This window comes from Saccopteryx bilineata, chromosome 10 (assembly GCF_036850765.1).
Source record: "Saccopteryx bilineata isolate mSacBil1 chromosome 10, mSacBil1_pri_phased_curated, whole genome shotgun sequence".
In the NCBI taxonomy this organism is placed as follows: Eukaryota; Metazoa; Chordata; class Mammalia; order Chiroptera; family Emballonuridae; genus Saccopteryx; species Saccopteryx bilineata.
In genome coordinates, this window is record NC_089499.1 from 65,390,512 (window position 1) to 65,462,587 (window position 72,076).

Genomic DNA, 72,076 nt, shown 5'->3' on the forward strand with positions numbered 1-72,076 from the left:
ATTCCCTATCTCATCTAATCAGTTGCCCAAGCCAGAAAGCTGGGTGTCATCTCCTCTCTCACCCTGACCCTTCACATCTACTTAACTACAAATTACCATAAAATTGACTGCTTAGTCTTGCTCACATCCATGCATCTGGCTCCATGCTCACTCTCACCCCACCAGGCTGCAGTGTGGTCTGTACACTCTCAGACTCACCCTTTCCAATCCATCCTGCACACTGTGGACTTTTAAAACTCTAACCATGTCCTCTTTCTGCCTGCAGGCCTTTGTACAGAGAGGAGGCCCTTTCATCTCCCTGGGAAGGCTTATATCCCATCGGGGAAGCAAGCCTTGGAAGAGGGTTGAACTGAGAAGTTTGATTTCAGCCTGTAGCTTCTCCCAGAAGAAAGACTATATGGATGCAAACTTAAGCAGCTTCACAGAGCCTTCCAACATTCTCCTTTACAAAAGAACTCAGTCTATTACTGGACTGAGGGGTTTGTTTGCCTGTGTGCCTCAAAGCCCAATAAAACAGGAACAGGAGTTTGCAGCTGAGAAAGTAAGGATTTATTAAGGAGATGGCATCATGCCCAGAGTCACAGATAACTAATGCTTAAACACCTGGCTCCCCAGTGGCTTTCAAGGGATGGATTATATAAGGGAAGTTATTAATCATGGTGACTAAAGGAGTTAGGGTCATGGTTTCTACTGATTGTTTGGTGTGACATAAAGGGTAAATGATCATAGCATTTGGTCCTGATGGCAGCCATGGAGTTTTTCTGTTCAATTTTACAAGAATTTGCTCTATGGTATTGTTCTGCTTTCCTGGGTCTGGAACTAAAACACAACTGAGATCAAAATATTATCTTTAGTTTGATTGTAAACTCTGTCTCTATGGTCAATAGACCCAGGACCTTGTTCCTAAGGCTACTGGATGCTTCATTGTCCTACGGGCCTAAGGGTTAAGCAAAGGAGATGGAGGTGGATTAGTCAAGAGTGCAAACAGGAAGGTCTGATTAAGGAAAATAGGATTTCTGCATGGTTACCATGGTGACCAGTCCTGTGGGCGGGGCCCAGGTGAATTGTTGGATTTGCATTGCCTTCAAGTCTCACCACCAATCCCTGTTCTGAGCCAGCCTCAACTTCCAGAGTTGCACAAAAGCTTACATGATGGGCATGAGATCTGGCTTCCTGGGAAGATCCAAGGGCAGATGATGCAAGCAGAAGTACAGAGAAGTTAGCTCTCAAAGGATGGTCCTTGAATAATGGGAAACAGGAGTGGGAAGGGAGCTGGACAGATCACTTTCCCCTTCTTTGTATCTTTATGGATTGATTACTATAAGAGGAAGAAGTTTCCTCCTACAACATTTCTGGAGGAGTTCCTTGTCCCAAAAAGTTTTGTCAGCTGTTACCCAGTGTACCTCTTTCTAGCTCATTGGAACGTGGTGGCCACCAAGGCGATGTGCTACTGCTTCCTCGTGCTACTTTGCTTCTTCATTTGTCTCATGTCCCTTTTGAACTCACCCTCACAGCCCTGGGATTGCATCTCCCAAACTAAGTGTCACCACTTCGGAGCTTGCTGCAGAAGACTTGCATTTAGACCAAGGCCAAACTTCCAGGCCACTACCCACCTCTGAAACTCCATCTTGCTTCCCACCTGGCTGAGCATTTTCTAGCTAGCACACATGTTGCAGTTCAGTGAACATGCCATGTTCTCTTTCTACCTGTAGGCCTTCGTACAGAGAGGAGGCCCTTTCATCTCCCTGGGAAGGCTTATATCCCATCTGGGAAGCAAGCCTTGGAAGAGGGTTGAACTTAGAAGTTTGATTTCAGCCTGACCAGGCAGTGATCCAGTGAATAAAGCATCAGCCTGGGATGCAGAGGACCCAAATTCAAAAGCCTGAGGTTGCTGGCTTGACTTGGACTCATCCAGGTTGAATACGGGGTTGCTGGCTTGAGCATGGGATTATAGACATGACCCCATGATCACTGGCTTGAGCCCAAAGGTCACTGGCTTGAGCCCAAAGTTGTTGGCTTGAGTAAGGAGTCACTGGCTTAGCTAGAGTCCCCCAGTCAAGGGGCATTTGAGAAAGCAACCAATGAACAACTAAGGTGACACAACAAATAATTGATGCCTCTCATCTCTTTCCCTTCCTGCCTGTCTGTACCTCTCTTTGTCTCTCTCTCTATATATATATATAAAGAGACCTTCTGATGCCATCCTATTTCTCTTTAAGTTTATTTTCTTCATTCCACGCCGTTCCTACTCAGGACCTGGAATTACTAGCTGCACTGGTCTGCAGCAAGTGGTGCCCGAACAGGGACCTGAGAAAGAGAAAACTAAACTAAAAGCAGGTGACGGAACTCCCCAAGTGTGCAGTGAGTCAAGTTTTTGCAGAAAGTAGTGTCGGGAGTAATAAATTATGGGACAATTAGGGCCAAAAGTAAGGGACCTTTTTGTAGAAATGTTTCCATATGAGAATGAATAGTTAGTTGTCTTAGGAGTATCAGAGTGATCTAGAAATGGAGGGATGTAAATATGAGAAGGTGTTGGAGTCTGAGGATGACTCGGGAGATAATGAGGGTGTCACGGGTATGGCTGCCTTAACTTTGGCACCCCTGCTGCCCTCTGCTCCTTCTTATGCTCAACCCTCTGCTCCTCTGTACCCTTATCAGGCTGCTCCCAGAGTCTCTAGCTCAGACCCTTCGAGATCCCCGCTCCAACAAGGTTTAGATCAGGTTCAAGGTTAAGGGGAAATAATGAATGACTTTGCATGCTTTCCTGTCATAGAAAGACAGGACGATAAGGGGAATGTAGTGTGAGAGCATGAACCTCTACCTTGTAACACTCTGAAAGAACTTAAACTTGCTTGTGCTCAGTATGGGCCTACTGCCCCTTTTACACTTGGTTTATTAGATATTATTAGTACAAAGGCTCTTTCCCCAAACAACTGGAAGGTGATTGTTTGTGCCTGTCTCTCCGGGGGTGATTATTTGGTGTGAAAATCAGAATTTTATAAAAAAAGCTGCTGAGCAGGATGAGAGAAACCAGAAAAAGCAGGTTGCTGTTACCACTGATATGTTAACTGGAGAAGGACAATATGCCCCTATGGTGGCTCAATTAGAGTATCTAACTGCTTATCTAATGATTAACCAGATAGCCACACAGGCATGGAGACATCTGCCTATTACAGGGGCCAAAACAGAGAAATTGAGCAAAATTAGGCAGGATGCTGATGAGCCATTTCAATAATGTTTCATGGCTGATTCAGGCTGTTGAAAGAATAGTGGTAGACAGAGAAACAAGAATGATTTTAGTAAAACAGTTAGTGTATGAAAATGCTAATTCTGCTCATCAGTGCAATTCGGCCTCAGTGCAAGAAGGGAGATATGAAGGACTACAAATATTGATCGACTTACGACCTATGCAACTTACGACCATTCAACTTTATGACCACAATCACTAGCCACGACTGCTCTGCGTCTAGCAGCGCAAGCGTTGCCCAGCTGGGCGTCGGCAGCACTACCATCTCCATGTGCTCCATTTCAACTGTTATCCCAGACTCGGTACAGCAATTTGTGTTTTGTGTCTTGGATATTTTTCATCAAACCCTTCCCAAGATGTCTACTAAGAGGAAATTGTCTTTGCAAATATTAAACCAGTTGTACTGGTAATGCAGTGTTTTACTTAAACCTGACAAATGTAAAAATAAGAAACAAGATGATGTAGAGATGATACAAATGGCATAAAATGAACAAAGAAAATTATGATATATAACAATAATGAAATAAAATTATGATAAAATATGACTTAAAGATTTTTATAACATATTTCACAGTACTGTACATATAGCCTACTCAACTTATGACCAAATCGTGTTACGACCGGTCTGTCAGAACCAATCGTGGTTGTAAGTCAAGCACTAGCTGTACATCAGAATATGTGCTGATATTGGGCCTTCATACATGCAAGGTCTGGCTATTGCCTCAGCGCTTCAGGGGAGGACTCCAGGACAATACTTTGATAAACGGCAGAATAAACAAAGGATGAGAGGCCAGGGAAGTACTTTTTCCAGTAGATCCTGTTTCTAATGTGGGAATTTCGGACATTTTGCTAGAAATTGCCCTACTCTCCCCAGACATCAGTCTCAGCCTCCCCCTCAAGGGCAGCCAGCTCTTAAAGCTCCTAGCCTCTGCCCACGCTGTAGGAAAGGGAAACATTGGGTGAATGATTGTAAATCTAAATATACTGCCCAAGGGCAGGTGATTCAGGGAAATGGACAGACCAGACACCATGGCCCTTCCCCGGCCCCATCAAACAATAAGGACAATGTTGGTGTTTCCTCAGCAGATTCTGATTCCAACAGGCCAAACATTGCACAGTTATCCTGAGCAACAGTGGGCAGTGCAGGACTGGACCTCAGTCCCACCTCTCAATTTGTATTAACTCCAGAAATGGGACCTCAAGCTATACCCACTGGAATTTTTGGACTGCTTCCTAGTAACACAGTAGGTCTCTTATTAGGCAGAAGTGGTTTAACTATGGAAGGATTTTTTGTTCTCCCTGGAGTAATAGATTCTGATTATACAAGGGAAATTAAGGTTATGGCTCACACTCTGAGGAATATAGTCACTATCTCCCCTGATATGAAGATTGCTCAATTAATCCTTTTACCTCTTAAGACAAGGCCACACCCAGCAAAAGGGACCCCCAGGAAATCAGGGATTTGGCTCCACTTATGCTGCCTATTGGATAAAAAAAAAAATAGATCAGAAGCATCCTGAAATGGAACTAACAATACAAGGGCGTAAATTCAGAGGACTCTTAGATAATACAAGAGCTGATGCATCTGAGCTACACTGGCCTTCTTCCTGGCCTACTTATGCAGCAGTCACTGAGCTGCAAAGCATAGGGCAAAGTCAGTCCCCCCAACAAAGCTCTAAGTTTTTTACAATAGGAAGATAAGAAGGTCATACTGGACTTTTTCAGTCTTATGTGCTCCCTAGATTGCCTGTTAATCTTTGGGATAAAAATGTTTTCAAAATTATGGGAGTGTTACTTGTTAAAGCATTTACTACATTTTGTCAGACTTTGGGAATTGACCTGAGGACAAGTATTCCTTGCAGTCTTTGGGGTCAAGGCATTGTAGAGCGTGCCCATCAAATGCTTAAAGGTCAATTTAAAAAAATTAAAAAGGGGATGTCATACCATGAAACTCCTACAAATCTTCTTTAGCATGCTTTTTACTTTCAAAAAATTTTGAATACTGATATACAGGGCCATTCAGTGCCGAGAGACTCTGGAATCCAACAAGGAAAGCCTTCCCTGAAGTGTCATGTGAGGACCCACTCACAGGAATAAGGCAAGGGCCAGACCCTGGTTTTCTATAGGGCTGAGGGTATATGTGTGTTTTTCCTAGGTCTACTAAGGCTCCTCGGTGGGTTCCTGAAAGTTTGGTAAGACAGCATGAGTTAGGAGGAGAGACTCACCATATAAGAGCAATTATTTAAGACTTATTTTACTTAAAAAATTTTTTGAACATTTCCTCCTCAGGACCTGCTGCAGCTGTGAGGCATTTTATACCAGCCGAGCACTGGCCTAAGCCTCTCATGTTATACTGGGATATATTAACCGGCCTTAAGTGGCAAAATTCAATCAAATTACTAACTGGAGGAAAGGTATGTTCCAATTTTGTCATCAACAGGTCCTCTTTGAATGCCAGCGAGGAGCAAAGAATGTGAAACCTCATCATGGACTGACATCAGCCCCTAGAAAACAGTCTGGCTCCAGAGATCCAGGGTGCCCATTAAGCTTAAGGCAAAAGCTTAATGCACTAAATGCAGTGGTCGTGGGACTTGAAAACCAGCTACAGAGAGTGAGAATGTGACAACAGTTGCAGTGCCATGCAGACTTTTCCTGAGTGTGACTCCTGCTCCTTGTGACAGTTCTCAACAGGATTGAAGTGGGGTTGGGTTGCATCTACAGGGAATGTGGAGCAGTGATGGTGTCAGCATGGACTTGGTGAAATTACATCAACATTTAAGGACATTCAAAACAGCAAAGACTCTATTATAGATCTTGCTGTATTGGCTAAGAATTTGCTTGATAATCTAAAAGGCTTTAATCCCTTTAATGTATTAAGACACTTGTTTGGATATCTGTTAACATTGGCTAAATTAATTTTGTGTTTATTCTATATTTTTCCAGTCTGCTTCTGAATTGGAATCTGGGAAACCGGGATATCAGATGACTACAAAGCCCAGCGCGCGCGCGCGCGCGCGCGCGCACACACACACACACACACACACACACACGGGGGCGGGGGGGGGGGGGGCTGTGGGAAACTGCAAGTTGGCCAAGCCCTTGCAGTTTAAGGCTTAGCCAAAGGCTAGGTTCTTCCCCACACCTCCATATTGGCTATGAAGCTGAATATTTGCACTCATCCCATCCCCCCACTTCACTTGCTTGCTTAAGTTGCTAGAAGCAATTTACATGCCCTTCCTCTCACTGTTTGTTCTGATGTTGGATTTTAGTTATGCAGGGTGGAGGATTTCTGCACTTGGGAAAATTCTTGAGTTGCCTTAGAGATGTGTGACTTTGTATCAGAGATTTCCTTATTTGCATATGGCTATATAATAAGGCAGACTGGGGGGCTTTTGGCTTTTTGCATGCTATCTTTTGTGTTGCAAAGAGACCTCCTGATGCCATCCTATTTCTCTTTAAGTTTATTTTCTTCATTCCACGCCGTTCTCACTCAGGACCTGGAATTACTAGCTGCACTGGTCTGTGGCATGTTTTGTTTGAAAAGGATATGGGTAGAGATATTGCTGCATCTTTTGTATTCTTTTCCAGCTTTATTATATTTGAAGAATCTTCACAGCTGTGTAGAAAATTTTTAATTTGTACCTGTATTGTAAAACACAGTAGCCACCAGCCATGTGTAGCTATTTAAATTAAATGTAATTCAAATATTGTTCCTTAGCTGCACTAGCCACATTTCAAGAGTTCTGTAGTAGTACGTGACTAGTCGTGCTGTCATAATTGTGGGAAATTCTCTTGGATTACACTGTGATGCACGGGGAATGATTCAACCAGAACTGGAGCCACATAGAACCTTTCACTTGTGGAGCTAGGAAGGGACACACTTTCTGGGGAAGGCTTCTTGGCTGTGTCCCAAAAGGGGTCAGTTACATGGTGACTTCACCATGATCCAGTGATGATACCCCAGGGTATCCCTAAGTCTTGCAAACTGAGAGCCTGATCTGCCTGCACCCCAAAAAGGGAGCAGAGCACTCATAAAAACCAGACCTGGGTCATGAAATCAAAATGCTAACCTGTGGGTTTATGATGACACCCTCCCAGCCCAAGGACCAGCGTGCAGGCCCTCCAGCACCCGAGGCCTCTCCCTGCAGGCAAGACCATCTCCATGTGTAACAGAGGGTGCAGTGAGCCAGATTCAGAGCAAGGGTGGTGGTCATGTTGTATGAATGTGCTACTCCTCAAGTTCAAGAGGGCCTGTCACTGAAACCATACAGGCACATTCTTGGGATGAAGCCCCTCCTGCCTAATGGTGGTCATCATTGCTGATTTGTACATCAGGACTCCACTATTTCTTTTCTTCCGTCCCTCCCTCCCTCCCTTCTTCCCTCCCTCCCACCTTCCTTCCTTCCTTCCTTCCTTCCTTCCTTCCTTCCTTCCTTCCTTCCTTCCTCTCTTCCTTCCTTCCTTCCCTTCTTTTCTTCTTCTCTCTCTCTTTCTTCCTTTTCTTTCTCTTTTAAATGTTTATTTTTGAAACAATTTTAGACTCACAAGACATTGTAAAAATAAAACAGAGAGTTCCCAAGTACCCTTCACCGAACTTGCACCATGGACAGTGTCTTAAAATACCAAAATACGTTGTCACACCCAGGACTTGGTGTTGGCACAATACCACTTCCTTTGATAATGGCAAATGTTTCATTGTCTCCTTGTACTGCATCAGGCATGTTGTCATTTAATTCTCATAACAACCCTATACTGCAGGTATTATTATTAGCTCCATTTTATTGATCAGAGGACTGAAGTTATGAAACTTAAATATCTTTCCCAAGGCTAGGCAGGCCATAAATGGCAGCGTTGGGACAGACTCCAAGCCGGGCCCAGAGCAGTGCCCATGTCTGAGGGCTGATTCAGAGTCTGTTAGCTCTGCACTTGCCCAACAGGGAGGAGAGGGAACAGTGAACAACCACCATCCAATTCTGACAGCACATTGCTAAAGCCAAAATTTGCTCAAACTTTTAGTAAATACTGTATATTGTAATATTTAAGAAAGGCAAATAATAATATTTACTTATACTTTTTTTTTCTGCACTTCCCTGAAGCTGGAAATGGGGAGAGACAGCCAGACAGACTCCTGCATGCGCCCGACCGGGATCCACCCGGCACGCCCACCACGGGCGAAGCTCTGCCCTTCTGGGGCGTCGCTCCGCCGCAACCAGAGCCACTCCAGCGCCTGGGGCAGAGGCCAAGGAGCCATCCCCAGCGCCCGGGCCATCCCTGCTTTAATGGAGCCTCTGCTGCGGAGGGGAAGAGAGAGACAGAGAGGAAGGAGGGGAGGGGGGTGGAGAAGCAAATGGGCGCCTCTCCCATGTGCCCTGACCGGGAATCGAACCCGGGTCCCCCGCACGCCAGGCCGATGCTCCACCGCTGAGCCAACCGGCCAGGGCCTAATAGTATTTACTTATAAAGTGCACATTTATTGAGCTCTTTTTTTAAGTGCCCAAGGCATGAAAGAGCTCTGGCCACACACATAGGCATCAAGCTAGGATTGATTAAGAACTACACCTCTGCTCTGCCTCTGACGATGTAAGAGCAACACCGTGTTCATTGAGCTCTTATAACTGTGCAATTTATGGATAAACTTAGGCATGACGTTATTTAATTTTCACATATTCTATTTCACTCAGTTTTCATAAGAACCTCTTGAGCATGGAACCATCGTAGTCCCCATTGCACCGATGAGAGAAGAGAAGCTCCTGGGCGGGCAGTAATAGGTCACACCCTGATTCAGGGGCAGGTGTGTATCTTGCATGATTAAAGGTACACTCCAAGTGCTCTCGGATTTTAGAAAAGAACGTTAAATATGAACTGGGTTATTTGGAAAGAAAATGATGAGGAGTGAATGAGTAATGACACAGGAGAGAGACAATCCTGCAGCCGTGAAGGAGGAACCAGGGCTGCTCATGGCTGTGTGATGTCAGGAAAGACACCTGCCTGATTAGAAATCAAAGTGAAGCTGCTGGACAGGAAGTCTGGGTTCAAATTATAGAAAATCTTGAGTGCTTTTCAGCAAGTTCTAGGCAATGAGATGAGCTATTAGTTTTGAAAATCGGTTTAGCACTTTGAATACAATAATGGTGAAACTGTTGCTCTAACTATGTAGATATATGAAACTTTTGTGAAATATCCTTCTATCATAGAGTTGATGCCTGTTGCTGTTACTTATATTCCATTTTTCTTATTTTAAGAATATTCAATTTGGATATAAGAAGATACAATGTTTTTGTTATACTTACCTCCTCACCAAGGGTTTTCATCAGAGACTTCAGGAAGTAATTGCTTTTGAAAGATTATATCTCAACATTTCTATCTAAACACACACATAAATCTTAATATTACACATTTAACATAGAAAGTTTTACAAAATGCCTATTTGAATCAAACTGGAGTGATACATCATAAACACTTAGTACTCGTTTAAACGTAGAAAATTGGGAGATAATTTTAATATTCAACAAATAGGGCTTGGTTATTTTAAATCATAATAGTCCTATATGATATAATACTATGCATCGAGTACCATTAATAGCTACCTATAAATAGTGTAGATCTATATTTATTAACATAGAGTTTAATTACATAATATTCATAAGGGGGAAAGAAAGCAGATTATTAAAACTATATGCATAGTATAACTCAAGCTTTATAATAACAAAGCCAAATATATTATGTAGATATGCACATATATTTATATGAAAAAATAAATTAAACACAATAGAATATTAGATATATTTAGAGTATTTCTGGGTAATGGAATTGATGGTAGTTTATATTGTTAATTCTTTCCAATATTTTGCAAATTATCACATAGAACATGTGTGTTTTTTATAATTTGCATAAAATTATAAACATCATATGAATAGTGATACATTTTCAAAAGAGAGCTGCTAAAGTTATTGAAGAGAAAACATTAAGAAAGGACAAAACTTTAGGATCCTATGAGCCTGTTCCATTTTTTGTTGAATTTATGTCTATTCTTGTTGTAACAAATTTTTGGTAACTACAAAAATAAAAGAAAGAGAGGGAGGGAGCGAGCGAGTGAGCGAGCGAGGGAGGGAGGGAAGGAGGAGGGAAGGAGGGAAGGAGGGAAGGAGGAGGGAGGGAGGGTTGAAGGAGGGAGGGAGGAAAGGAGGAGGGAGGGAGGGAAGGAGGAGGGAGGGAGGGAGGGAGGGAAGAAGCGAGGGAGGGAGGGAGGAGGAAGGAAAGGAGGAGGGAGGGAGGGAAGGAGGAGGGAAGGAGGGAGGAGGAAGGAAAGGAGACTGTTGCTCTGAAAAGAGCCACCTGAGAGCAACCTGCAGTATGGACAGCACTTGCCCCCCAGTGCCTACAAGCTTGCGAGTTGCTGGTGAATTAAATAGCCAGTGTTCTTTCTTTTTCTTCAGGGTTCTTTTTTTTTTTTCTATCTGCATATTTTAAAAAAACAGAGGGGGGGAGAGAAAATGAAAAAGAATTTTATTTGACAGGATTTTCAAAACTTGTGTGTTCCATTAAGAGAAAAAAAAAGTTTGAAATCTACTGGTTTATACAAACAATGTACTAGAGATCAACTTATAAACCAAACTGGCAATTATTTAATTTTGAAATAGCTGAATAACCAAAATCATTTGGATAGGATTTACGGGTTTTCATCAACTTTAAGGAAGACTGCGCCCCTCAGTCTAGGCAGTGTTCTGGAGCCCCATCCCCTGTGTACGGGAAACACTTGTACTCAAAGTACCCGAGTGAGCTCCTGTCCCAGCCCCTCCTCCTCTCCTTACTCTCCATCTCTAGCAATTACTGTGGGGATCTATTATTAAACAGACAGACACAAGAGAAAATGGAAGGAGAATGCTGTAATAAGATTATAAAAGCACAATTACTGTGCACCATGGACTAGGCCTTGGAAATATTTTCATTACAATGAATTGCATTTATCAGCTCACAAACATTTTAGAAGAAAACAAAAGAGGAGTTAGCGATTTACCACCCAGTCCTACGGTGAGAGTTTATACCACCAAAGGGAATTTTCCAGCTCCTCCCCATTAAGCCTATGCTGTCGTTTTTGCTAGTTTATGGGCCAAAGGTTGATAATACTACTACTGTATATATTTAGCAAAACCAAATTCTGCCAAACTATGTGCAGGACAGATGACACTAGTGGATAGAGACCCAAGATGTTTTAACATCAAATGCATAATTTGGTGAACATTTCTTACTGTAGGAACGTAGACCAGCAATTGCAATGACTCAACCTTAGGGCAGGAATTTCCATAAGCTACCCTCCTGTTTTTGAAAAATGTGTTTATAATTGCTTTGTAGATGGTGCCCATACCTCAAAGAGGTGCACATATAGTCGAAAGAACTTGAACTATGAGGCAGGGGAACCATGACCCACTCCCAGCTCTGTCTGCTAGTTCCTATGAGATGAAATCTTTTGCGTTCTGTTTCCTCATCAGTAAAGCAAGTTTGATGAATTAGAATAGCTCAATATTCCTTGTACTTGTTGATGAGCTCATCAAAGACTGGCTATGTATTCAAAACACAATCTAAATTTAGTGGGATTTTTCTAAGGCTTACATATAATCAAGGTAAGGGATTTTGATTTGCTTAACATTTTATCTCTGACACATACAAAAAGTGCTGTGTGACCAAATATTTTAGAAAATCTGGGTTATACCAAGTTGGGCTGATTTTTTTCTTGTAGGACTTCTCAGGGCCTTTAATGTGCTGATACAAATTATGACTCCTTGATCATAAAACTCAACATTTTTCTAAGGAGAAATATTCATTAGCAGACACTGTGCTAGAATCCTCAGCCTCCTGCTGATCTTCCTGCCTAGAAGGGCAAGCAGGATGCCTTGGAAAGCCGACTTATCTTACTAGGACATTGTACCAGTCTTCCCTTAGAGCTCTGACACATGGACCTGCAGAACAGAAATGTTGATAGTCTGTTTCCTTTTTTTTGGTAACAGAGACAGATAGGGACAGATAGCAGACAGACAGGAAGGGAAAGAGATGAGAAGCATCAATTCTTTGCTGTGGCTCCTTAGTCTCCTTAGTTGTTAACTGATTGCTTTTTCATATGTTCCTTGACTGGGGGGTGAGGGCTACCGCAGAGCAAGTGACCTCTTGCTCAAACCAGCAAGCTTGGGCTCAAGCCAGTGACCTTGGGCTTTAAGCCAGCAACCAGCGACCACGGGGTCATGTCTATGATTTCATGCTCAAGCCAGTGACCCCACACTCAAGCTGGATGAGCCCAAGTCAAGCTGGCGACCTTGGGGTTTTGAACTTGGGTCCTCTGCATCCAGTCCAACGCTTTATACACTGTACCACCACCTGGTCAGGCAATTGTCTTTTCCTTTACAAAAAAAAATATAAATATACACACACACACACACACAAATAGCTCTTCTGAATCTGTTCTTGAGAGAATTTCTCTGGAAAAAAAGTTCCCCCAAAGAAAAGGCTCATGTGTAGAATTATTCTTGTTCTCTGCCATTTTGTTTCCAAGTCTTGATCTCTGAGTTGCTGAGATAGTGAGAGTGATAGAGATGGGGAAAGAGGGGGAGAGGAAGAGGGACAGAGAGAAGAGGTTTTAAGATGAGTTTGAGGACAATCCACATCATAGTCATAATTTCTTGTTTCTGGTTATTGGCTACCTATTTTTTTATGGCAATATTTAAGTACAGCATATGAATAGGAGGAGAGGCTGTGCACTTCAATTCTTGGCATCAGATTTACTCAGGTTGAAACCCAGCCCTACTACATAGAAGTTACTGTGGTTCACAGTTATACATATTCATATTATATGACATAGTTAATCTTTCCAAATATCATTTTTTCTCATCTGTGAAAAGGGGATTATGATAGGAGCTACACCATGGAGTAACTGTAAGTATTATATAAGATTATTAAGATTTATTGAACACGTACCATGTGCCAAGCACAGATAGAGCCAGCCTTTAAAAACTGAGGCTCTGACCTGACCAGGTGGTGGCACAGTGGATAGAGCGTCAGACTGGGATGCAGAAGACTGAGGTTCAAGACCCCGAGGTTGCCAGCTTGAGCGCGGGCTCATCTGGTTTGAGCAAAAGCTCACCAGCTTGAGCCCAAGGTCGCTGGCTCGAGCAAGGGGTTACTTGGTCTGCTGAAGGCCCATGGTCAAGGCACATATGAGAAAGCAATCAATGAACAACTAAGGTATGGCAACGCACAACGAAAAACTAATGATTGATGCTTCTCATCTTTCCGTTCCTGTCTGTCTGTCCCTGGCTATCCCTCTCTCTGACTCTCTCTCTGTCTCTGAAAAAAAAAACAAACCCCTGAGGCTCTGTTAACTGGTTGGTATTTATAAATTTCTACACCAGATTCCTTATTATTTCAAGTCCTTTCCCTATGTAGGAAAACAAATACAATCCAAATTTAAGGAAGAACAAGCAATTGCTAAATAAAATTTATTATTATAATATAATACAGCAAAACAATGTTGATCTGAAAGAATAAAAATCCTGGCTCTGGCCAGCTGATTCAGTGGTAGAGCATCAGCCTAGCATGTGGATGTCCCAGGATCAATTCCCAGTCAAGGCACACAGGAGAAGCAACCATCTGCTTCTTCACCCCTCCCTTCTCTTTCTCTCTCTCTCTCTCTCCTCCCACAGTGTCGGGAGCCGATCCACTAATGCTGGCTAACTTGGTCATAGCAGGAGAAGATCCACAACTGCTGGTTGACAAAGTCACAGCAAAAGAAGATCGATGGCTACTGGTTGATAGAGTCACCGCAGTGAAGACCAACGGCTGCGGGTTGACAAAATCACTGCAAAGGAAAGGCACAATGATACTTCCCCCTTTAATCTTTTGAATTAATCTGGCCTTATATCTCCCCTTTCCTGGGTGTGTGCTATTATTTATGGCACAGGGATAATAGTACCGTGCTTTCCCTGTAGATTTGTAGTAATTTCTTTGGAAATGAGACAGAAGGTGTAAGTTCCACAGAAAAGCCTGTAAGCCCCTTGAACTGGGCTTATAAACATAAGAGGCTGGCCGTAATATCCCTCATAAATATCCCTCATGGTTAAGTTTGTAGGAGAATTTCTTCTTATTAATCATGTTAGAAAGAATAAAGTTATAACTTAACTAGTGTATGAATATAGTAAATGAATAAAGTTTAACTAGACATTAGAATCTGAGGTAAAGTGTAGTGGAGTGGCCTGTTGTGTGGCCTTGGATAGGAGTGCAGCTGGCTAGTAAAGAATGTTTTGTTAAAAGACTTGTTTTGTCACTAAAGACAGTTGCTGGGCTTTTCTCAGTAAAACATTCTCATGAGATTTTTGTATTTTCCAAGAATAAGGAGAGGAATGTGGTGGGATTCATAGCAGCAATAGCAATTAATGCCTTCTGATATTATGTTGCTACTAGCTATCTTGCAGGTGCACTCTATGTATCTTTAAGTAAAAGTTACTCTTAATGCTATGTTAGTTTCTTAAATAGCAAGCCTTTTGTAGTCTTGTGGGAAAAGAATTAGGACACTACATGAACTCAAGGCTATTTGCCTGAGCAAGCGGTGGTCCTTTGCTAGTCCTTGATGATTTCGTCTGCTATCTCTTTCTGCGCCCTTGACTCACAACAACAGTAAAATAGAGTTATTAATTAGTACTAATCTTTTAGAAGTTTATACCAATATTGTTATTACTATTCAAGTTATTGTATAACTGTACTTTGAATGACTTACCACCTGACTTGTAGCTTATAGATATGAATTAACTGTTATCTAGAAATATGTAACCATAGTGAAACTAAAACAATGATGTATTCAAAATACCATGTGATTGTAACTTAGTGTGTGTGCATAAAAAGTAATGTTAGACCAGCCAGTGGCGGAGATGCCTGGCAGTAAATGCTAACTAGAGAATAAAGAGAAAGAAAAGAATTCGGCTCTCTCACTCGATTTTTGCCGACGCCGTCTCCTCCTGTGGGACCCCTGGATCCCCCCCGGGGCTGGACCCCGACACCACAGCATGGCTCAGTTGATCTGAGCATATTGACCTCAGGTGCTGAGGATGGCTCCTTGGAGCCTTTGCCTCAGGTGCTAAAAATAGCTGGGTTGCAATTATGGCCCTAGATAGGCAGAGCATCAGCTCCAGACCAGGCTTGCCAGGTGGATCCCAGTTGGGGCATATGCATGAGTCTGTCTTTCTATCTCCCCTCCTCTCACTTGGAAAAGAAGGAGAAAAAAAAAGAATAAATAACCCTAACCCTGGTTTTTATCTTAAAAAAATTTTTTTTACTATGTGAGACTTTATGAAAGTTATCAAGTATGCTACAGATTTACATAACAAACCCTTCCTTTTAATGAAATACATTATATATAAGGCACAAAGCCCCTCTACAATGCCAAAAACAAATATTAAATGCATTCAGCATTATAATGAATAAAACCTAAGTCTTTTAGAACCCTATGTTCATCCTGACCCCACATATTATTTCAAATGCATTCTATACTAATTGCTTTAAGAAAGTTCTTTCTACTGGATTAATATTTCAATTATTAAAAATAGGCAAACTTTACTGTACATTATCACTTGAATAGACCGAATAATTTTAGTAGCTTTATAAGTAATTGGCTTTCATATTGAAGCATAATTATTTATTTTTAAAAATAAAGAGGCATCATCAGCATTGAAATAGGTTAAAATAGATGTCTTATTTAGAATTACAAAAGCAATTCCATTTTTCACGTCACATTTAAAGAATGGTTATTGTTTTTAAAATGTATTTCAGACTGATATTATGGGTTTGTTAACAAGAAAAGCCACCACGTAATAGTACAATGATAAAAGACAAAAGGTAAAAAAAAATCAAAGCATATCTATTTTAGTTTTTTTGAACCCATCTAAATGAAAATCATTTACACAAAGACAAATGGGATTCAGGTATAAAATTACCAGGCCCACCCATTATGCAATAATAATTAGAAATCATGAAGATACACCAAAAAAAGGAAGTCCTCTAGCAAGCTGGAATCACTTTTAAAACTAAAGCTTCATATATAATAATAAAAGTTCTTTTCATTTATATAATTGAGAAAATGTTTCAGGCTTCTAGCTCATTATGAGGGACTAAATCTACATGTATTGCCCTTCTTCTTCAAATCCCACCAACATATATTTGTTGAGCCACTACTATGTAACAAGTACTTTTAATGAAAGTTACATTATATAAGGAGTATATAATGTAACAAAATAAATATGCTAGGGGTTCCACCAGGAAATAGGTGAATTACACTGATAAATTAGAAGGACATCAAAAGTACAGCCCATATTGTTTAGTGGCAATAAATTTGAACTGAGCAGCAATAGAGAAACTCCAGACTCGTCTATCCTCTAAAGCAAGAATTCCGTAATTATATAATTATATGATCATATGATTCGTGTCCACTTTTAGGGAGCTGGCTTCATGTTTATTTGCTCACCATTGTACCCCCAGTACCTTTTCTTCCACAACATTCGGTCATAGTAAGTACTTAGTTGAATGAATGAATGAATGAAGGCTTACTACCCACCTAAAAGAAAATACTAGCTTAAACACTTACATTTTCATAATTTTTGTATAATTCTAGTACAAGAAACACTATAAAATACACAAAGGAAATACTTCATTATCATTTATAATAATTACTAATATCAAATAAATTTCATTTCACTTATTAAAGAGTCTAAGGCATGATTGATCCCTTTCCTATAAAATGTGGCACTATTTACTACATTTTTGGCTCCTCTCAGAAATCAGAGTGTATTGCAGACTTGCATTGTCCATCCTACTGAAGATAGACTAGTCATTTGACTCGTTTGGCCACTAAAGCATGAACAGAAGTGCCAGGCAGAGGCACCTGAGGGCTGACAAGCAGCCCTCCAGCTTTGCCTGCCTGTGTTAGTGTGCTGTAGCGGCCATAAGAAATCACCAGGCCAGGGCGGCTTAACACAACAGATATATCTTCTCCCATGGTGCTAGAGACTACAAGTCTGAGATCAAGGTGTCAACAAGGCTATGCTCCCTCGGAAGTCTTCTTCAGAGGATCCTCCCTTGCCTCTCCCATGTCTAGTGGTTGCCAGCAACCTTGGACATTCCTTGGCTTATAACTATATCACTCCGATCTCTGCCTCCTTCTGCACACAGTGCACTCCTGTGTGTGTGTCTGTGTCTGAGTCCCTCTCTTTTCTCTTATAATAATTCAGATTATTAGATTTAAAGCCCAGCCTAATCCAGTATGACCTCATCTTAAATTGATTACGTCTTCAAAAACTCTTCTACCAAATAAGGTCACATTCATAAATACTTGTGGTTGGAACTTGAAAATAACTTTCTTTGGGAGGATACAATTTAACCTCCTACATCACCCTATACTGGTAGTCACAAAGCACATGCTCAGGTGGATTTCTCCCAGTCCGGGTCCCAGAGTGCCTCAGTGGCAATGAGACAGGTTTGTGTCTCCCAGTTCACCTCATTCCAGTCACAGGTCCATTGAGCAGAATGGCAGTCTAAATCACCTATACTAGGTAAAGAATCTATCCCTCTACTTTTTGGTTGACTATATTGAACTAATTCATGTAAATTAAATGTGTCTACACTCTATATCATTTACTTGTGACCTGTCTCTGTACAATCCTATAAAGATTATATTCCTGTTTATCATCAATCATTTACTGAGAGTGACTGCTAATATGCCTATCACTGTGCTATGTGCCAAGAGAAATGTGTGAAAAATTAGATACAAGGATCCTAAGGAGTATATAATCTAACCTGGAGGGAAAGACAAAAATAACTATGCCGGTGTCGGCTGAAATTGCAAAGGATAACAAATAATAAGTCTTGATAAGAGTTCACCTTAACAGAGCTCCCAATCTGTCCTAGGCACTGTGCTGACCACTTCACAGGCATTACACTCTTTAAACCCAATGAAAATTGTAAACCATAAGGTTGGTATTTTATAGGCAAGGAAACAGATGCTTAGAAAAGTTAACTTGTCCAATGGTCACTCAGTATTCCAATCCATGTTAGTCAGATTCACAAATGTGGGATCCTATGGACTTTCCTGTACTGCCCCTTCAATTCAGCCAGACCTTGATGGTCTACTACAAAATGGTAGTCTGCAGCCTGAACTACACAAAGCTGGGTTCTCCGCATACAGTCCTCCCTAGACTGAAATGATCTGTATCAGCAAGCTGCAGTAAGTAGAAAGGTTAGGTGAGCTCCTCTTCGATTTCTATTTTAGTGTTGGTAGTTATGCCTTCCTACATGAATTTTTATGAACTAATCCAAATCCAACTTTTCATCTTTCCCTTTACAAAATGTAAGTTATACTTTCAGACTTCAATTTTCTAACTGGGCTATGGATGCAAAAATGTATCATATCACGGTCCTTCATTTTTTCCTCTAGAGCATTAAAACCATTAAAAGAAACAACATGATAAAAAGAAAAATGAAACCAAGGACCTGTTTGGCTAGCTCAGCTATAGAGCATGGGCCCAGCGTGTGGGAGTCCCGGTTTCAATACCAGCCAGGGCACATAGGAGAAGCGCCCATCTGCTTCTCCACTGTTCCCCTTCTCCTTTTTCTCTCTCTCTCTTCCTCTCCCAAAGCCAAGGCTCCATTGGAGCAAAGTTGGTCCGGGTGGCTGATGATGGCTCCATGGCCTCTGCCTCAGGTGCTAGAATGGCTTCTGCTTCAACAGAGCAAAGCCCCAGATGGGCAAAGCATCACCCCCTCGTGGGCATGCTGGGTGAATCCTGGTCGAGCCCATGAGGGAGTCTGTCTCTCTGCCTCCCTGCATCTCACTTCAGAAAAATACAAAAAAAAAAAAAAAAAAAGAAAAGAAAAAAGAAAAAGAAAAAAAAAGAAACATGAAACCAAACCAACCCTATTTTTAAGTGTTTCCAACCTCATTTCAAAACAGCCCTGTGAGGATTGTTTTCCAAACAGCCATCTATGAAGCCATACACTTTTGAAATCTTATTTTCCTATGTAGACATATCCTGTTTTCTGTGCTTGGAGAAGCAGAGACTACCCAAGCTAGCATTCAGTAGGAGCAAACACGAAATAGGCTGTTTTTTTAAAAAGTTGTAGTAATGTCAAAATCCATGTTGCCAGCCCTGGCCGGTTGGCTCAGAGATAGAGCGTCGGCCTAGCGTGCGGAGGACCCGGGTTCGATTCCCGGCCAGGGCACACAGGAGAAGCGCCCATTTGCTTCTACACCTCTCCGCCACGCCTTCCTCTCTGTCTCTCTCTTCCCCTCCCGCAGCCAAGGCTCCATTGGAGCAAAGATGGCCTGGGCGCTGGGGATGGCTCCTTGGCCTCTGCCCCAGGCGCTAGAGTGGCTCTGGTCGCAACATGGCGATGCCCAGGATGGGCAGAGCATCGCCCCCTGGTGGGCAGAGCGTCGCCCCCTGGTGGGCATGCCGGGTGGATCCCGGTCGGGCGCATGCGGGAGTCTGTCTGACTGTCTCTCCCTGTTTCCAGCTTCAGAAAAATGCAAAAAAAAAAAATTCCATGTTGCCTGGTTTTTGCATTTACCCAGCAGCATTCATGCTAGTGTTGGCATGGAGACTGGAAAAGGAAACTTTCCACCAATTTGTCACTTGCTACTGTTTCACTTATTTTACTTAGTCCAGTTTTAACAATTTTTTAAAAGTTAAAAAAAAAGGATGATTCTTTGAGTACATTCTGAGACATGCAAATAGTGGGAAAAGGTTTTTAAAATCAAAGATTTGGTTTTCCAAATATTCAGCTGTTTAACATTCAGATCATTGCCTGTTTTTTCCCCCCACATTTATTTTAAATGTTTTGCATGAGGGAGCCCTACAGTCTGAAATTAACTTTGTCCAGACTCTCCTCTCTGTATTTTATTAAAGAGGCTGAAAGAAGCATCTGCTTTTCAACAATTTGTGGTCCTTAAAGGACTAGGGAAAGCCTGCGGTTCTGAAGATTTAGGAAGAAAGTTGGGTTTACCAAAATCTCAGCTCAGGAAAGTTTGGTGTGGTCACACCGAAGAATTTTTTAAAGTATTTGTTGCTGAAAACCAGGCTGGGATTCTTGGAGTTAGGCTTGGATCTGCGATAGAGAGCAAATGTGACACTCTTCCTGTCCCGGGCGGCCGGATGAATGAATGAGTCACGCCCAGACGCTTTGTGGCATCCCTCTAAAGGCTTCGGGCACTGTTCCTGGGCTGGAAGGCGACAGATAGTCACCTCGCTAGGCTGCAGGGCTGGCGCAGAAGCCGGGCATTCCCCTCTCCCGGCGGCTGTCCCCAGACTGCTGTTCCCAAGCTGGCGTGATATAAGGAGGGAGGAAGTGCTCGTGAGAACAAGCCGAGAGGGCTGGAGCAATGTGAGCGTAAAGGGAAAGCACCTGAAATCGAAGAAACGCATCCGACGCCCACAGCTAGAAGGACAACCCCTGAATGTCATCAGGGCTGGAAGATTAGGGGACGATCTTGCTCTCCCTTTGTTTCTTTCACCGTCTTTCCCGTTTCCCGTTCATCTGTTTGATGTCGGCCTTTTCTATAAAGTAAAGGCCGGGGCAGCACCTGGCACACCGCGAGTGCTCTGGACAGACCTGCTGAGCAAACAGACACGCTCAGAGGCTCCTGCCCCCTACTCCCCGAGTTGTCCACAGCTCCTGGCACGTAGTGGCTCCCTAACATGTGGGGAACAAATGAGCTGTAGTGTCGGCGCCGAGCACGTGTCCTTGGGAAAGAAGGACAGCAGCCGAGTGAGTCCCGCCCACAGCAGCGAGTCCGTGCGTGCCAAGGCCGGGGCACCGCGGGGCTCTGCCTGCGTGGCGCCGGCCGGAGGGCGGGGTGCGAGCGGGGTGGGCGTGCCCGGGAGCGCTGGCGGGCTGCGCGGCGGGCGCCGGCTGAGTCGCGGCGCGCGGGCCTTTATAACCCTCGGAGGCTCGCGGAGCAGCTGCCAGCCCGCCGCCCGCAGCTCCGCGCTCCAGCGAACGCGGCCAGCCCCATACCCCCAACCGCTGCCAACCGCCGCCAGTCCCGCGGGCACCATGGGGAGCCCGTGCCGCGCCCCGCTGCTGCTGCTGCTCCTGCTGCTGTTGTCGCCAATGCTGCTCACACCCCCCGCCGGGGACGCTGCGGTCATTACCGGGGTAAGCGGCCCGGGCGCGCCTGTGTGCGCAGAGCACGCCTGCGTGGCGCCCTAGAGGATGGGGAAGGGGACCGCGGAAAGGAGGCGAGGCGAAGGGCGCGTGGGGGAGGGGGGCACGGGGGTCGCCCCGAGCTGGGCCACCTGCCTGGTGGCCCCGTGGCGCACTTAGAAAAGTGGTCTGCTCAAAAAGCAGCGGACGGCGCGGGACACGGGGCGCGCCCTGGAAGAAAAAGTGATCAGAGCGCGGTATCACTAATGATACAGTTATGTGTGCTGTTGTGTTCTCATTTGTTGTCACCAAAAGAAAATGTTTCTAAATGTCTCTTTGTCGCCACTTTTCCGCCAGCTTCTCCTTCATTCCCACAACCTCTCTCCTCCTGTTTGATCTGTTTTCTGCTCAGCGGAAAGATGTTTTTCAAAGTCTGCTCAAGCACTTTTTCAAGACGTTCCAGACTGGAACCTTGACATTTATTTGAAGGCCCTTCCTGAAATACAAGGGCGCAGAGTGAAGGCCCTTCCTGAAATACAAGGGGCAGAGTGAAGGCCCTTCCTGAAATACAAGGGGCAGAGTGAAGGCCCTTCCTGAAATACAAGGGGCAGAGTGAAGGCCCTTCCTGAAATACAAGGCGCAGAGTGCAGGCCCTTCCTGAAATACAAGGACTCAGAGTGAATACCCCACATCCTCAGTCTTAATCCTAGTGTAATCCAGGGCTTTTGCTCCCCAGGCGTCCGCTGTGGAAACCCTTTGAAATAAGTTGGTCCCAGGCGGTGTGTGTGCGCGCTTGCTTTGAAAAGCAATGAGGGCTCGCCCTTCTGGGTTCCAGGGCTTCCCACACCCAACCCCCAGCGTCTTCAGGTTCTCCTTATAAAAGTTTTCCATTTCAAATTCCTGATAAAGCACCTCCAGGGTTCCAGCATGATTATGGAGTAGGGGGCCATGTAAGTGTTTCAACTTGGAAAAGACATCTTCATTGGGAAGTAGGAATTAATCCAGTTTTCTCCCACTCCCACCAGTTCTTTGTGTGGATCTGAAGGGTGAAATTATAGTAACACAATTAAAAAGTTTAGTCTACTTTACATCAACAATGCACACCACTATCTTTCCTGGTTGTTAATTGCTTTACTCCTATTTTTTTAAGTCTGAAATTCATTTACACCCCCCATTAAATTTCTTCAAATATCTAAGTGCACACTATAGGATTTAAATAAAACTTCTATGTTGGAAATGATAATACCCAAATAAGGAAATAACATTTAAATTCAAGGGAAATGTCATTGTCCTGAGAAAATAAAGCTCTATTGTCTCCGTGTTAATTAGTGAGTTTAGAGCATATTGTAAGCCCTTACACTACAACAGTATTTGGTTCTATCCAGGAGATAATTATAAGTGTTGTGGTGTTATTTGTTATTTGTACAAAATGTATTTGAATAGCTTTGTCAGTAGCCAGCTGGTGTGGTTGGAGGAAAAAAGGTTTTTATAGGTCTTTCTAATAAATGAGAATTGAAACATTATAATCTTTTCCCCTCTTCTCCTGCTGGCTCATTTAAAATTTCTCCTAATCCTTTGAGCCCAAAATTCTTTTGCAATATAAGTATCTTTTTGTTCCATTCACAGGTCAGCACAGTTTGAATAGATCTGCAATGGGTTAAAGATGAAAGGCATTAGGAAGCAGCTATCTAATTAAAAATATATACACCTATGCAATTCTCTCTAAATATTTAAAAGAACTTAAGCTTCTCATTACAAAAATGAAATTTTTATCATGCTGGATGTTTATCTTAAAAGAGATTTAGACTAGGCTTGTGATACAATTATGTGTGCTGTTGTGTTGTCGTTTTAACTTAGTGTTACAAAAAAGAGAATTCTTTTTAAAGTCTCTAAAACTACATGGCAATACAGAAATGTAATTATGTCTCCATGACAGGAACCATCTGGAGTCAAATAAAAAACTAACTTATCTAGATATATTGTCTATAGGACATTAAACATTCAAGTGACTGATTTTTAAAAGATTTTTGGCTGAATTTTGATTGTCTTATAAAAAGAGTTGGTGGAGCTTCAGAATTCAGGGTCTTGAGCATTTGTTGAAATAAAATACTGCCTGATCAGCGGTAGAGCGTCGGCCTAGCGTGCGGAGGACCCGGGTTCGATTCCCGGCCAGGGCACATGGGAGAAGCGCCCATTTGCTTCTCCACCCTTCCGCCGTGCCTTCCTCTCTGTCTCTCTCTTCCCCTCCCGCAGCCAAGGCTCCATTGGAGCAAAGATGGCCCGGGCGCTGGGGATGGCTCTGTGGCCTCTGCCCCAGGCGCTAGAGTGGCTCTGGTCGCAACATGGCGACGCCCAGGATGGGCAGAGCATCGCCCCCTGGTGGGCAGAGCGTCGCCCCTGGTGGGCGTGCCGGGTGGATCCTGGTCGGGCGCATGCGGGAGTCTGTCTGACTGTCTCTCCCTGTTTCCAGCTTCAGAAAAATGCAAAAAAAAAAAAAAAAAATACTGCCTGAAACTTTCCTCTTAAATATTTACTGTTTTGGTGATATGTGTAGTCATTTTTAAAATGATTTATATGTTCACATCAATTTGTTAAAACCATTTGGAAAAGATCATGTACCGAACATCTCATTTATGGAATGAAATGGCCATGTGTACATGATATCTGTTGTAGAGATAAAAGCTGGGAAATGGAAATGTTTAAATATAGTCCTATAAATGTTTAAACACACCAAGGTGGAAATTGTATTTTTTTTTTGTCCAGATATGTGTTTTATATAGGCTGAGAAAAAAATGATTGTAGTGGGGGAAATAAACTCTAAAGCAAGATCACTTCTAGTGAAAAGTAATGAATAAGAATGAGCCCTTATATTAATATTTTAATAAGTTATGGCTATCCTCAAAACTAAGAACTTTGAAGGAATGCTTTAGTTGTTTCCAGTAAATGTACATATAAACTTGTGCCTAAATTAGAAACTTTTAGTTTCTTATGTATTATATGGTACAGGATTTTTTTTACTTTATTGTTTGCAAAACAGATTACTGCACACCATTTAAACAAAGCATCTTATTTTTTGTTGAATCTAGGAAAGAACAATAGTTATTCAAATCTATTTTTATGCATATAAATTTAGGCCTTATTATCTCTCTTTGGTAGAGTATGGAAATTCCTCCATAGTTGATTTTTTAATTATATGAATTAACAATTTTTATATGGGGCACAGGTGCCTTGAATAATCACTGTTGATAATCTTATTTCCTCATCTGATGGCTCTGATAGAATAGTTAGCTGATTTTGTAATGTATATATGTATATCCCAAGCCAACAATTTTCTTTTGGCAAAGAAGTTCTTAGTTTGTCTATTCTTAATCTATGAGATGTCATTCTTTAAAGAGGAAAGGGCAAAAATCAAGTCAGTGGAGTGAGAAACATCAAGTCTCATGAGCCAAAATGCAAATATTTGAAAGGGAAAATGAGTGCTTTCTAAAATTCACACCGGTGCCTTTATGGGCCTAGAGCAGTTCATACTAGACTCAGTGACCTTTTAAGTTTTTTTTTTAAACTAGACCCATTGTATTCTTCAGTTCATAGTCATAAAATCTCGTGATTTGATTTATGTAGTTCCTAATGGCCATGTACAGTATAAGACTAATATAGACTTATTTTCTTCAGGTTCAAGGCAAATTCAATAACGCACTAGAAAAAGAGAGCTGATTTTTTTAAAATTTGTGTTTAAGATGTTCATAATGTGTGAGCTATTTTTAAGGCCATTTTTTGAAAACTAGGAAAATCTCTTGTGATTAGACTTTATGGTAAATATGTACAAGCAATTGAAGGTCACAGTTTTTTATGCATGTGATTATTAATAGCATAGCAGTTGCATATTTAAAGTGCATTTTTATTGTTAATTTTAGATTTTCCTTGCTTGAATCTTTCCTACTATATTTATCTGTTTGCTTATTTCATTTCAGGCTTGCAACAAGGACCCCCAGTGTGGTAGAGGCATGTGCTGTGCTGTTAGTATCTGGGTTAAGAGCATAAGGATTTGCACACCTATGGGCAAAATGGGAGACAGCTGCCACCCTCTAACTCGTAAAGTTAGTATGTGTGTTTGTATTTACAGTGCTTCTCTTCTGTTGTAGTACCCTACCTAACTTTGCGTTAGGTCTGTGTGACATGAAGCTAGGTGGGGTGCTTGAACCTGGAAGTGGGAGAAGATGACAAAGGAAAGCCACCTGCTCTTCCCTCCCCCCTTCTATTTGAAAGAATCATGTCCTCAAACTTCTTTTTTTTTTTTTTTTTTTTGTATTTTTTTTCCGAAGTTGGAAACGGGGAGGCAGTCAGACAGATTCCCGCATGCGTCCGACTGGGATCCACCCGGCATGCCCACCAGGGGGCGATGCTCTGCCCATCTGGGGCATTGCTCTGTTGCAACCAAAGCCATTCTAGCGCCTGAGGCAGAGGCCACAGAGCCATCCTCAGCACCCAGGCAAACTTTGCTCTAATGGAGCCTTGGCTGCAGGAGGGGAAGAGAGAGACAGAGAGGAAGGGGAGGGGAAGGGGTGGAAAGCAGATGGGCACTTCTCCTGTGTGCCCTTGCCAGGAATCGAACCCTGGACTCCTGCACACCAGGCCGATGCTCTACCACTGAGCCAACCGGCCAGGGCCGCAAACTTCTTATTTAGTGATCATTTTCCTGTCATGTTATCATGACATTAGAGACATAACATTAAAATAATTTCAAACACATGAATGTGTTTAAAAATCATTTAGCTATACACATACATACACACATATATGATACAGTTGTGTGCTTTGCAAAAATCAGAGTACGAACATCCTTGAAAAGACTTTTAATGTCAGACCTACTGATAAGACAGAAGTAAATGAGTTGTGCTTTGTGGTGGAGGCATGTGCTGTGCTGTGAGTGTCTGGGTTAAAAGCATAAGGATTTGTGTACCTATGAGCAACGTGGGAGACAGCTGCCATCCACTGTTTTGTTTTTCAGAAAATTATCAATAATACAACTAGTCATTATCTTAATTTAAGATGCAAAAGTAATTGACTCTATCTACAGGAATAGATTGTTCATAATCTTAAGGTTAATGATAGTTAATTTTCGATGTATCTTATCTAACAGTTTCATATTGGAGTGACCTAAACCACACTTTTGAAGCGTTATTGTCAATAAGTGATATGACCATAGGATGGCAGGATTGGATAGGGGTCTGGAAGTTGTGTTGTAGACTCCTGTCTGCAGGCGCCCACTAGGTTTACATTGCATCTGAAAGGGTAGATGGAAAGCAGGAGGGAGTGGAGAAGTGTGGGGAGCCTGGAGGGTCTTTGCCTTTCATACTCAAAACTTCAAAATACAGTATGATCCCAGCAAATTTTCCAAGGATGCCGGGTTGCAGTGCTTTGCTCTCCTACTCCCACATCCTGATTTTACTGAGCAGGAAAATGAAGTTCGGAGAATGTGTCCCAGGCCAGTGGCTTACTGGAGGCAGAGCTCAGTCTCTCTAAGTGTTCTTCCTACACAATATAGAAGCAAACTGAATCCAACCTCAACTTTTTATCACATGTGCGGTACTAGAATAAACTTTATCAAAACTGTACTAGAATAAACTTCTTTCCTGTAACCCATAGTTGCAGGTAATAGTTAATAGTTTGACTTTCATTGAATAAACTTAATGAAATAAATTGGTTTTGGTTTAGCTCTGTGGTTGTTTGGACCTACCAGAAGACTGAATGTGGCTTTCCTGTAGTTTCCTTGAGAAATACTTTCTATTGTGTTAGACCATTCCTCACCACGGGTTTTATGACTAGCGACTTTACTGTCATTTTTAAACATGATATTCTTTTATTCTTGGACATTTTAGAAAAGGAAAAGTATTAAGCCATTAGTCATCTGTCTTGATACCACACTTCCCATAAGGAGGTGAAGCTGGCCCAGCCACCTTTGACATTGGTCTCAGTGTTGTCATGTTCCTTACTGAGGATCAGTCATCTTTTGTGTGTTTGAGCTACTGTCACTGAAAAGCTTACCCTTACTCAGCCTTCTCCTTTTAAGAACTGTGTTATTTTTGTAGTGTTAGCATCACTTCACACACCACAGGTGAGGATTATGCAGCCAGCCTTTTTGCTAAAACAAGTGAATAGTAACATAATCTATGGAACCATTTTTGTATTAATAGCAATAATAGCTGCCACTTGCTGAATGTTGTGTGTGGTGTGCCAGCTAGCCTATAATGTATACTCTACAGGGGGTGCTTGGGTTACGACACTGTTCCATTCCTACAGCACTGACATAACCCAAGTTTTGGTATAAGTCAAAATACACCCTAGTCTAAGTCATTTACCTATCTTAACACATTGTACAATCATAATCTAGAACATAAAACACAACTAAGACACAGAAAAAGAAAAAGGACATAAATATACTGTACTGTACACTGGGTTGTGTATTCTTCCGCTGTGCACAACCAAACTAGTTCATTCACATAGTCCGAAAGCATGATGCTAACGGCATAGGCCGAAACACATCTCAGTTTCTTTAAGTTTTTATGGGAGTGAGCGATGTAAACTCAAAACATTGTATGTCGAGACTATCGTAACCTGAGGACCCCTGTATATATACCTCTTAATTAGTGCTCACAACAAGCCTGTGAAGGAGGGTTGTTTGTGTCATGGCTTCCACACAGCAGCAGTAAGCCTCTGAGGGCCTCAGAAACTGGCTGATGTCAACAGGGTGACAGGTCAAAGGGCAGACAGATTTCACTTCTTGTCTGTGATCCTAACCACTGTTCTCTCTCCATGAAAGCTGCTGTTGTGTTTAATTTGAACACTTTTTTTAGTTCAGTTAACTCTAATTGGTTTGTTTGGGTTAGAGTTTCACTGGATGAGGGTTCACAGGTTGAAGTGGAAATTTGTCTCATCCTAAAGTTTTGATGAGTTTTCCAAATCTGAGATCTTTTAAAAAGAGCACCAAATTGTTCCCCTGGTTCCTATTAGCTTCTAGTTCAGTTTCATGCAAGGTCAGTTGTGAAAGTAAAATCATTCTCTCATGAACCTAGGTATATCTTTCTGTTTTTGTTTTTATCACACTTTTAATAATGAAGTCTCCAATAACATTATGATTTTCATAGTAGAATTAGATGGTAAAGAACTAAAGTATTAAAAATAAGATTTTATGTCAGATATGATGTTTTTGCCCTTGAAATGTGTTTCTAGAACTCAGTTTTTCAATTTTTCATATTGGTTATTTTTCTGTCTTGAGAATACATTTTCATAGGTCACTTCAATTACCTATTTTTAGTCCTGCAGTTGTTACTACTTCTGGATGAAATTAACCTGTCCTAGTAAAAATCAAGTTCTTCCACAATATCTCTTGACTATAGTTTTATTCAAAACAACTCATGAAAATTTTATATATATCCTAGTGAAACTTGACTCTGAAATGTAATGGCTCATTAATAGATGGTAAAGAATGGAAACAGGCCCTGGCCGGTTGGCTCAGTGGTGGAGCGTCGGCCTGGCGTGCGGAAGTCCCGGGATCGATTCCCGGCCAGGGCACACAGGAGAAGCGCCCATCTGCTTCTCCACCCCTCCCCCTCTCCTTCCTCTCTGTCTCTCTCTTCCCCTTCCACAGCGAGGCTCCATTGGAGCAAAGATGGCCCGGACGCTGGGGATGGCTCCTTGGCCTCTGACCCAGGCGCTAGAGTGGCTCTGGTCGCAACAGAGCAACGCCCTGGAGGGGCAGAGCATCACCCCCTGGTGGGTAGAGCGTCGCCCCCTGTTGGGCGTGCCAGGCGGATCCCGGTCGGGCACATGCGGGAGTCTATCTGTCTCTCCCCGTTTCCAGCTTCAGAAAAATACCAAAAAAAAAAAAAATGGAAACACTATAAAAAATTCTATATTAACGTAATGCACTGATTCTGATTCCCCCCCCCCTTTTAATGGATTACCTGGTTGTGGTCATAGGAATTGGTGTTCTAAAAACACAATGCTATGAATAGGTGAAGACTATACCAGCTTATATTTTAAACTATCCATTCTGTGAAGAACATATTCAAACAAATAATAGATGAGAACTTCCCAAGCCTATGGAAAGAACTAAAACCTTGAATTCAAGAAGCAAACACAACACCAAGTTATCTTAACCTCAACAAACCTACTCCAAGGCACATCATAATGAAATTGGCACAAACCAATGACAAAGAAAAAATTCTCAAAGCAACCAGGGAAAAGAAGAATATAATATATAAAGAAAGGCCTATTAGATTATCATCAGATTTCTCAGCAGAATCTCTACAAGCTAGAAGAGAGTGGACCCCAATATTTAAAGTTCTAAAGAGAGGAAATTCCAGCCAAGAATACTATACCCATCAAAGCTATCCTTCAAGTATGAAGAAGAAATAAAAACATTCACAGATAAAGAAAAGATGAGGGAATATATCACCAGAAAACCTCCACTTCAGGAAATACTAAAGGGGGTTTTCCAACTAGATACAAATAACAAAACAAAACCACAAGTAAAAGCTCCATCAAGAACACAATAAAATCAAATTTAATCTGTGACAACAAAAAGAAAAAAGAGGAGAGGACAAAGATTAACAGCAAAGGAGGATGGAATGCAGAAGCACTCATGAGATAATGTACTAAAATGAACATGATGGGTACCCTTTCCATTACTTAATGGTAACCACCCCTGAAAAAACCACCACAGAAGCATATGGCTTGAAAAAAGAAGTAACAGAGGAAAGAAGTATGAATTACAACCAAATAAAAACAAATGATAAAAAAACAAAAGAGAAGAATCAAACAAGATACAAAACTATCAGAAAGCAATATATAAAATGGCAATAGGAAACCTTCAAGTGTCAATAATTACACTAAATGTAAATGGATTGAACTCACCAATAAAAAGACACAGAGTAGCAGAATAGATTAAAAAAGAAAATCCAATTGTATGCTGCCTACAAGAAACACACCTAAGCTACAAGGATAAAAGCAAACTCAAAGTGAAAGGCTGGAAAACAATACTCCAAGCAAATAACATTGGAAAAAAGGCAGGTGTAACAATACTCATATCTAACAATGCTGACTAAAGACAGCAAAGGTAATCAGAGACAAAAACGGTCATTTCATAATGATTAAGCGGACATTGAATCAAGAAGACATAATACTTCTTGATATATATGCACCAAACCAAGGAGCACCAAAATATATGACAGCTACTGACTGAACTAAAAACAAAAACCAACAAAAATACAATCATACTTGGAAACCTCAATACACCGCTGAGGGCTCTAGATCATTCATCCAAAAAGAAAATCAATAAAGAAATATTGGCCTTATATATGAACAAACAAGAGAGAGCCCAAGTGAACCACTTAACTTCCCACCTTAAGGAACTAGAAAAAGAAGAACAAAGACAACCCAAAAGCAGCCGAAGAAAGGAGATAATAAAAATCAGAGCAGAAATAAATGAATTAGAGAACAGAAAAACTATAGAAAAAATTAATAGAACAGGGAGCTGGTTCTTTGAAAAGATCAACAAAATTGACAAACCCTTGGCAAGACTTACCAAGGAAAAAAGAGAAAGAACTCATATAAACAAAATCCAAAATGAAAGAGGAGAAATCACCACGGACACCGTAGATATACAAAGAATTATTGTAGAATACTATGAAAAACTTTATGCCACTAAATTCAACAACCTAGAAGAAATGGATAAATTCCTAGAAAAATACAACCTTCCTAGACTGAGTCAAGAAGAAGCAGAAAGCCTAAACAGACCTATCAGTAGAGAAGAAATAGAAAAAAAACCATTAAAAACCTCCCCAAAAATAAAAGTCCAGGCCCTGACGGCTATACCAGCGAATTTTATCAAACATTCAAAGAAGACTTGGTTCCTATTCTACTCAAAGTCTTCCAAAAAATTGAAGAAGAAGCAATACTTCCAAACACATTTTATGAGGCCAACATAACCCTCATACCAAAACCAGGCAAGGATGGCACAAAAAAAGAAAACTACAGACCAATATCTCTAATGAATACAGATGCTAAAATACTAAACAAAATACTATCAAATCGAATACAACAACATATTAAAAAAATAATACATCATGATCAAGTGGGATTCATCCCAGAATCTCAAGGATGGTTCAACATACGTAAAACGGTTAATGTAATACACCATATCAACAAAACAAAGAACAAAAACCACATGATCTTATCAATAGACGCAGAAAAGGCTTTCGATAAAATACAACACAATTTTATGTTTAAGACTCTCAACAAAATGGGTATAGAAGGAAAATATCTCAACATGATAAAGGCCATATATGATAAACCATCAGCTAACATCATATTAAATGGCACTAAACTGAAGGCTTTCCCCCTTAAATCAGGAACAAGACAGGGTTGTCCACTCTCTCCACTCTTATTTAATGTGGTACTAGAGGTTCTAGCCAGAGCAATCAGACAAGACAAAGAAATAAAAGGTATCCATATCGGAAAAGAAGAAGTAAAGGTATCACTTTTTGCAGATGATATGATCCTATACATCGAAAACCCCAAAGAATCCACAAAAAGACTACTAGAAACAATAAGCCAATACAGTAAGGTCGCAGGATACAAAATTAACATTCAGAAGTCAATAGCCTTTCTATATGCCAACAATGAAACAAATGAGAAGGAACTCAAAAGAATAATCCCCTTCACGATTGCAACAAAAAAAATAAAATACTTAGGAATAAACATAACAAAGAATGTAAAGGACTTATATAATGAAAACTATAAACCATTGTTAAGGGAAATCGAAAAAGATATAATGAGATGGAAGAATATACCTTGTTCTTGGCTAGGAAGAATAAATATAATCAAGATGGCTATATTACCCAAAGCAATATACAAATTCAATGCAATTCCCATCAAACTTCCAATGACATTTTTTAAAGAAATAGAGCAAAAAATCATCAGATTTATATGGAACTATAAAAAACCCCGAATAGCCAAAGCAATCCTAAAGAAAAAGAATGAAGCTGGGGGCATTACAATACCTGACTTCAAACTCTATTATAGGGCCACGACAATCAAAACAGCATGGTATTGGCAGAAAAATAGACACTCAGACCAATGGAACAGAATAGAAAGTCCAGAAATAAAACCACATATATATAGTCAAATAATTTTTGATAAAGGGGCCAACAACACACAATGGAGAAAAGAAAGCCTCTTCAATAAATGGTGCTGGGAAAACTGGAAAGCCACATGCAAAAGAATGAAACTGGACTACAGTTTGTCCCCCTGTACTAAAATTAACTCAAAATGGATCAAAGATCTAAACATAAGACCTGAAACAATTAAGTACATAGAAGAAGACATAGGTACTCAACTCATGGACCTGGGTTTTAAAGAGCATTTTATGAATTTGACTCCAATGGCAAGAGAAGTGAAGGCAAAAATTAATGAATGGGACTACATCAGACTAAGAAGTTTTTGCTCAGCAAGAGAAACTGATAACAAAATAAACAGACAGCCAACTAAATGGGAAATGATATTTTCAAACAACAGCTCAGATAAGGGCCTAATATCCAAAATATACAAAGAACTCATAAAACTCAACAACAAACAAACAAACAATCCAATAAAAAAATGGGAAGAAGAGGAGAGAAGATGGCAGTGGAGTAGGTGGATGCACAGGCGCCCAGCTCTCAACACCAAACTGGAATACAAATCAATTTAGAAAAAATCAGCATGAAAAACCAACACTGAACTGCAAGAACAGCTCTCAAAAACCAAGGAGCAAAGAGGAAGCCACAATAATCCTGGTAAGGAGTGCCTGAATCTCCTCTGCTTACAGGAACGGAAGGAGGGGGGTGAGGCTGAGAGCCCAGAGAGGATTTCACAGAGGCAAAAGAGCAGAAACTACTGCTCACAGCCACTTACCTGGCGACCAGGGAGCAAGGTGGGTTGAAAAGACCAGCTTATATCCCAAGTGGAAAAGACAGGGAGAGGGACAGACTGTGAGGGGCTAAGGTATGCAAGAAACGAAATAAAAAAGCTGACTCATTCATGCTGGAGGCGGCCATAGCTGGGGGAGGGACTGAACCTTTCACAAAACAGAGCTGAAGTGCTTCCGGATCAGAGATCTCCGGACATCTATCCAGCTCCAATCAGCACAACAAGACACAGCTGAAAACAAGAAGTGGGGAGGAGGGGCAGTAACTCAGGTTTCCATGGAGATCTGAGATACACCTCCCCCTACTGAAGCTGAGAAAAAACCCTGCCCCCAGTGAGATTAGTTGGTGGAAGAGACCTTCAGCGTCTCAGGTTACACCCACAGCATTCCTGGATACAGTTTCAAGGAAGCCCCCTGCTGAGATCAGTTAACAAGACTATCACCTGTTAAGAAAACAAACAAATCAAGACTTCAAAGCTGCCCAAATCCGAAAGTGGATTACAAATAATAGCTGATACCAACCCACAAAGACCTAAAAATAACACAACTGAAAACTGGAGGCAGCCCTGGCCGGTTGGCTCAGCGGTAGAGCGTTGGCCTAGCGTGCGGAGGACCCGGGTTCGATTCCCGGCCAGGGCACACAGGAGAAGCGCCCATTTGCTTCTCCACCCCTCCGCCGCGCTTTCCTCTCTGTCTCTCTCTTCCCCTCCCGCAGCTAAGGCTCCATTGGAGCAAAGATGGCCCTGGCGCTGGGGATGGCTCTGTGGCCTCTGCCTCAGGCGCTAGAGTGGCTCTGGTCGCAACATGGCGATGCCCCAGAGGGGCAGAGCATCGCCCCCTGGTGGGCAGAGCGTAGACCCATGGTGGGCGTGCCGGGTGGATCCCGGTCGGGCGCATGCGGGAGTCTGTCTGACTGTCTCTCCCTGTTTCCAGCTTCAGAAAAATGAAAGAAAAAAAAAAAAAACTGGAGGCAAACAACACCAAGCCTAGACTCAACCAACTCTACAAATAAAAATAAATAAATAAATAAATAAAAAAGATGAGAAGACAAAGGAGTGCAATCCAAATGAAACCACAAGAGACACCTTCGAGAGATGAACTGAGTGATATGGAAATAATCAAACTTCCAGATGCGGAGTTCAAAATAATGATTGTAAGGATGCTTAGGGATCTTAGAACAACAATGGAGGGGCAGTTTGAAAACCTAAATAAAGAAATAGCAAGTATAAAAAAGAATCAGTTGGAGACGACAAATACAATATCAGAAATAAAGACCACAATGGAAGGAATTAAAAACAGGATAGATAGAGCAGAGGATCGAATCAGCGAGTTAGAAGACAACTGGAATGAAGGCATGAAAGCAGAGAAGAAAAGAGAAAAAAGACTCAAAAAGTCAGAGGAAACTCTTAGAGAGCTCTGTGACATGAAGAGAAATAACATCCGCATCATAGGGGTTCCTGAAGAAGAAGAAAAAGAACAAGGGATAGAGACTTTGTTCAATCATATCATAGCTGAAAACTTCCCTAAATTAATGCAAGAGAAACTCTCACAAATTCAAGAAGCACAGAGGACTCCATTAAAGAGAAACCCAAAGAAACCTACACCAAGACACATCATAATTAAAATACCAAAGCTAAGCGATAAAGAGAAAATATTAAAAGCTGCAAGAGAAAAAAAAGTTATCACCTACAAAGGAGCCCCCATAAGGATGACATCTGACTTCTCAACAGAAACACTTGAGGCCAGAAGGAAATGGCAAGAAATATTCAAAGTAATGCAGAACAAGAACCTACAACCAAGACTACTTTATCCAGCAAGGCTATTGTTTAAAATTGAAGGAGAAATAAAAAGCTTCCCAGACAAAAAACAACTCAAGGAATTCATTACAACCAAACCAATGCTGCAGGAAATATTAAGGGGCCTGGTGTAAACAGATAAAGTGGGAAAGAATACAGAAAAAAAAAAAAAAAAAAGGAATACACCTTTAAAGAAGAAAATGGCAATAAACAACTACATATCAATAATAACCTTAAATGTAAATGGATTAAATGATCCAATCAAAAGATATAGGGAATGTCATCCCATTACCATTAATAAAAATTTATTAAGAAAAAAAAAAAAAAAAAAGATATAGGGTAGCTGCGTGGATAAGAAAACAGGACCCATACATATGTTGTCTACAAGAAACACACCTTAGAACAAAAGATACACACAGATTGAAGGTAAAAGGATGGAAAAAAACGTTTCATGCAAACGGAAATGAAAAAAAAGCTGGGGTAGCAATACTTATATCAGACAAATTGGACTTTAAAACAAAGGATATAGTAAGAGATAAAGAAGGCCACTACATAATGATAAAGGGAGTAATCCAACAGGAAGATATAACTATTATAAATATCTATGCACCTAATATAGGAGCACCCAAATATATAAAACAGACTTTGATGGATTTAAAGGGCGAGATCAACAGCAATACTATAATAGTAGGGGATTTCAATACCCCACTAACATCACTAGATAGATCCTCAAGAAAGAAAATTAACAAAGAAACAGCAGACTTATTGGAAACACTAAATCAACTCGATTTAATAGATATCTTCAGAACCTTTCACCCTAAAGCAGCAGAATATACATTCTTTTCAAGTGCTCATGGTACATTCTCTAGGATAGACCACATGTTAGGGCACAAAAGTGCTCTCAACAAATTTAAGAAGACTGAAATCATATCAAGCACTTTCTCCGATAACAACGGCATGAAACTAGAAATGAATCACAGCAGAAAAGCTCAAAAATTCTCAAACACATGGAAACTAAATAGCAGGGTGTTAAATAATGAATGGATTAAGAATGAGATCAAAGAAGAAATAAAGAAATTCCTAGAAACGAATGACAATGAGCATACAACAACTCAAAATTTATGGGACACAGCGAAAGCAGTGCTGAGAGGGAAGTTCATAGCACTACAGGCACACTTTCAGAAGCTAGAAAAAGCTCAAATAAACAACTTAACCCTGCATCTAAAAGAATTAGAAAAAGAACAGCAAGTAAAGCCCAAATGTAGTAGAAGGAAGGAAATAGTAAAGATCAGAGCAGAAATAAATGACATAGAGGCTAAAGAAACAATACAGAGGATCAATGAAACTAGGAGCTGGTTCTTTGAAAAGGTAAACAAGATTGATGAACCTTTAAGTAGACTCACCAAGAAAAAGAGAGAGAGGACTCAAATAAATAAAATTAGAAATGAAAGAGGAGAAATAACAACTGACACAACAGAAATACAAAATATTGTAAGAAAATACTATGAAGAACTGTATGCCAAAAAACTAGACAACCTAGATGAAATGGACAAATTCCTTGAAACATACAATCTTCCAAAAATCAATCTGGAAGAATCAGAAAACTTAAACAGACCGATTACACCAAAGGAGATCGAAACAGTTATCAAAAAACTCCCAACAAAGAAAAGTCCGGGGCCCGATGGCTTCACAATGGAATTCTACCAAATATTCAAAGAAGAACTAACTCCTATCCTTCTCAAACTATTTCAAAAAATTCAAGAGGAAGGAAGACTTCCAAACTCCTTTTATGAGGCGAGCATAATTCTGATTCTAAAACCAGGCAAAGACAACACAAAGAAAGAAAATTATAGGCCAATATCTCTGATGAATATAGATGCTAAAATCCTCAACAAAATATTAGCAAACTGGATCCAACAATATATGGAAAAACTCATACACCATGATCAAGTGGGATTTATTCTGGGGAGGCAAGGCTGGTACAATATTCGTAAATCAATCAATGTGATTCATCACATAAACAAAAAGAAGGAGAAAAACCATATGATAATTTCAATAGATGCAGAAAAAGCATTTGATAAAATCCAGCACCCATTCATGATCAAAACTCTCAGCAAAGTGGGAATACAGGGAACATACCTCAACATGATAAAAGCCATCTATGAGAAACCCACAGCCAACATCATACTCAATGGGAAAAAATTAAAAGCAATACCCTTAAGATCAGGAACAAGGCAGGGGTGCCCCCTTTCACCACTCTTATTTAACATAGTCCTGGAAGTCCTAGCCACAGCAATCAGACAAGAAGAAGAAATAAAAGGCATTCAAGTTGGAAAAGAAAAAGTAAAACTATCATTATTTGCAGATGATATGATATTGTATATAGAAAACCCTAAAGTCTCAGTCAAAAAACTACTGGACCTGATAAATAAATTCAGCAAAGTGGCAGGATATAAAATCAATACTCAGAAATCAGAAGCATTTTTATACACCAACAATGAACAGTCAGAAAGAGAAATTAAGGAAACAATCCCCTTCACAATTACAACCAAAAAAATAAAGCACCTAGGAGTAAACTTAACCAAGGAGACTAAAGACTTCTACTCGGAAAATTACAAAACATTGATAAAAGAAATCAAGGAAGATACAAACAAGTGGAAGCATATACCGTGCTCATGGTTAGGAAGAATAAACATCATTAAAATGTCTATATTACCCAAAGCAATTTATAAATTCAATGCAATACCAATTAAAATACCAATGACATACTTCAAAGATATAGAACACATATTCCAAAAATTTATATGGAACCAAAAAAGGACACGAATAGCCTCAGCAATCTTAAAAAAGAAGAATAAAGTGGGAGGTATCACACTTCCTGATATCAAGTTATACTACAAGGCCATTGTACTCAAAACAGCCTGGTACTGGCATAAGAACAGGCATATAGATCAATGGAACAGAACAGAGAACCCAGAAATAAACCCACAGTTCTATGGACAACTGATATTTGACAAAGGAGGTAAGGAAATACAATGGAGTAAAGACAGCCTCTTTAACAAATGGTGTTGGGAAAATTGGACAGCTACCTGCAAAAAAATGAAACTAGATCACCAGCTTACACCACTCACAAAAATAAACTCAAAATGGATAAAAGACTTGAATGTAGGCCGTGAAACCATAAGCATCTTAGAAGAAAACATAGGCAGTAAGCTCTCCAACATCTCTCGAAGCAATATATTTGCTGATTTATCTCCACGGGGAAGTGAAATAAAAGACAGGATAAACAAATGGGACTATATCAAACTAAAAAGCTTTTGCACAGCTAAAGACAACAAGAACAGAATAAAAAGACAAACTACACAATGGGAGAACATATTTGACAATACATCTGATAAGGGGTTAATAACCAAAATTTATAAAGAACTTGTAAAACTCAACACCAGGAAGACAAACAACCCAATCCAAAAATGGGCAAAAGAGATGAATAGACACTTCTCCAAAGAGGACATACAGATGGCCAATAGGCATATGAAAAATTGCTCAACATCACTCATCATTAGAGAAATGCAAATTAAAACCACAATGAGATATCACCTTACACCAGTCAGAATGGCGCTTATCAACAAAACAACACAGAATAAGTGCTGGCGAGGATGTGGAGAAAAGGGAACCCTCCTGCACTGCTGGTGGGAATGCAGACTGGTGCAGCCACTGTGGAAAACAGTATGGAGATTCCTCAAAAAACTGAAAATCGAACTGCCTTTTGACCCAGCTATCCCACTTTTAGGAATATACCCTAAGGACACCATAGAACGGCTCGAAAAGGAGAAATGCACCCGCATGTTTGTGGCAGCATTGTTCACAATAGCGAAGATCTGGAAACAGCCCAAGTGTCCGTCAGAGGACGAGTGGATTAAAAAACTTTGGTACATATATACTATGGAATACTACTCAGCCATAAGAAATGATGACATCGGATCATTTACAATAACATGGATGGACCTTGATAACATTATACGGAGTGAAATAAGTAAATCAGAAAAAAAAAAAACTGAGATGAATCCATACATAGAAGGGACATAAAAATGAGACTCACAGACATGAACAAGAATGTGATGGCAACAGGGGCGGGGGGTTGGGGGAGGGGGGGTGGGGTGAAGAAGGAGAGAGGGGTTAGGGGAGGGGAGGGGCACAAAAAAAACCAGATAGAAGGTGACAGAAGACAATTTAACTTTGCGGGAGGGGTATACAGCACAATCAAATGTCAAAATAATCTAGAGATATTTTCTCTCAACATATGTACCCTGATTTATCAATGTCACTGCATTAAATTTAATAAAAAAAAAAAGAAATAAATATTTATAAAAAAAAAATGGGAAGAGGATATGAATAGACACTTCTCCCAGGAAGAAATACAAATGGCCAACAGATATATGAAAAGATGCTCATCTTCTTTAGCTATTAGAGAAATGCAAATCAAAATGGCAATGAGATACCACCTCACACCTGTTCGATTAGCTGTTATTAGCAAGTCAGGTAATAGCAAATGTTGGAGAGGCTGTGGAGAAAAAGGAACCCTCATCCACTGTTTGTGGGAATGTAAAGTAGTACAACCATTATGGAAGAAAGTATGGTGGTTCCTCAAAAAACTGAAAATAGAACTACCTTATGACCCAGCAATCCCTCTACTGGATATATATCCCCAAAACTCAGAAACATTGATACGTAAAGACACATGCAGCCCCATGTTTATTGCAGCATTGTTTCACAGTGGCCAGGACATGGAAACAACCAAAAAGCCCATCAATAGATGACTGGATAAAGAAGATGTGGCACATATACACTATGGAATACTACTCAGCCATAAGAAATGATGACATCGGAACATTTACAGCAAAATGGTGGGATCTTGATAACATGATACGAAGCGAAATAAGTAAATCAGAAAAAAACAGGAACTGTATTATTCCATACGTAGGTGGGACATAATAGTGAAACTAAGATACATTGATAAGAGTGTGGTGGTTACGGGGGGGAGAGGGGAATGGGAGAGGGATAGGGGGTGGGGAGGGGCACAAAGAAAACAAGATAGAAGTTGACAGAGGACAATCTGACTTTGGGTGGTGGGTATGCAACATAATTGAATGACAAGATAACCTGGACTTGTTATCTTTGAATATATGTATCCTGATTTATTGATGTCACCCCATTAAAAAAATAAAATTATTAAAAAAAAATGTGCTTTTAGTAACAGAAAAAAAAAAAAAAAGAAATATTGGCCTTAAACGAAACACTAGAGCAATTGGATATGATAGACATCTACAGGACATTTCATCCCAAAGTGCCATATTATACATTTTTCTCTAGTGTACATCAAACATTCTCAAGAATGGATCATGTGTTGGGCCACAAAAATAAATCAACAAATTCAGAAAGATTGAAATTATACCAAGCATATTCTCTGATCATAAAGCCTTAAAACTAGAATTCAACTGCAAAAAAGAGGTAAACAAATCCACAAAAATGTGGAAACTAAATAGTATACTTTTAAGAAATGAGTGGGTCAAAGAAGAAATAAAAGCAGAGATCAAAAGCTACATACAGACAAATGAAAATAACAATACGACATATCAGAATCTCTGGGATTCAGCAAAAGCAGTAATAAGAGGGAAGTTTATATCACTACAGGCCTACATGAACAAACACGAGAGAGCCCAAGTAAACCACTTAACTTCACAGCTTAAGGAACTTGAAAAGAAGAACAAAGGCAACCCAAAACCAGCAGAAGAAAGGAAATAATAAAAATCAGAGCAGAAATAAACAAAATAGAGAACAGAAAAACTATAGAAAAAATTAATAAAACAAAGAGCTGGTTCTTTGAAAAAATGAACAAAATTCACAAAACCTTGGCAAGACTCACTAAGGAAAAAAGAGAAAGGACTCAAATAAACAAAATCCAAAATGAAAGAGCAGAAGTCACCACAGATATCATAGATATACAAAGATTATTGTAGAATACTATGAAAAATTATTCAATATATGCCACTAAATTTAATAATCTAGAAGAAATGGATAAATTTCTAGAACAATACAATCTTCCTAGACTGAGTCATGAAGAAGCAGAAAGCCTAACAGACCCATAAGCAGAGAGGATATTGAAACATCAAAAACCTCCTCAAACATAAAAGTCCAGGCCCAGACGATTATACTAGTGAATTCTATCAAACATTCAAAGAAGACTTGGATCCTATTCTTCTTAAAGTCTTCCAAAAAATTGAAAAAGAAGCAATACTTCCAAACACATTTTATGAGGCCAACATAACCCTCATACTGAAACCTGGCAAGGACAACACAAAAAAAGAAAACTGCAGACCAATATCTCTAATGAATACAGATGCTAAAATACTAAACAAAATACTAACAAATCAAATATAACAACACAGGCCCTGGCCGGTTGGCTCAGTGGTAGAGCGTCAGCCTGGCGTGCAGGAGTCCCGGGTTCGATTTCCAGCCAGGGCACATAGGAGAAGCGCCCATCTGCTTCTCCGCCCCTCCCCCTCTCCTTCCTCTCTGTCTCTTCTTCCCCTCCCGCAGCCAAGGCTCCATTCGAGCAAAGTTGGCTCGGGCACTGAGGATGGCTCTGTGGCCTCTGCCTCAGGTGCTAGAATGGCTCTGGTTGCAACAGAGCAATGCCCCAGATGGGCATAGCATCACCCCCTGGTGGGCATGCCGGGTGGATCCTGGTCGGGCACATGCGGGAGTCTGTCTGACTGCCTCCCCGTTTCCAACTTCAGAAAAATACCACAAAAAAAAAAAAAAAAAAAAAAAAAAAAAAAAAAAATATATATATATATATATATATATATATATATATATATATATATATAAAACAACACATTAAAAAAATAATACATCATGATCAAGTGGGATTCATCCCAGAATCACAAAGATGGTTCAACATACGTAAAACGGTTAATGTAATACACCATATCAACAAAACAAAGAACAAAAACCACATGATCTTATCAATAGATGCAAAAAAGGCATTCAATAAAATACAACACAATTTTATGTTTAAAACACTCAACAAAATGGGTATAGAAGGAAAATATCTCAACATAATAAAGGCCATTTATGATAAACCATCAGCTAACATCATATCAAATGGCATAAAATTGAGGATTTTCCCCCTAAAATCAGGAACAGTATACAAAGAACCCATAAAACTCAACAACAAACAAACAATCCAATAAAAAAAATTGGAAGAGGACATGAACAGAGACTTCTTCCAGGAAGAAATACAAATGGCCAACAGATATATGAAAAGATGCTCATCTTCATTAGCTATTAGAGAAATGCAAATCAAAACTACAATGAGATACCACCTCACACCTGTTAAATTAGCTATTATCAACAAGACAGGTAATAAGTGTTGGAGAGGCTGTGGAGAAAAAGGAACCCTCATCCACTGTTTGTGGGAATGTAAAGTAGTACAGCTATTATGGAAGAAAGTATGGTGGTACCTCAAAAAATTTAAAACAGAACTACCATATGACCTAGCAATCCCTCTACTGGATATATACCCCAAAACTCAAAAACATTGGTACGTAAAGACACTTGCAGCCTCATGTTCATTGCAGCATTGTTCACAGAGGCCAAGACATGAAAACAACTAAAAAGCCCTTCAACAGATGATTGGATAAAGAAGATATAGTACATATATATAAACTATGGAATACTACTCAGCCATAAGAAATGATGACATCGGATCATTTACAACATGGATGGACCTTGATAACATTATATTGAGTGAAATAAGTAAATCAGAAAAAACTAAGAACTATATGATTCAATACATAGGTGGGACATAAAAATGAGACTCAGAGACATGGACAAGAGCGTGGTGGTTATGGGGGTGGGAGCAGGGAATGGAGTGTGGGGGTGGGGGAGGGAAGGGGCACAAAGAAAACCAGATAGAAGGTGACAGAAGATAATTTGACTTTGGGTGATGGGTATGCAACATAATCAAATGTCAAAATAACCTGGAGATATTATCTCTGAACATATGTACTCTGATTTATCAATGTCACCCCATTAAAATTAATAAAAAGTAAATAAATAAATTAAAGTAAATAAACTTTCCATTCTGGTTTGCCTTAGTCATTAGCCACAAATGTCTATTTATTTTGATAAAGTAGAAAGTAGTTTATGAATTGAGAACCATAGGTAAGAATTGATAGCTACTAAGTTTAGTTTAGTATTTTGTTTCACATGCATCAATTAACCTGTAGAGTTTGCAGTCACTAGCTACCAGGCTATACTTTTATAATTATAGAGTTTTAAACTTTACATTCAAAATTTGAGTTATTTTATTTTTATTTCAAAAATAGAGTAAAAATAAGTCTGAGAACATGTTTTCTTTTTTTTTAATTCTTTTTTTTATATAATTTTATTTTTTTAATGGGGTGACATCAATAAATCAGGATACATATATTCAAAGATAACATATCCAGGTTATCTTGTCGTTCAATTATGTTGCATACCCATCACTCAAAGTCAGATTGTCCTCTGTCACCTTCTATCTAGTTTTCTTTGTGCCCCTCCCCCTCCCCCTTTCCCTCTCCCTCTTCCCCCTCCCCCCGTAACCACCACACTCTTATCAATGTCTCTTAGTCTCACTTTTATGTCCCACCTATGTATGGAATAATACAGTTTCTGGTGTTTTTCTGATTTACTTATTTCACTTCATATAATGTTATCAAGATCCCACCATTTTGCTGTAAATGATCTGATGTCATCATTTCTTATGGCTGAGTAGTATTCCATAGTGTATATGTGCCACATCTTCTTTATCCAGTCATCTATTGACGGGCTTTTTGGTTGTTTCCATGTCTTGGCCACTGTGAACAATGCTGCAATGAACATGTGGCTGCATGTGTCTTTACATATCAATGTTTCTGAGTTTTGGGGGTATATACCCAGTAGAGGGATTGCTGGGTCATAAGGTAGTTCTATTTGCAGTTTTTTGAGGAACCACCATACTTTCTTCCATAATGGTTGTACTACTTTACATTCCCACCAACAGTGTATGAGGAGAACATGTTTTCTAATCACATTTTCAGTCAAATAATAGTTTTACCATAGCTTCATTTTTAACAATAAATTACTTAACAATTAAGAATAAGTTAGTAAATCAGGCCTGACCTGTGGTGGCACAGTGGATAAAGAGTTGACTGGGAACTCTGAGGTCATTGTTTCGAAACCCTGGACTTGCTAGTCAAGGCACACAGGGAGTTGATGCTTCTTGTTCTGTCCTTCCCCATTTCTCAGTTCCTCTCTCTCTCTCTCTCTCTCTCTCTCTCTCTCTCTCTCTCTCCCCCCCCTAAAATAAATAAATAAAATCTAAAAAAAAAAGAATGACAGAAATATTTTTTTTTAAAGTTGCTAAATCATATTTCTACAGGAAATACTTTGCTGTTTTTAAAAGATCCGTATCTTAACGTCTACTAAAAGCTGTACTTCCCAGAGTTTACAAATAGCAGCCAATTTCAATGCATTCTGCTCACTTTGTCTTTGGAAGTTTTAAATTATATGACTCATACTTTTACTTTATATTGATGATTATTTTTTGAGTTTTTTTCTATTTAACTCTGTTTCCTCCAAAACTTAATTCTATTTTTTTATTTTGCTCCACTTTTTTTTTAATTTTATTTATTCATTTTTTTAGATAGGAGAGAGAGACAGAGAGGGAGAGAGAGGAGCGAGAGACAGAGAGAGAGAAGGGGGGAGGAGCTGGAAGCATCAACTCCCATATGTGCCTTGACCAGGCAAGCCCAGGGTTTTTAACCGGCGACCTCAGCATTTTCAGGTCCACGCTTTATCCACTGCACCACCACAGGTCAGGCTATTTTGCTCCACTTTTTATGTCAACATTTTTAGTACCAATTTTGCTTTTTTTTTTTTTAATCAGCTGCACTTTAGACTTGACAAATACATTTTTTTTATGAAGAAAAAATATTCAAATTAAAGCATGGGTCTTTTGTTTATGTAAAAAGAAAATGGATTTTTTTTTAAATATTAAATTTCTATTATAGACTCAACTTGTGACAAAACATTGTAAACATAGTTGTAATTTTAAGATAGAGTATAAAAGTTTTAAAAATACCAACTAACATATAACTTACATCACTACAAAATGTGAAAGATGGGTAGAAGGAAGTATAACATGCTAATTGCCTTACCTTGCATAGCATGGATCCTGAGAAATCCCTGTCTACTTTGAGCTCTCAGAGCCATATCATAGCTGTGATTGAGGGTCCACTGGCCACTGTCAGAGAGACACTCAAAAATAAATATGTTTTGGTCTAATACAGAGTTTCTCAATCTGGACACTACTGACATCTGGGTCAGATAATTCTATGTTATAAGGGCTGTCCCTGTGCGTGGTGGGATGTTTGGCAGCATCTCTGGCCTCTATCCACTATCTAGTGTGACAACCAAAATGTCTCCAGGCTATAACAGATGTCCTCTGGCAGGTTTGGGGGCATTGGGAGGGTGGGATTGAGTGATAGAATCACCCTGGCTGAGCACCACTGGTCTAATCCTACCTTAATCCAGTCGACTGGACACAGTGTAGGAGATACAACAGCCTCATCTCCTGGGGAGCTCACATGAGTGCTTATGGCTACCAAAGATGAGGCCCAAGGTGTGGAGGGACCCCCTTGATCTACAGATGCTGCCACCCTTCCTTTTTACAAATCTTTTATTACTCCCTATTCTCAGAGGTCCAAGGCCTGCATGCCAGCAGCTCCCATAACTCATTGCACACCACCAGCGATGGCAACTCACCATTCCCTATTTTCAGTCGTTCTTTCCGCGGGCACAGTGCCGTGGAAGGCCAAGGTCAGTGTCAGGGCAGCTTCCGGCATTCCAGGCCTGTGTTAACCCTCTACTCACAAGCGGGCGATAAGATAAATGGTTGCATTATTTAAGACTATATGAATGTGTATGTATTCCAAAAAAAATTTTGGAGAAAAAATTTTAAACTTTACCAAAAACTTTCCAAATTAAGATACATAGCGATCTTCAAAAATTATTGAAACCAGAAACTGTGGGAGTTTGGGACTTTCGATTTTTATTTTACTCACTATTCTCTCATTTGATTTTTTAAAACTTATGTACCTTAATTGAAAAAAGTTGTAACAAAACTGGTTTTATTATAAATAAAAATACAATAGGATCAGTTTTTTAATGTCACATGACTAGGCTTTTCTTCTTATATCCCATTATATTTTGGGGTTTTTTTTTAACATAATTTGTTTAGAGAGGAATCAAAACCAAAATACCATTGTTTCATATCAGTGCTGTTTCCTCTTTTAAAAGGTGCTGCAAATGGAGAAGGATCCTGCCTTCACCACAGTGCTGGCTGTTCTGCTCTGGTAGCTTCTAAAATGTGCTGTCTGGAGTTCTGGACCATTAGAAATATTGTATTGAGGCCCTGACCAGATTGCTCAGTGTATAGAGTGTCAGCCTGGTGTGTGGACATCCTGGGTTTGATCCCTAGTCAGGGCACACAGGAGAAGTGACCATCTACTTCTCCACCCCTCACTCTCTCCCTTCCCTCTTTCTTCCCTCCTCACAGCCAGTGGCTTGATTGGTCTGAGCATCGGCCTCAGGCACTGAGGATAGCTCAGTTGACTCAAACATTAGCTCCAGACAGGGATTGCCTGGTGCATTCTAGCCAGGGTGTGTGCAGGAATCTGTCTCTGTATCTCCCCTCCTCTCACCTTAAAGAAAAGGGGGGGATCCAATACTACTGTATTGAATATAGAGTTGATTCTAAAATCAACCATCAGTTTGGACTGAATGATTAGCTCCTTGACTATATTTGTACATCTGAATATGCACTTCTGTCAGCATTATATTGGTGACTATCAGACATCTATTAGGTTTGTCTCATAATGTATCTAGATCTAGAAGTGAATGGGCCAGTCAAAAAGTTGGCAAGGATCTCTGAGCATGTCATATCAGAAATTGTGTCCTTTGTCATCAGAGCTCTCATATGAAAGGAGCGGGTTAGGAAAGGCTTGGAAGAGGAAGGGAAAAACACAGACTAGATCTTGAAAGGGGACTGGTTTGATTAGAATAAAAGAAGGGCATCCCGAGGGATCTGTCAAATCATTATGTTGAAGTTGGTCAGGGCAGATCCAGATTGAGGTTTATATAATCTTGGTGCCCTCAATAAGGAAAAGAATAATATAGAGGGGTGTTTAAAGTTTCACAGAAGCTAATGCCCTTGTGCACACATTGCCAGGGACCCTTATATGCAAGGTCATCCAGCTTCTTTTGCTTCACTGAAAATCCACCTCTGTGTGCCGTGCTGAGAGTCAGTGTGTGGGATGAGGAAAGGTCACAGGACATGAGATGGTTGTCCCTTTGCATTTTGAGAGGTCAGAGATTATGACGGGGCAGGGTGGAGTGGGAGTTGGAAAGTTAACAAATATTTTCTTGAGTGTCCCCTATGTATCAGATAAATGCTATGTGCATGTAAATAAAACAGACCAGTCCCTTCTCCAAAGAGCCTAGAGCAGGGGTCCCCAAACTTTTTACACAGGGGGCCAGCTCACTGTCCCTCAGACCGTTGGAGGGCCCAACTATAAAAAAACTATGAACAAATCCTTATGCACACTGCACATATCTTATTTTAAAATAAAAAAATAAAACGGGAACAAATACAATATTAAAAATAAAGAACAAGTAAATTTAAATCAACAAACTGACCAGTATTTCAATGGGAACTATGCTCCTCTCACTGACCACGAATGAAAGAGGTGCCCCTTCCAGAAGTGTGGCGGGGGCCGGACAAATGGCCTCAGGGGGCCGCATGTGGCCTGCGGGCCGGGCCGTAGTTTGGGGACCCCTGGCCTAGAGTTCGGGCATGGTGGTATTTGAGAAGAGAGCAACATTTGGATGAAAGTGGGCCTGGGTTTGATTGTGACACTTCCCCTTTCTAGCTGGGTGTAATTCAGTCAGGCACCTCAAGAGGAAGCCAGCTAGCTCATGTCAAAATGAGAGCTGACACATGGGTCTGATGTGACATTCATATAGGATGCCTTAACAGGCTGACAGCCCATGTGACAAACCAAAGAATGACCACATTGTTGTAATGCACAGGATCGTAAGCACCATGAGGGCAGCTATTAGTAGCTGAAATATCTTACTGGTTATCTATCTTTTATAATTAAAATGTAGGTGCCATGATGGTCAGGGGCCTTCCTTGTTTTGTTCCACAGCACCTAAAAAAGGGAACCTGATATGTTGGTGACGCTCAGTAAATGTCTGTTGAATGAATGAATAAAACAAATGTCCTTGATGTTTTCCATGTAAAATAGTTTGACATGCTCATTATAGTTTCAGTCCACCTATTTCAGTCTCTTTTTCCTAGAATATTGCTGCCTCTGTTTGGCTTTCTCAACCTCAACACTATTGACATTTTGGGCTGGATAATTCTTTGTTATAAGGGCTGTCCATATCCTTGACTTCAACCCACTGAATGTCAATAGTACTGCCCTCTTGGTTGTGACAAACAAAGTGTCTCTGGACATTCTGTGATGTCCTCTGGGGAAGTCGAGAACATCGCCTCCAATTGAGAACCACTGGCCTGTGCAGTAGCTTTAGGCTTAACAAAAAAGAAGCTCTCGAAGTCTCAGAAGGGATTAAAATTCATGGAGGACAACTTCTCATACTATCCTGTAATTGTCCAAGCTTATCCAGCTGTACCTACCTTCTCTGACATAGTCTCAGTGATAACAAATGAGCCAGCCATTTGTGTACCTTTTAACACACACAGTGGCAGAACCATTCTGAGCATAAGTCTGTGTGGTGCTGATAGCCATGGTACCCATGTGTAGGCGCTGTCGTTAAAGCCTTAAAAATAATGCCCTTTCAAAAAAGACAAGGAGCCTAGATGGCTCTGCCTGTCCTCCACATACCTACCCTGCCCTCCTCCTGCTTCTCTGTGTATGTATTGATCTCAATCATCTGCCTGGCCCTTCTAGAACAATTTTGGAAATGGGAGGCAGGAAAGAAAAAAAGAGAAAGAGAAGAAAAAGGAAAAAGAAGGTAAGAAGAACATGAACGTGGTACCACTCAAAGTTAACACCCAGAATAACTAGCCTTGACTCTTGTTGGGACTACCATATAGGGTCTGTTCTATCAGTTCAACCTAAAAATAAGCTTAGAATGGTTCTGCCACTGTCTGAAGACAGTCCTTTCTTTCTTTTATGCATAAAATTATGTAGAATGACTATGGGAGATGCATCTCATATTTTTCACAAGGACAGATAATTGGTGTGGAGTGCCTCTTTTGGTGGAATAGAATAAGAAATACACAAGAATGACACCAAATAAAGCATTTGAGTTAAGAGACAGGAAAGATTCATTTTCCTGTCATGTGTAAACTGTAGAACAACCCCTGGATATGAATCTACACTTGCTTGCCTCATTTATTTGACCCTCAATCTGAATAACTTGCCATCTCACTTCATTGACTATCACCACCTCTACACCTTGTGTTAAACTTTTTTCTACAGAACTTGCAAAGCAGACAGATTCTCTTGAGGCACCATTCTTAGGGGAGGAAAAATGACTTCTGCTCTCTGCCTCTAGAAAGCATTTCCAGAGGAGTATGTTCTACTTGTTTCTGACACAGAAAACCACCACATCATTTGCTGGTTGACCCTCCTCAACCAGCTTCATTGGTGGTATGGGCAGCGCTCTTAGAATGTAAGTTGAATGAATGACTCTTAGCATAAGGCCGGCCTTGCACTGCTGGCTCTCCCTATGCTGGGTTTGGTTAGTTACATTTCAGCATATAAAGCTTGCCTCCTTTCCTAATTTCTCCCTTGTCTCTCTCCCCTTTCCCTCACTCCCAGAATTTTGACTCCTCTGACATGTGTGTAAACACGTGGAGTTATGTATCTATTGCTTGTTGTCCGTGAATTTATATTTGTGTATTATATGAATGTGGTCGTGCCCAGTGTAACGGTTCTCTCAAGGAGCTTCAGCAGTGAACAATGAAAAGAATCAAAATGAGAAAAGTAAAAGGCAGTACAGCTTGGTGGGTAAAAGCTTAGTCTCCAGTCCAACTGTCAGCCAAGCATCATATTCTGGATGTGTGACCTTGGGGAAGTTACTAATCTCTATGTGCCTCACTGACTCATTTGTAAATGGGTATAGTTAAAGTAGTTGCCATCTTCAGAGTGATTGTAAGGATGGAAAAGAATAATACATAAAAAATACTGAGAATATTGCCTGATGAATCATTAACACTCAATAGATGCTATTATTCAGAGACTTCTCAAGAATAGTTTGGTGGGCGGTTTTTGTTTTGTTTTGTTTTTTAATGTTTCCTGCTCTAACTTGGTTTTCTTTTTATTTTAGGTTCCATTTTGGGGGCGGAGAATGCATCACACGTGTCCATGTATGCCCGGCTTAGCCTGTTTACGAGCTTCTTTCAACCGATTTATTTGTTTAGCTCGAAAGTAATCACTTGAGAGTAGAAACTTCCGGTGTGAACAGACACATTATGGCTGTAAAGTCTATTTATTTGTGATTGTGCCAGAACAAATAGTATGTCAGGAAGAAATGCTATTGCTTCTTCAACTTACCAAGTAACTTTCCTAGCTTTGACTTTTAAATGCTGTCTTGTTATCGAGAGGATTTTAATTGTGGGTGGAAATGTTAACATGTAAGGCTTTGTGAAAACACTTCATACTTCCCTGTTTGTGTTATGATTTGGTTTGGCTTTTTTTAAAATGCCAATAATCATCCATTTTCACAAAAATAAAATTAAGAATAGGAATTTGATATTTTGTTACAGACACATTTTTTCTCTTAAACCTTCCTCCTCCCATTCCTGCCTCACCAGACATACATCTTTTTTCACCCGTTAGTCTCTTATCCCTCACTTTTCAAAGAATTTCAAGGAGTTCACTTTATTCTTTGTTATTTTTCTCCCTGCCCCTCTGTCATTTTAAAATGTGTGTGTCCAGGGTAGGAGGGTTACCCATAGCCTTTAGCTTGCTGGTGGAATCACTGATGAAAATCAAGCTTTTTCAGTGATACTTAAACAGAGTGTATAGTTTGGGGTTCTGCTAAACTTCCACTGATCCTGCCTGTGCAAGGGAAACTTAGATTTGCTGTGTGACTATATGAGGACAGAAGTAATGAAAAGTCAAATTAATTTAGTCCTGATTTGTAGACTTGCGTTTTTATTAAAAAAGACTTTCCAATATAGCAGCAATTTTCAACTGGTATGCAGCAGCACACTGGTGTGCCTCGTGAATTTTTAAAACATGTACTATGTAACTATTTAGTCAGGAACAGTGATCCTTTTTCCCTTAGATTTCCAGATTAAAAAATGTCAACAATTAACACAACAACAGCTATCTGGTGTGAATGAATCGAAATTATACATATTTTTTTGTCAGATCGGCAAAATAAATTTTTTTGGTGTGCCACAGAATTTTAGTAATGAGTTTATGTATACCATGAGATAAGAAAGGTTGAAAATTGTTGTAATACAGTGTTACATTTATTTCTATTTTATGAAGTTTATTTTATTAGAAAAGTCTCATAGTTAGAGATGTTCCTAAAATGTTAATTGGAAAGGAAATACTGATCTTAATCTGGTATAACACTAGTTATCATTTTTAAATTGGTATTAAGTTGCAATTTATACGTCATTTGGAACCAGAAGTTCTACTGTAATGGATTGCCTGATGTCCTGCCCTTTGTACTTGTATAAATATTGCTGTGTACAAATTCTGTATCAGAATAATGACAGTATTATATATAATTTGACTTATTTTAATATTATATCCTTATTTTTGTCACAGTTGTCTAGTTATTATTACAAGCAGATTTTTATGCAGCTGATATCCTAAAATCAGTAAAGACCCTTCAATAAGTAAAAAAAGCACTTCAAGTATGTGCATTTTCATTTTACATATATGGAAATTCTGTTAGCATGAATTTTAAAATAGTACAAAACAACAACAACAACAGTGTGTAAATCAGTAAGGTTTTGGATCATGAAGGAGAATTATGACATGCACAGCTGACTGCAATCAGGGATGGACTTGTGGGATTTCACTGGTTGATTCAGCAGATGGCGGTGACGGAGTGTTCACCACGGGGGCTTAGCCGGGTGCTGGGGCTGGCCATACGACGATGCCTGTGTGCCTCACCTTGAGAAACCCACCAGGTATTGGAAATGGGTTCAACATTGCAAATAACTTATAAAATAGATTTCAGTGACTAAACCTGACCAGACCAACCTATTAACCATTTCAAAAAGAAACATTCCTTTTATAGTTATTTATGCAGACAGGACTTACAATTGCACATTGTATGTAACTTCACCCCAGGGCTGATATGCTCAGAAATGTATGGGATTTTGCTCTACTGATTACCATAGTTGGTCACAGAAGTATTATTTTTGATTCAGTTTGGTCTGTTGTCAAAGAACATTCGTTAGTGAGTTTGCTAGGAAAAAAATAGACTTCAGCATGTGCAATCATGGATAAAGAAGCAGGCACTTCAGCAATTTTGGTAAATGTTGTTTTCATATAATGTTCAATACATCCTTTCTAATAAGTAGTAAAAACTTAATTGGATCAGTCATCCATTTTCACACAAGTTAAAAAGCATGTACCGATGGGTAATCTACTTTTTTTTAAAGATTTATGTCGCGGAGACAATGAACTACTCGGAGACCTGATGACATGCTCCAAGGGGCTGCGAGCAGGCAACAGCCTTGGTCAGCAGATCCAAGGACTGAAGCCCCTTCCCCAGCCTTACTCAGATCTTTATTAGCCTTTACAAATAACTCAAAATAACAGGCAGAAGAAGTTTTAGGGGGTGAAGTAAAGGACAAGGAACAGGCTGACTTCTAATCTCTGTTCTGAGAGCCTAAACATTTCTTGTTGCTGAATCTTATCCTGTCGTTTTGCTGTTTCCAGCACGCAGTTTACAGTAAGAAGTCAGAGAAGTCCCTGGACTCTCGTCCACTTGGGGCTTTTGCCCTAGGGTGCCTCATTGTCTCTAATTGTTATCCTAACTCTGTATATTTTTCATAGCATATTCCTACAGATTTACAAATAGCAACTCAGTTTGTTAAGGTGGTAGACTGAATGCCCATAGCCAGGAGAAGGGGTAAGGCTTGTGCAGGACACTGGGAACTTGCCCACTGACTCAGAGCTTTGTCATTTGTCACCTCTCCTCTTCATGACTTGTTATTAAGGAATAATACTCTCTTTTAGTGTACAGTTCTGTTTGGTTATTATGTTAACCTATTACCAAATTTAACACCTTTAAAATGTTTTAAAAAAATAACTTGTAATCGGATATCATGCAGATGCCTTAAAATAATTATATGTGAAGCATACAACGTGTTGCAGTACAAAGACTCATGTTGTTTCTTCTATGCCCTAGAATGGTCTCTCCATGACGTTGGAACTTTATAGGTGAGAAAAAGCAAGATAAGGCAAAACAAGAATTTATATTAAAAAAAACTAAGGCAACAATGTACTTTGATGTAAATATTTTGAATGGATGGAATTCATTATAAGGTAGAAATGCATCTTATGTCAGAAGCTACTGACCAAACTTAAGTGCTCCTTTGGATTTCGTTAAAAACATTGACTTTCATGAAAACTGTCATTTCCGATTTCAATCATTTTTTCCAAAACAACATTTTTTCTAAACCATAGCAAAGTTTGTGACAAAACAATTTTCTTATAACCTCTCCTATGTAACTGAAGACCTTTATCCTTCCCAACATTTCACTTGGAAAAGAAGAAAAAAAAGTTTTAAAGTGCAATTTTTAACTCTCTAGACTTAGTTCAATCTAAGAAATCAAGTCATAGCTCTTATATTTCCAGAGCCAGGTTAATTTAATGGTTTAACAGCAAGCTGAATAATATGATAGTTAGATAAAGTAAGTTAAATAAGTTATACAGTTCCAGTATATCAAGCATACCTATCAAAGGAGTGGAGAGGATGGAATAGTTTTAAATAATGTGGTTGTCACTTCAAATGACAGGTTCCCTGAATATTAGTTCCTGAAGCAATAGTAGTTTTTATTTCAAAGCCAGAAGTCTAGAGATACGAGGTTTCATATTTGGTTAAGCAGTTCAACAATGTTAGAATAGACGCCTGCTCTTCTTATCGTTCTGGTCTGCTATCTTTACTCTTGTTGACACTATCTCTTCTCATAGTTGCAAGATAGCTGCTGTGGCTCCAAACATCACATCCTCATATAAAACACCCCAAAAGGAAGAAAGAGGGGGGACAAAAGGGCTCTCTTCATGGACTGGGTTAAACCCCAAAAGTCTTGTTCAAGTTGAAAAAAAAAAACATAGAGTCCTCTGGACTCAGATCAAGTTTGCTTTTTACTTCTATTTGCTCCAGAAGCAGCTAATAAACCATGCAAAGGATATTGCTATGGGTATAAAATGTGGGTGGGTTACCTCCTTTGCCCCTCATAGAGGGAGTCCTGAAGGTCACTGGTCTTGAGGCAAGTCACACCGTGACACATCTGCCTAGTGAATAAAGAACTTTTTGGGGATCCACTGTATTTGATAACCCCAGCCACTTTGGTGCAGAGACAACTTAAATTGCTGCTAAGACAGTAAGTCTGCTACTCAGTCCACCATGGCATTCAAATTTCATGACTAAGTTTGGAGCCTTTAAAATTTTGAAGGGTCTGTACTGGGACAATCTTACCCTGTCTGATGGGGTTGGTTCACCCTTTATGTCTAGTTCACCTTCTGAAAGCTTAACAGCAGTTGAGTTGGAAAAAAGGGAGGGAAGACTTTGGACATAAACGATAAATGCAAAAAGTATGTTGGTGTGACACAGTAAAATCTGTTCAGAGCACCACCAGTGGCTTGGAGCAGTTGGAGTAAGGGTCTGAGAAGGGAGTGGGAGAACGTAAAAGCCCAGAGGAGGGGTGACCAGGCCAAGAAAGGCTTCCAGAGTCTTGGGTCTGGGTCCAGCACAGACCTGATGTTCAGCTAGGACCTAGGGGTATGCTTATACAGGTTAGTTATGCCTATGCCGTCTTAGTTGTTAAATATAGCACTTCCTTTGCTCTAGAGGGATTCCCTGGCAGAGCAGGAGTATGGGCTTTCCAGGGAATGCTGCACAAAAGTGACTAAAGAAGAGAAAATGGAAACCAGGGCTGAGGAGGCATGAGGCCAGGGTGGTGGAGGGGCCAATCTTTGAAAGGCCTTCTATGGCAGGTAGAGAAGTTTATACTCATCCTATAGATCTTGTAAAGGATAGACCCAATTCCTCCAACTCGGTGATGCACCTGGGAGACTAAACCTTGACTCAGCCCTCAGACCTGGGACCCTGACACTTCTCAGGGGCAGGGCACTTGAGAATGTAGAAGCCTGATGGTGAAGACTTCACAGAAGTACTTGTGTTTCACTTCTTTTTTAAAAAAGAGAGAAAGGTAGGTAGGAAATAAAAAAAAAAAAAAAAAAGGAAGAAGAGAGAGAGGGAATAAGAGAGGTAGGAAAGAAAAGAAAGAAAAAATGAGAAAGGGAAAAGTAGAAACCAATATGGCAAAACGACAAGATTTGGCAAGGCTGAACAGCACACAGAGATCTTACTGCTATGGTTACTGATTTGTTACACACTTCTCCCCTTTGCTTATTTCATTTTCTTAAAAAAATGAACATGATCAGGTAGAAATGAAAATAGATCTGATCTTTTTGAAAGACTCCAAAGTGCTTGTTTTTGACCCAGTTATTCCATACCAGGACATGAATGGAAGATACCTATTTTCATTGCCTCAAGAATAGTGACTTTTCTCACCTTGGTTGGGGGGCTGGGAGAGGAGGGAGACAAGTACTAAATAAATTAATATCCAAACAAGCTATTTTAACAGAAGTCTTCCCTAGGTACATTGTGCTTGTTCTGGTACAATGAATAAAGTATTCTGAAACACAACTAACCTTTTATTATTATTATTATTATTATTATTATTATTAATATAATTAACAACGCAAGTACCCTTTAATAGATTCACTGACCTAAGAAGCTGTGAGGTACAGGGGCCATCTCCTAGATGCTTCCTCTACCTCTGTGGCACTTCTCTCCTTTTCCTTTACAGCTGGCTGTCATTTCTCATTACTCTTCACCTCAACTTGCATCAGACTAAAACCAAAGCAAACCAGAAACAAATTTGTCCCATGCTGTCTGAAGACTTGGAGGTATGCCTCTAAAACCATCTGGGGCACCAGTTACAAATGCCCTTTCCTGGGTCCCACTGCAATCTTTCCTGTTGAGACTCTCTCAGCCCCACAAACACTGATGATCATTCTTACTGTTAAAATCTGAGACTCTCTGGCTATGGATTCTCCTATAAAAAATATATATCCATGAACTCAAGGCCACATAAAGCAAACAGGCTGTCTCTGTGCCTGAGCCTGGAGTAGTCCAGGAGAGTCCTGACACTTGTTTCATGTGTGTCTCAGGTGCTCAATACTCTGAAAAGCACTGTTTTAGAAAAAGTCTTTTAGAAAAAGACTTCTATTTTCTAGACTTTGATCCCTTGGGTGTGTGTGTGGGGGGGGGGGGAGTTAGTTGAAGAGAGATTTACTTCCTGGGCCTGTCTGTCTTTAGGTTAGCTGAGATTTTTGATGACTGGTCCTTGAATAATTAACATCTACTGATCTTATGACCTGGGGAGAAATAAGGAAAATAGTTATTCCTAGTTTCCAAATCTGAGACTGTTTGCACAGACTGATTGACTTTTACAATGCCGACCATTTACCAGACATAAAAGTTGGCTACACCCTCTAATGACATCCCTCTTGGATTAAACACTTAATAGTTTATATGGTGCTCAACTAAAGTTTCAACATATTTACTACACCCATTTTTAGTTATTTCAAGTAAAAATGATTACTTTATGTTTTATGTTCATAAAAACACTTTAAAGCAGTATAGAGCTACTGCTTCTTCCTTTTAAAGAGATATGCAGATTTCTATCTTGCATTTTAAATTGACAAGCCTCCAAATATCTTAATCTGATGGTCAACAAACGAATATGCATGAGCCCTAGTTGGCTGGTTAGGGCATTGGCCCAGTGTGTGGAAGACTCAGCTCTGATTCTCGGTCAGGGCACACAGAGGAAGCACCCATCAGCTTCTCCACCTTTCCCTCTCTCCTTCCTCTCTCTCTCTCTCTTCCCCTCCTGCAGCCAAGGTTCCACTGGAGCAAAATTGGCCCGGATGCTGAGGATGGCTCCATGGCCTCCACCTCATGCCCTGGAATGGCTCTGGTTGCAACAGAGCGACGCCCTAGACAGGCAGAGCATCGCCCCCTGGTAGGCTTGCCAGGTGGATCCTGGTAGGGGGCATGTGAGAATCTGTCTGCATCCCTGCTTCTCACTTCAGAAAAACACAAAATAATTTTTTTTAACTTTAAAAAAAGAATATGAATAAAAGCTAACAGAACATGAGTACCATGCTTAGATGCCTATAGTACCAGTCACAGCCTCACACAACAACAAAATACTCCAGACTGAAAATACTGGTATATTTATATAATGCAAAGAGAAATACAGATATAAATCCTTAAAACAGAAGGTACATTAATAAAAGTGTAGCATTTTTAGCAAAAATTATACAGTACTTGCAGAATTTAGTCTTTCAATGTAAGATTACAATGTGTCTAAGAAACATTATTTAAAATTATAGTTCTCATTAATTTAAAATAACCATCAGTAGAACAGCACAGTTTATCCTAGCAAACATTTTAAGGAAACACTTTGTCTGCTAGAAGTACAGTATCATTATATGCCATTCATTTATACCATGAACAAAAGAACATTTTTCAATGTGTAAATTAGTTTCATAAGCCAGAATAAAACTGGGCTTCCAAAGCACAAGCTGTTTCCATAAAATTATTTTAATTTTTATTGGCAAAAAATAGTGAAACAATTTTGATTGAGTACTCTGCTTCTCAGAGCCCCCCTCCCCAATCCATGAACTGCAATAACTACATACAAAAACATGCAATACTCTATTTTCTCCACATCATTACTAACCAAAACACCTTTTAACTTTTAAAAGTTACAGTTTTACAGAAATGTTTGCAGTCAAGATTGGTATAATGCAGACAGCAGTTGTCACTGACCTGTATTTTCTAGCAGTGTAACTCAGGAAACAAATCTTACCTGTTACTGCTTAATAAAAACAACTTCCTGGCTAATCACTCCCAGAGCTTCTCTTCAAATTCAATCTCAATACTGAACAAAGTTTTCAACACTTCCAAAAAACCAGAGCAGCACAACTGACTCCATGGCTGGCAATTCAGAGAATTTAAGACAACCCACCACCCCCTTCTCCTGCTTCCAAAAGAAGACCCTCAAGAAATCCAACTTCGTGTTAGTCCCCCTAGTTTCCGCTACTTCACTGTAAAATGTAATGCCACTTGAGGTTGTCAAAAATAGCTTCTGTAGAAAACTGGCCGTGGTCTTTAGGAAACGTTGCATGAAGAAAATTAGTTTAGCCTTTATTTTCAAAAGTAATAACATGGAATAAAGGACATCAGTACCAATACAAAGACTCCAGGGCCTATTTTCAGGATGAAAACACATTTAGGACAACAATGAGCAGAGCTGGAGTGGGGCTGGAAATAGAACCCCTCCCCACAAAGGAGTCTGTACAAACCAAGTGCTAATCCACTTTGACTCTTTTTGAAGGCAATTTAGACAATTAAAACGGGGGCAGAGGGGGGAAGAAACGACGTCAGTGTCGAAGCCAACGGGAAAGGCTGGGTGGAGGTGTAAGTGGAGGGAGAACCCTTACAAACCAATGCCTTTCAAGTCACAGGGGAGGGTAGCTGGGGTGGCCTGGGGGCTCTGGCAGCAGGGAAACTGGGCCCTGAAGCAGTCCCTCAGCTCCCTGTTGAAGAGGAAGCACACAACAGGGTTGATGCCGGCCTGCGCGAAGGTCAGCCACACGGAGGCCGTCAGGTAGGCCTGGGGGACCGCGCCGGGCCGCACCAAGACCCGCAGGTAACTGGCCACGACGTATGGCCCCCAGAGAAGCAGGAAGAGCAGCGTGATGGCATAGAACATCTTGCACAGCCTCTTTTCCGTCTTAAATTCCTCGAGCACGAGCAGGCGACGCGCGCCACGACCGGGCCCCGCGGGCCGGATGCCCACGAGCGCAGGTGGCGTCGGTCCGCGGCCGAAGCCAGCCGTCCAGTTGGCGGCTGCCTGGCCGGTGGCACCGGGGCCGTGGAAAGTCCAGTCGTGGCTGACGGCGGGCACTAGGCGCGCGGGCCTCATTTTGCGGCGGTCATGGATAAAGAAGAGCAGGCGGAGGTAGACCAGGTGCGTGGCGCCCACGACCGCGGCCAGCAGCAGCAGGAAGCCGAGCGCGCCGGGGGCGCCGTCGGGCCGCTGGTCCAGGGCGCACGGCGCGTCCTCGTCGTCGCCGCCGCCGCCGTCCAGTACCGGTGGGAAGGCCGCGGCCAGCGCCAGCGCCCAGGCGGCGCACACCAGCATGGCGGCGCACGGCCAGCCGGCCAGGCGTTCGGCGTAGAAGCGGTGGTGCGCGATGGCCAGGTAGCGGGTGACGCCCACGCCGAGCAGCAGGAAGGCGGCGTGGAAGCAGAAGAGCGCGGCCAGGAAGGCGAGCAGCTTGCAGCCGAGCGCGCCCGGCGGGGTCCCAGCAGCGGCGGCCGCGCGCCGCGCCGCCAGCATGACGGCCGGGAGGCAGGCCAGCGCGCGCAGCCCGTCGGCCAGGCACAGGTCGAGCAGCAGGTAGTACGGGGCGCGGTGCAGGCTGCGCTCCCGCACGATGAGCAGCGCGAACAGCACGTTGCCCGCCAGGCTCACGCACAGCAGCAGGCTGAGCGTGGCCAGCTTGATGCCCAAGGTGGCTGCCTCGCCTCCACTGCTACCTGGTTCGCTGGCGTTCGCCATCGCGGCCTTCCGGGCCCGACGCTCAGCTCCAGGGCCGCCTGGCCCAGGCTCTGCCACCGCACGGGCCCTGCGCGAGCTACCCGGCCGGCGGGGCTCAGCCCGCGGCCGGCTGGCGCCTCCTGGGCTCCCTGCGCCACCGCGTCGCCGCCGCCATCTCGGTAACGCTGCGCGCGGGAGGGACAGCCACTCCCTGCGCCTGGGGCGCCGCGGGCTTCACTGCGGACAGGGCCGCCGGCTCCCGCAGACCCCGCGTCCTCCGCCGCCGCGCCTCTTGGCTCTGCCCCCCCCCCCCCCCCCCCGGCGCCGCCGCCGCCGGCGCCGCGGAGCCCCCTCCCCTCAGCCTTAGCGCGCAGCGTGGCCGCCGCCCGGGCCGGGCTTGGGGGTGCCGCCTTGGCAGCTGCGGGGTCGGTAGGCGGCCGGGAGGGAGATAGGGTTCGGGACGCGAGGTGGTGACAAGTCGTGTTTGACCCCAGGTAACAGGGGTCTGGCGACGGCATCCGGCGCCCGCGCTGGGGTCAAGGTGGCGGTACGCAGGGTGGAGGTGGGGGTGGGGACGGCTGCTTGGGTTGGCGGGATCGGGAGGCCTCAGAGGAGCAGGAATATCTGGGATGAACCTTTTGCTTGAAAGCTAATCATAATTAACGGTAGTGATCATCATAATCATAATCTTGTAATCGCCGGTGTTCAGGTGAGCAGTGACATTGGCGGCCGTGTTCTGGGAGCTTTACAAGCCTTGTCGTGTCCACAGTCACTACAGAGTTGGTTTTAATCTTAACACCACTTGTATCTGAGGAAGCAAAGCTCCGAGGTCAGGGAAGTTGAGAGAGAGTGAGCTGTGGAGCTGGGATTTGAGTTTCACTAGGTCAGATGTCCAGGGGTGAACTCCCAGTGATTGTGCAGCAGGCCCAGATCTCTGCCTCACCCGTGATCCCTTGAAGACTTATGTCAGGGAAAAGAAATTCAGCCTTTTCTTGCAAGTGACTTGGGAGGTGAACCCCGTAACACCTTCCTCCCACAGTGTCTTTTTTCTGGGTGAGCCTGAAAGGGCAGCCCCCAGTCTGAGCCTCAGACACACCAAGTTCTGGTAATTTTTACACACACCATTCTCTCTGCCTGGTCCAGCCCCACAGTTTCCATCTTGTGGGCCATCCTGCTGATCAGTTTATCTTACTCTATGTCACTGCCCATCCAGTCCCTTCATAGCACTGACAATTTATTGTTCCATATTTTGATTTGTTTTTAAAATCTTATTCTTTCAGCTAGCCTCTAAGCTCCATGAAGGCAAGGGTTTATGCCTGTTTTTTTGTGCCACAGTATCCCAAATGCTTAGCATAGTCAAGCCAGAATTAAGGAATAGAACATTATTTGTTGCCTACCTGTAATGGGCATGACAAGCACTTTGATGGGTATTTCCAGGACAACACAAGATCATAGAAGGCCTGGGTCTTCAAGCTTAAGGAATCTAAACTTTAGTCTGTAGTAGGCATTAAGGAACCGTTGACGGGTTTTTTTGTTTTTGTTTTTAATTATATTTATTCATTTTAAAGAGGAGAGAGAAAGGGAGAAAGAGGGAGAGAGAGAGGAGAGAGAGACAGAGAGAGAAGGTGGGGAGGAGCTGGAAGCATCAACTCCCATATGTGCCTTGACCAGGCAAGCCCAGGATTTCGAACCCGCGAAATCGTCCAGGTCGACGCTTTATCCACTGTGCCACCACAGGTCAGTCCCAGGCCCGTTGATGGTTTTTTGAGGAGAGTGATATGGTTAAAGCTGTGTGCTTCAGTACAATTATCTTGGCAGTACTGTTCAAAACGAATGACAGCAGAGCCTGGAAGTGTCGTCTAGAGCCTCAGACTTCTAAGTGAACAAAAACCGCTGGGGCTACTGTGGGAATGCAAGTTCTGATTCAGTAGGTCTGGAACGGAGCTAGAGAACCTACATTTCTAACAAATTGCTTGGTGACACTAATGCTGCTGGTCCACAGGCCACACTTTGAGTAGTAAGGACTTTGATGTCAGTGTGGACATTTTAAAAAATGTATGTGACAGCCAATAACGATTTCACTTAGCACCCCTAAGTGGCTTGGGTCAAGTGGCTGACCAGGCAGGTCTGCAAATATTTATTGACAGGAAAGAGAAATCAATTCTGGAGGGTATTTTGTTGAGGATTGCATTGATAATAGTAACTAGAAATGTACATAAGTTTATTTTTCTTAAGAAATAAGAAGTTTGGAGGTCAGTGTTTGCTGATGTTGACTACTGAATCAAGGACGGAGTCTCTGAAAGTCTGTATCCCCTCCCACATGTTCAGCAGGTTGCTGGCACGCCAGCCATTTCTTCTGCATTCCAGGCAGAAAGAAGGGAAAGAAGGGAGGAGCAGGAGTGTTTCAAGTAGACCTCCCTGCCATCCACGTAGGCCTCCCCTGAAGAGCTGTTTTTTTTATCTTTTATTTTTTCTGAAGTTGGAAACGGGGAGGCAGTCAGACAGACTCCCGTACTCACCCGACCGGGATCTACCCAGCACGCCCACCAGGGGACGATGCTCTGCCCATCTGGGGCGTCGCTCTGTTGCAACCAGAGCCATTCTAGCGCCTGAGGCAGAGGCCACAGAGCCATCCTCAGCACCCCGGCCAACTTTGCTCCAATGGAGCCTTGGCTATGGGAGGGAAGAGAGAGACAGAGAGGAAGGAGAGGGGGAGGGGTGGAGAAGCAGATGGGCTCTTCGTGTGCCCTGGCTGGGAATCGAACCCGGGACTCCTGCATGCCCGGCCGACACTCTACCACTAAGCCAACTGACCAGGGCTTCCCCTGAAGAGCTTTTAAGAAAACCTACACTATAACAAACACATGTCAGTGGCTACCACTAACAGAAAAGGAGGTTGAGAAATAAGTTTCTTTTTTTTGAAAGCAAGACACATAGCCATAGAGAATGAGATCCTGCCTTGATGTGCAGCTTGGTACTTGGGCTACTTCTGCCCAAAGGAAGGGATGCCTTCTTATAACCTACACAAAGACACCCCGACTCTGGTTCCTTTATGGTAATGCCAATGGCAGTCTTCATTCACTGAGCACTTCCTACATGTGATGCACTGTGATGAATAGTTGACATGTGCTATTTCATCATTGTAAGGGCCATGTTTATAGTAGATACTGTCACAGTCTCCATTCTTCAGGTAACGCAAATAGGTTTAGTAATTTGTTCTGGCTTTCACTGCAAGTGAATGTGAGCACTGGGATTGTGAGGCACATGTCTGGCCCTAGAGCCCACACTCATTATTCCATATATATTGCCTCTTTATCATAACTTCAGTAAAAGTTATTAAGTTTCTGAAAACAAACAAAAACTATTGGTGTTCATGTTCACAGAATTATAGTCCCTTCATAGAGGGGAGGATTTTAAAAAAACTATCTAATCTCACGCTTTTATTTCATAAATGGAGTGACTCAGTAATGATTGAGTGGGACACAAAAGCTAGATCTTCTCACTTCTAGGTCAGTACCCTTCCCACTTAGTTGAAATAATAATATTTGTTCTAGTGAACACGTGGCATTTTACAAGACACTGAACCTCTTGGGGACTCCAGTTTTCCCATTTATAAAATGGGGCATTGGACTAACTGATTCTGAGGGTCCTTATTTCTGAAATCCAGTTTGTATATGAGACAATGCAAGTTAAATGGTTATACAATCCCAAATGGAGAGATATGTATTCTTCAGACAAAGACACAAAAGAAGAGGCAGTATAAATTAGATTTCTCTGTGTTTTCTACTTCTCTCTGGCTCAGTATGTTTCTGTTTTGAAATTTAAAATTTGGTTTAGTCATTTACCCAGGATCAAATAGCAGAAGCAGCAATAGAAAACCATAGCTCTCACAACATTTATATATCTCCTTCTTTCAGGCTCTACCTTTGCTCAGTAGATTACTATTTAATACCCCTGGCTGGGTAGCTCAGTAGGTTGAAGTGTCATCATAATACTTCAAGGTTGTGAGTTTGATCTCTGGTCAGGGCATATATAAGAATCAACCAATGAATGTATAAATAAATGGAACAATAAATTGATGTTTCTCTCTCTCTCCCTCTCTATCCCTTTTTCTCTAAAATCAATCTATAAATAAAATGTAAGATTAATACTTAAAAAAACATATTAATATTCCTTTGTCAGAATCAACTTGTTTCCCTTTTACTGTTTCTAGGAAGCTTCAGACAAGAATTTATAATAGTGTCTCAGGCTCCAAGTTAAGTGATATGGGCTCTATGATATTATGAAAAATATTTCTTCATTTTGCATATAACCAAATTCTTCTTTTTGCATATAAATAGAGAAGTTGAGATTCCCCCCCCCCAAATCAGATTTGTCACTTCTTTACTGGGACATAAAGATGGTGTGAATAGTAATAAAAATCCATACTGTGCAGAGGAACTAGTTGACACATTGATACATAGGCCATGAGTGCCAATATCATAAAGTCAATTTGGGAAATGTCTCCTATCCAACCTCAGGTTTCTGGCCAGTCATCTGCCAATGGGTGCACTGAACACCAAGTTAAGGAAGGTTGGCTTAACTTAAGCCCATCCCAACTTTTAGAAAAATGAGCCAAAGTCAAGGTCCAATGGATGTTGGGTTATCAAAGGACAGCATTCAGATAGACTTTTCCATGGGAGGGAGTCATTACTTCAGGAATGAAAATGGGCTTGCAGTTAAGTGTACAGTGGTTTATATTCAATGTGCATGCTTAGCCAAGTCCCATGCCTCCTCTGAATCTCTGAGGCCTGTTGTGAGGAAGATTCCCTTAAAGGTGAACCATTTACAGACTAGCAAAGCTGTGTACACAAGTGGTAGCTGCCGTTATTTTTATTTTCAATTTTTCCATTGATTTGAGAGAGAAAGAGGAAGTGGGGAAAGAGAGAGAGGCATCAGCTCATTTTTCCACTTAGTTTCATTTAATTGTTCATTCATTGCTTCTCGTCCATGCCCTGACTGGAGATCAAACCCATGACATCTGTGTGCCAGGACAAGACTTGATCCACAGACTGTAAATGCTTTGGCTAATGATAACTATTATACATATTTCCCACTCCAAATTAGCCTAGCAGGATTTCCTGTACAAAGTACGTTCTTAATTTGTGTGCAGGTATGCATGTCAGTTCATAAAATCAAGCATGCAAGAAATATAACTGCTCCCTAGAAACCTAATTTCTTACTCTGAGTTGCCATTTTGCATGCTGATGGAGAAAAATACAACTTCAGTGCTTCTTGGGTTTCATTATGGTGCCTTGCTTCTTCAGGATATAACATAATTCCAGGGTAATGCCTAGATTGCTAGTACACAGACATTCAGGATATGCCTGTGTCTACGTGTCTGTGTGTGTGTTGGGGGGGTATTCCATCTGATGTTTGATCAGTTGTTCATACTGTTCCTGTCCTTATAAGCCATTATGGCTTAGTGATTCTTAGCTGCCTTATACCTGACTTAGGGTTGAGAATGCCTATGCTATAAATATTTATACATCTATAGCCATTCCTCTCAGCAGTAGGTCTGGGAAATTGGGTACAGAACCCCTCTCACAGGACCCTTTTCTTCTCTTTCCTTCTGCCTTCATTTCTGGGGACTCCCCATCTACTCTAGCAGAGAGAAAAACCAGTTCTTCCTTGTTTTTCTGGACAATATAATTGGTCAGTTTTCCTGAGAATCTGTGCTCCTAGAATTTAGATGTTTGAAAAAAACAAAAGTCAGTTAACTACTTGCCTTAAACCTCTCTTTGCAAGGAAGCTTGGAACCTGCTGTCTGCTTAAATATTGGGAATGAAAGGGAAAAACAGAGGAAGAAAAATGATCACTTCTTATCTCAAAATAATGATTTTGCTCCATAAATTTGTTGAATGGATCACTGAATATCTTTATGTGTACATGCATGGTATATTGTAACTTTAGTGAAAATTCTTGAACAGTTGATATTCTCCATATGCAAAAGAATGAAGTTGGACCCCTACCTCACACCATATACAAAAATTATCTCAAAATGAATCATAGACCTAAAGGTAAGAGTTAAAAACTATAGAACTCGTAGAAGAAAACATAGGGTAAATCTTCATGACTTTAGGTTAAGCAGTGGTTTCTTAGGTATAGCATCAAAAGAACAAGTAACCAAGGAAAAAATACAGTGGTCCATCATCTTTCTCAGGGGTTAGGTTCCAGAACCCTCCACAATAGGCGAAATCTGTGAAGTAGCAACCTTATATTTATTTTATTATGTATATGTATATGTATATGTATATATATATGTTTTTTTTTTGTATTTTTCTGAAGCTGGAAACAGGGAGACAGTCAGACAGACTCCCGCATGCGCCCGACCAGGATCCACCCGGCACACCCACCAGGGGGCAATGCTCTGTCCATCCGGGGCGTCACTCTGTCGTGACCAGAGCCATTCTAGCGCCTGGGGCAGAGGCCAAGGAGCCATCCCCAGCACCCAGGCCATCTTTTGCTCCAATGGAGCCTGGGCTGCGGGAGGGGAAGAGAGAGACAGAGAGGAAGGAGAGGGGGAGGGGTGGAGAAGCAGATGGGCGCTTCTCCTGTGTGCCCTGGCCAGGAATCAAACCCAGGACTTCCGCACGCCAGGCCGACGCTCTACCACTGAGCCAACCGGCCAGGGCCTATATATTTTTTAAGGCTTTAAAAACTCTCCCCACACTCTTATAAACACTTCCTATGCTCTTAAACACTTTCTACACTCTTAAACCTATGTACTTTTAACAACATATAAAATTCTATATGTGTACTCACCAGTGGATGTACAATAATATTTTTTTAATATGTTTTAACTAATATTTTTATATTTTTTTGTTTTTTCAATTCTTAGGCTAGAAAATGCTTATTTTGCTAAAAAATAGTTAAAACAATAAATATATAAAAATACCTATATACTGCAAAATCCCACAATATAGCAAAAAATCCACAGTACAAAATTAGATATATATAATTTCAAAATCCATGCTACAGAGAAACCACAAAAAGTGAACTGCAATATGGCAAGCGACAACTGTAGATAAATTGGACTTTATTGAAAGTTTGTGCTTCGTATAATTTTATTAACCACTGTCACCCCAAAAAATTCAGTTAAAAAAATAAATTGTTTGTGCTTCAATTAATACTTTCAAGAAAAGGAAAATGCAATGTACATAATGGGAGAAAATACTTTCAGATTATGGATCTGATGAGAGACTTCTAGCCAGGATATTAAGAGAACTCACAACTCATCAATATAAGAATAAATAACCCAATTAAATATTGGGCAAAGGATTTGAATAGACTTTTTTTTTGAAAAGACATACAAATGGTCAGTAAACTTAGAGATGTTTAACATCATTGGTCATTCGGAAAATGAAAATCAAAATGATAGTGAGATACCACTTCACACCTACTAGGATGACTGTTAACAAAAAGACAGGCAAGAAAAAATGTTGGTGATTTTGTGGAGATATTGGAACCCTCAATAGAATGCTGGTTGGAATATAAAATGGTGCAGCTGCTTTGCAATTTTAGCAGTTCCTTAGTAGTTAAAGGTAAAGTTAACTTATGACCCTACAATTCCACTTCTAGATATGTACCCAAGAGAAATGAAAACATGTCACATAAAAATTTGTACACAAATGTTCATAGCATCATTTTTCATAATAGCCCAAAGGTGGAAGCAATCTAAATGTCCATCAATGTATGAATGTATAAATACAATGTGATATATTATAATTATGTGATATGTAACAGTCGAATATTATGCAGTCATAAAAAGGCATGAAATACTGATGCATGCTACAACATGGATGAACCTTGAAAATACGATGCGAAAGCACCTAAACACAAAAGACTGCATACTCTGTGACCTCATTTGTATTAAATTTCCAGGAGAGACAAAACCATGCAGACAAAAAGTGTGTTAGTAGTCGCTAGGGTGGAGCATAAAGGGGATTGGAGAATGACTGCTACGCGGTACTGAATTTGTTTTGGGGATGATGATATGGTCTAAAATTAGGTAATGCTGATAGTTGCATAAAGTCAGGTCACTTCTGTGACCTTTGAAAGTATCCTTGTTAAAAGATGAATTAGGGCCATGCCCGGATAGCTTAGTTGGTTAGAAAATTGTCTGGAAGCACAGAGCTTACTGCTTTGATCCCTGGTCAGGGCTCATACAGAAACAGATTGATGTTTCTGTCTCTCTTTCTCACTTCTCTCTAAAATCAATAAAATAAACATTGAAAATTAAAAGAACGGGAGGGGGCCTGGGAAGCAATGTTGACTCCTTGGTACTACTTTCTGAGTGAATGTGGGCCTGTAAGGTGTGAATTCTCAGACCTTCCCGAAGGCTGGCCGCAGAAATAAGCCATTCCCTGCCATGTGGTAATGTGTTTCTGCTTTGATCTACTTCATCATTTACATACTTGGATGCTAAATTTGGAAGAAGGGATTTAAAAATTCTTATTCAGTTGGTCACTTTATACATATATTATACTATCAGCTAGGAAAGCTGTCATTTTTTTTTTAGGTCCAATAGTGCACCAAGATGTTTTGCATACATTATCTAATTTACTCCTTCAAAACCCTTTACCCTGTTTCACAAATGAGAAAACTTGAGTCTTATATGAATGAGAACAGTCATACTACATAGTTTGTGGATACACAGCAAAGCAAGGTTAAAAATCTGGTCTGTCTGGCCTGAAAACAGGAATCCTTAATACATACATACAGGGCTGGGTTGTGTTGACTAATACATAATTGAGGGAAAACTGTCAATATCTTTCCAATATTACACTGGGGGTTATATCACCTGATACAGAATTGAGAAGAACCATTATGCTGTAAACAGTTTTTAATCACCTGAAATGAGCACATACAATATTGAAAAGAAACAAAAACTTACACTAGGGTGTATTACCATTTACAATCTCTTTTTTTGTTGCCTTTTTCTTTTTTATTTTAATTTATTGTGTTTACATAGATTCTAGTGTCCCCCAGAATGCACCCCCCCCCCGTGTTCCCCTTAACATCCCCTTTGGCCCCTCCCCACAATGCCCTCCCCCTTCCTGCCAGGATTTTCTTTTCTGCTCTCTATAACGCTGTGTTATGTGTATATAATTTCACCAATCTCCTTCCCTTCTCTGGTCCATTCCTATCATCCCCTTTCCCTCTGTCTGCTTTCCCTCTGGTCCCTTTGATCCCGCCTCTGTCTCTATTCTGTTCCTCAGTTCACATTGTTCATTGGATTCCAAATGAGTGAGATCATATGATATTTTTCTTTCTCTGCCTGGCTTATTTCACTTAACATAATAGTTTCCAAGTCCATCCATGTTGTCACAAAAGGTAAGATTTTCTTCTTTTTCATGGCCCTATAGTATTCCATAGTATATATGTACCAATGCTTTTTTTTTTTTTTCCACAGAGACAGAGAGAGTCAGAGAGAGGGATAGATAGGGACAGACAGACAGGAATAGAGAGAGATGAGAAGCATCAATCATCAGTTTTTTGTTGCAACACCTTAGTTGTTCATTGATTGCTTTCTCATATGTGCCTTGACCCTGGGCCTTCAGCAGACTAAGTGACCCCTTGCTCGAGCCAGTGACCTTGGGTCCATGCTGGTGAGTTTTTGCTCAAACCAGATGAGCCTGCGCTCAAACTGGCGACCTTGGGGTCTCGAACCTGGGTCTTTGCGCATCCCAGTTCAATGCTCTATCCACTGCACAACCACCTGGTCAGGCTGCTTTTTAATCCACTCGTCCACTGACAGACACTTGGGCTGTTTCCAGATTTTGGCTATTGTAAACCATGCTGCCATAAACATGAGGGTGCATTTCTTCTTTTGAATCATTGATGTGGTGTTCTTGGGGTATATTCCTAAAAGTGGAATGGCTGAGTCAAAAGGCAGTTCCATTTTTCATTTTTTGAGGAATTTCTATACTGTTTTTCACAGTGGCTGCACCAGTCTGCATTCCCACCAGCAGTGCAGGAGGGTTCCCTTTTCTCCACATCCTCGCCAGCACTTATTCTGTGTTGTTTTGTTGATGAGCGCCATTCAGACTGGTGTGAGGTGATATCTCATGTGGTTTTAATTGGCATTTCTCTAATGATTAGTGAAGTTGAACATTTTTTCATCTGCCTATTGGCCATCTGTGTGTCCTCTTTGGAGAAGTGTCTATTCATTCCTTTTGTCCATTTTTTTATTGGATTGTTTATCTTCCTGGTGTTGAGTTTTACAAGTTCTTTATAAATTTTGGTAATTAACCCCTTATCAGACATATTGTCAAATATATTCTCCTATTGTGTGGTTTGTTTTTTTATTTTGTTCATATTGTCTTTAGCTGTGCAGAAGCTTTTTAGTTTGATATAGTCCCATTTGTTAATCCTGTCCTTTATTTCACTTGCCCAAGGAGATAAATCAACGAATATATTGCTGTGAGAGATGTCAGGGAGCTTAATGCCTGCCTGTGTTTTCTTCCAAGATGCTTATGGTTTCACAACTTACATTTGTCTTTTATCCATTTTGAGTTTATTTTTGTGAATGGTGTAAGTTGGTGGTCTAGTTTCATTTTTTTGCAGGTAGCTGCCCAGTTTTCCCAACACCATTTGTTGAAGAGGCTGTCTTTACTCCAATGTATACTCTTACCTCCTTTGTCAAATATCAATTGTTCATAAAGGTGTGGGTTTATTTCTGGGTTCTCTGTTCTGTTCTATTGATCTGTATGCTTGTTCTTATGCCAGTACCAAGCTGTTTTGAGTACAATGGCCTTGTACTATAACTTGATATTAGGAAGTGTGATGCCACCCACTTCATTCTTCTTTTTCAGGATTGCTGAGGCTATTTGTGTTCTTTTTTGGTTCCATATGATTTTTTGGAATATGTGTTCTATATCTTTGAAGTATGTCATTGGTATATTAATAGGGATTGCATTGAATTTATTAATTGCTTTAGGTAATATAGACTTTTTAATGATGTTTATTCTTCCTATCCATGAACATGGTATATGCTTCCACTTGTTTGTATCTTCCTTGATTTCTTTTATCAATGTTTTATAATTTTCCAAGTACAAGTCTTTAACCTCCTTGGTTAAATTTATTCCTAGGTACTTTATTGTTTTTGTTGCAGTAGTGAAGGGGGTTGTTTTCTTAATTTCTCTTTCAGACAGTTCATTGTTTGTATATAAAAATGCCTCTGATTTCTGAATATTAATTTTGTATCTTGCCACCTTGCTGAATTCATTTATCAGGTCCAGTAGCTTTTTGACTGAGACTTTAAGGTTTTCTATGTACAGTATTATATCATCAGCAAATAATGATAGTTTTACTTCTTCTTTTTCAACTTGGATACCCTTTATTTCTTCTTTTTGTTTGATTGCTGTGGCTAAGACTTCCAGAACTATGTTGAATAAGAGTGGTTAAAGGGGGCACCCCTGCCTTGTTCCTGATCTTAAGGGGATTGCTTTTAATTTTGTCCTTTGAGTATGATGTTGGCTGTTGGTTTATCATAGATGGCCTTTATCATGTTGAGGTATGTTCCCTATATTCCCACTTTGCTGAGAGTTTTGATCATGAATGGGTGCTGGATTTTATCAAATGCTTTTTCTGCATCTACTGATATTATCATGTGATTTTTCTCCTTTTTTTTTTGTTTATGTGATGAAATACATTGATTGATTTGCAAATATAATACCAGACTTGCTTCCCCAGAATAAATCCACTTGATCATGGTATATGATTTTTTTCATGTATTGCTAGATCCAGTTTGCTAATATTTTGTTGAGAATTTTAGCATTTAAATTCATCAGGGATATTAGCCTATAGTTTTCTTTCTTTGTATTGTCTTTGCCTGGTTTTGGAATCAGAATTATGCT

General features: G+C 40.8%; 2 protein-coding genes across 3 annotated transcripts; one reads left to right on the forward strand and one right to left on the reverse strand.

The window, feature by feature from the left end:
* The first annotated feature begins 21,137 nt into the window (after positions 1-21,137).
* On the forward strand, positions 21,138-53,643 carry PROK2 (prokineticin 2). 2 transcript variants are annotated; one of them, XM_066244698.1, is made up of 4 exons: positions 21,138-21,433; positions 25,393-25,518; positions 49,243-49,323; positions 50,627-53,643. In XM_066244698.1, the coding sequence occupies exons 1-4, from the start codon at positions 21,332-21,334 to the stop codon at positions 50,729-50,731; spliced, it is 414 nt and encodes a 137-aa protein (XP_066100795.1). In that variant the 5' UTR covers positions 21,138-21,331; the 3' UTR covers positions 50,732-53,643. The 2 variants fall into 2 exon arrangements, with proteins under 2 accessions (XP_066100795.1, XP_066100794.1); XM_066244697.1 differs by lacking the exon at positions 49,243-49,323.
* Positions 53,644-57,799: 4,156 nt separating this feature from the next.
* On the reverse strand, positions 57,800-60,345 carry GPR27 (G protein-coupled receptor 27). The gene has a single exon (XM_066245836.1). The coding sequence runs from the start codon at positions 60,195-60,197 to the stop codon at positions 59,070-59,072; it is 1,128 nt and encodes a 375-aa protein (XP_066101933.1). The 5' UTR covers positions 60,198-60,345; the 3' UTR covers positions 57,800-59,069.
* Between the last annotated feature and the right edge of the window lie 11,731 nt (positions 60,346-72,076).

Bases quoted from the DNA above. Each gene is read 5' to 3' on its own strand.
- GPR27 (XM_066245836.1), bottom strand. From the start codon at position 60,197: ATGGCGAACGCCAGCGAACCAGGTAGCAGTGGAGGCGAGGCAGCCACC.
- PROK2 (XM_066244698.1), top strand. From the start codon at position 21,332: ATGGGGAGCCCGTGCCGCGCCCCGCTGCTGCTGCTGCTCCTGCTGCTG. The intron at 21,434-25,392 runs GTAAGCGGCCCG...ATTTCATTTCAG, and splicing joins ACGCTGCGGTCATTACCGGG to GCTTGCAACAAGGACCCCCA. The intron at 49,324-50,626 runs GTGGTACCACTC...TTTTTATTTTAG, and splicing joins AAGGTAAGAAGAACATGAAC to GTTCCATTTTGGGGGCGGAG.